Raw genomic sequence first — 69,186 nt, 5'->3', positions numbered from 1 at the left:
CCAGGCTAGCCCTGAGCCATAGAGTGCTTGTTCCCATGCCAGTCGATTCACAGGCAGAAACAAGACCAACTCCTCCTGGTAGAGATCCTGGGAAGGCAGATTCCTAGGACGGAAGCAGATGTGGGGTCTCACAGCTGTTATCGGCCTCACCGGCTGCCGCAGGAGCCCCAGGCTTGCCGTCCAGCATTTCTTTGTACCGACGTTTGAAGAAGCCAAGCTATGAAATGTGGTAAGCCAGAAAAACTGGGTAAGAGGGCAGGGAAGAAAGTTGAGAAGACGTTGAAGAGAACTAAACTCCTAGCCGTGTCCCGGAACATGCATGTGAACAGCTGTGCTCCAGAACACGCATGTGAACAGCTGTCCCGTATTGAGATTGTGTGCCAAGCAGGTGTTAGACACATAACTACAGGAGAAAAGCACAGATTAACCGTCAGGCAGATTTACATGCATACTGTGGCTATTTCACTTCAGCCAATCTGTGATGTAAGTCTTGTTGTTATTCCAAAACATGAGAAGCAAAAAAAAAAAGCCCCCAAATGAGAAGCAACTTACCTAAAATTAAACTGTAAGTGACAGAGATGGAATGTGTTCCCAAGCCTGCCCCACAACCATGATCCGAGTGTTTACTATCGTGTCTCGTGCACGGCAGAGCTGGTGGCCACACTGGGAGTGTTAGGAGTATGATTGGAAATGACACCTCACCTTGTACAGCGCGGCTGTGATGAGAGCCAGCACCAGCAGGCCGCCCGCCGAGCTGCCCACGATGAGAGAGATGGGCTCGTAGACCTCAAATTCTTCCAGTACTGTCTCTACCTGATTTGAAAACCAAAGAGGGCTCTCTCTTTCTCCCTTTCTCTTCCTCCCTTCTTCTGTCCTCCCTCCCTCCCTCCCTTTCTCTCTCTCCCTCCCTTTCTCTCTCTCTCTCTCTCTCTCTCTCTCTCTCTCACACACACACACACACATACATATATACACTAACACACACACTCATTGACACATACTCTCATTTGTGTGCGCGCGCACACACACACACACATGCACACATCAGGCTCCTAGTCTTTAATATTCCCCCTTTCTCGCCCAACCCCTATTCCAGGCACTGAGTTACAGAAGCTCTTGTACACTGAGTGTCTAAGGCCCTTCACTTGTCCTCCAACCAGACTGGCAAGGCCCCCAGCCAGCACTGCAGACTGAGCATTAAGAGCCCTCTTGCCAGCCTGGCCACCGCCTGCCACACAGCCACTACCTGGGCTCTCAGAAACGCCTCCTGTCCTGGCAGCTGGGAATACACAGATGTGTCAAATGTGACCTCAGCCACGCTCAGGACCACCACCTTTTTCTGCAATGTCTGCAAAAGAGAGGGTGGGGCAGAGCTGGGAGTTGGACCTGGGAGGAGCTGAGGGGTCAAGAACCACCCTGACCCAAGGATGCTCCAGAGCCATCAGGTGCGCATGGACTGGGGGGGACCTCTGCACCTGGCTGACCCAGCCGAAGCTGAGGTTGCCCTTCAGAATGAAGTCAAGCTGGTCCTGGATGCCCAAGGAGGGGATGTCACAGCGGAAGTGCAGGCAGTCAGCAATGGAGCAGTCCTGGAGACGTGGGGGGAATAAAGCTGAGGAAGGTGTTTATTAGAGAGAGGAAAAGAGGGGCTGAAGGCTGTCCAGCATGGGGTAGAAGATCTAACACCACAGACAGACTACATGGCTCTGGTTCATCAGTACATCCCTGTGGCCCCCAGGGCATGGGCTTTTCTCACCAGCACAGAACGCCTTTGAATCTGGGTCAGAAAGTCAGAATGCTGAGGGGGTTCCTTCTGGGATGCACAGGAGACACCCTGGGGTGGGGGTGGAGACATTTTCCTGAGCACGGTGTTGTTACGGAAAGTAACAACAGGGAGAGAGAAACTTCAGGCTGGTACCTGTGGTGAGGTTGTCACAGCCACTTCCCACACGGCCACACCATTCAGTAGGATGGGGACCCAGAAGTGTACGCTGACGGCCAGCTTCCACGAACCCAAGTTATTCACCTGCGGAAAAGGGAGACCTGATGTTAACATGATCCTTAGAACACCCCCATTTATTTCTTACCCATAGCTCTCCTGTCCCCCCGCCCTCCAGCTGAGATCGACATGCAAAGCCTCTAGCTTCTCACACGATATCGATGTCGGGCCTCTTTCCTTCTCTCCCCGTCGAAGGAAGAAAAGTTGAAATGCTTTGTGGAATCTTCCTGCCTAGAGAAAATGGCATGTTGGTGAAAAACCACTCTGACGCCATCTCCCCTTGAGCCATAGCTTGCTGCAGAGTGCTGGGCCCGGCAGATGACACAGGACAATAACACCGGCCCCCACGTGCATTTACAGCCTCAGCGCCCACGCCACTCCTCTCCCTACCGTGTTCCTTGCCAGACACACGGAATTACCAGCTCTTCCCTTGGTGCCCTGGCTTCTTTATACCACCATGGATTTGTTCCAGCTCTTTCTTTGGAATGAAATGTTCTTAGTCGAGTTCTAGAAGTTTTTACTTTCACACCCGACTTCTGCATGTCACTTGTAATGTTCAACGTTTCCCAGTGGAGAGAAAGCATTTATATCCCTCCAGCTGATAGGGTCTAGTAGGTATGGAGTAGCCTCAGGAACTACTAGAAGGTCTTCTGCCAGACTGAGTAAGCCTATGGGGGATCTAGAAGGTGAAGGCTAGATTACTTGGAACAAATGGAGTAGGAGCATATCTCTGGTGGCAGTAATGAGTAGACACAGTCATGTTGGCGCAAGTTAGCCCACATGAAAAGGGACGGCCCAGGGGCTCAAGTCAAGAAGGCCCATATATGCTGACAGGGGTTTCTGTCTACTGGTTCCTTGTTTTTGGATTTCCGAAACAGGCCTCAAACTGCATCCCAGACCAGCCTTAGATTTGCAGTGAGCTTCCTACCCCTGCCTTCCAAAATGCAAGGATTACACCTGCAAGCCAACACATCTGGCTTATCCACGGCTTTCAGGTTACAGAAGAGAAAAGGGAGGGCCAGGCAAGGTGCAGAAGGAGGGAGAGAGAGGAATGGAGGCTATGTAAATACATTACTCATGTATGAAATTGTCAAAAATAAAAATTTAAATGAAAAAGTAAAGAACACATATTTACTTTTGGGGAAAAAAGTGTTATGGTATACCAATGCTGAGATAAAGAAAAGCATCATCACTCACAAATGTTTGCCAGGGTATCTGGATTGTGCTCATGGTTTCATTAGTTAAGTTATAATTCCCACCTTCTCAATGCTGAATGTCTCAGATCCCAATACCATAAAGCAGGCTGGGCATAGTGGTGCCTATCTATAGTCCCAGCAAGCAGGAGGCAGAGGCAGAGGGATCTCTGTGAGTCTGAGGCTAGCCTGATCTACACAGAGAGTTACAGAATAGTCAGGACCACATAGCATGAGCCTGATTTTAAAAAGAAGGAAGGGAGAAGGAAAAGGAGGAGAGGAGGAAGAGGAAGGAGCCAACATGCTTCACCGCCACCCAGAAGCCAGATTACCTACCCCTGCGTACCCCAATAGTTTCCACGCTATCAACATGACCTTTGAGAACACGTGGAGCAGCCTGAGGGTGTGCTCTGCAGCGGGGCACTTGCATCGCCTGCTCTGCGCCTCAGGTTCAAGCCTCGGAACCGAGGCACTGGTGACAAACTGCATGAGTTCACAGCTCAGACCAGTGCTTCCTACTCAACTTGAAACGCAAGTCATTTAACTTCACTCGAGTCCTGCCGGTTTTCTCTCCAGTGAGGGCCATAGCAGCACCCAGCACGCATGCGCTCTCCATAACACTGGGGTTTTTCTCTCCGTATGCTAGCTGGGACTCCTCTGTGCTTCCCAAACCTCTTCTCTCTGGGCTCCCATTTCTTACTTTAAAATCTCTAGTTCTAAAGGTTTTCTCTTTGAAAAACATTGGTTTACATTTACCTGTTTATCTGGGGAAGGGCGTGTGCCACCAGGCTCGTTTAGAGGTGAAAGGACAACACACAAAAGTCTGTTCTCTGACCCTACCGTGTGGGTCTCAGGCATCAGGCTCAGCAGCTTGTGACTTTACCCACTGAGCCACCTCCGGGCCTTAAACCTCTTTTCAGCTCTAAGTAAAACATTCAGCCTTCCTCAGTCTTGAGAGGTGTGTAACATGTATGTACGGGCACAAGTTGCTCTGGCAGAGCCTGGGGCTCACCTGCTTACTTTGGACCATATAAGCAACCCTGCTATGAAATCTGGCCTTGTTGGAGACAATCCCTGGTAAATGCAGGGGCAAGTCATTTAACCTCTTGAATTTTTTTCACTGGAGAAAAATAGGGAGAGTAATATGGTTGTCCAGAGGATTAAGTGGATATAATAATTAAAAAAAAAACTATATAACTCATCTGGGCGGTGGTGGCGCACGCCTTTAATCCCAGCACTCAGGAGGCAGAGGCAGGTAGATCTCTGTGAGTCCGAGGCCAGCTTGGTCTACAGGAGCTAGTTCAGGACAGACCCCAAAGCTACAGAGAAACCCGTCTCGAAAGACCAAAAAACAAAACAAAAAGCTATATAACTCTTCCCAAACACCACAATAACAAAAAACACTTAAAATACCCCCAGTATATTTAACTGTACGCTGTGTGGGGAGTGTTTTCCTAGGGATGAATGAGAAAACTCATGCCTGTCGTCCATGTATGGGTCATGTCATTGACAAGGACACATTGATCCTGACCCCTCCAGTTCTCCTACACGCTCAGCAGCCACAGCACCAAACCTGTTCCTTGGTATTCTCTCAGGCTTCCACACAGTTCCCCCTAACTGAACTATAGCCCCTTGCTTGCTTCTAGCCTGCCCTGCCCCTCACCTACGCACCTTCAAACCCACCGCAGCAGCTTTGTGCTCGTCTCTCCCGCCAGTGCTACCCTCCTCTGCCCTGTCTTGCCTCGGTGTGGTGACAGACCTATCCTGTTAGGTCAAGTTCCCAGCACACAATGCCCAGGAGAGTCTTGACCTTTCACATCTAGCACCAAGGAAAGCTTCACATGAAAGGAAGACTGAATACGGGAGGAAGAAGAGGGTATCGGTGGTGAAGAGGTGAGCAATCTCAACAGCAGACCGACTGTCAGAGAACTACACAGCTTTTCTGTTAGGACCCAGGCTCAGTCCACTATTGTAAAATGGGCTGATTCAGACTCTCATTACAGTGAGAGCCCACTGAGTAAGAAGTACCAGGCCTGGAGGAAGCAAAGGGCCAAGGCAAAGGCTGAGGATTTAGTACCTACGGATCACTGTATATACAGTGTATTTCACCGGGAGCTCTAGCTGGAAGGCAGTCGTGTTGGATTCAGGCTTATTATTTTCACTGGAGAAAAAGGAGAGGAAGACACTTGTGAAGGAGTCCAGGAAAACAACAGCCAGCTGGGGTGAGGGGCTGGAGTAGGAGAACAGCCTAGCTCTCCCAGGCTCACCTGCTGGCCTCCGCCCTCATCAGCAACCTGTCTCCCAGGAAGGCCTTGTAGGAGACATCAAATGTGATGATGAAGGTACTCTGAGGGGGTAAAGAAAGGAAGACATGGAGAAGGTCATGGGAAAGGAAGGGGAGGGAGTGTGTGGGGACAAAGAGACCAGCACTGAGGATCTGGGGGGGTCAGGTAGCACTGACCTTGGCGCCTTCTCGGAAGATGGGGTGATTGATGCTACAGCTGCTGCTCCTCAGGTTCTCCTGGTCTGTGGACTCAGTCTCGCATGCCAAGCGGAGTGGGCGCTGGTGAGGTTGCTTGTAGGAGAGCAGAGGAATTCACGTTACGGCATTGGTTATTTGTCTGTGGCTCTGACAAAACACGGTGGCCAAGGCAACTTCAATATAGAAGAGTCTATTTGGCCTACAGCTACAGACGGATAAGAGTCCGTCATGGCCGGGAGGTATGGGACCAGAGCAGAAAACTGAGAGCTCACATCTTCAACCACAGCATGAAACAGAAAATACAAGCTTCAAGGGGCCCAAAGCTTTGACTCTTGACCCCAACCCAGCAGTGATGCACTTCCTCCCGCAAGACCCTAAACCTCTCAGACATTGTGCCACCAACTGAGGACCAAGTGATAAAATTCTTAAGGCTGTGGGGACACTTTTCATCCAGACTGCCACATTTATCTGACAGAAGATGGTGATGTCATTGCTGAACAGTAGGGGAGGACGGGCTTTTCAATAAATGGTACCAAGAAAAATCGTCTTGAAAAATAAAAGTACAGAGAGGAAAATGAAATGCGATCCCTGCCTTGTTTTATTAAATATTAAATAAGTTCTAGTTGTTTCAAAGACTTTTAAGTACAAAAGTAAAACTATAAAGACTTTAAAAGGGATTGATTATAGCTTATCATAACCTTGGGGTGGGGAGCCTCATGCATGTTAGGTAAATTCTCTACCACTGAACTACAACCCTTCCCTAGGAATACATTGTTTTCTTTTAAACATTAATGCTTTATTAGATATCTCTCTCTCACTCTGTGTGTGTGTGTGTGTGTGTGTGTGTGTGTGTGTGTGACATCAGGGGCCACTTTGCAGAAGCCTGTTCTCTCCTTCCATCTTGTCAGTCTTGGGGATTGAGCTCCGGCCATCAGTTTTGGTGTCAAGCATCCTTAACCACCTTTCTCGGGCTGGGGATGTTCTGTAGCTGTGTTAGGCTTGATTCCTAGAACCTCATGAACTGGGCATGGTGGCACATGCGTGTAACACTTAAATTCAGGCTTTCAAGGCCAGCCTGTGACCATGACACTTTGTCATTACTGTTTGGTCTTCATACAAGGTCTGATTTGGATCAGACCTTGCTCGAGCTGGCCATGGCATCACCTCAGGGGTGGCAGGAAACACCAAGTGGCTGTAGGTGGGTAGGCAGTGACCCTTGGTGTACAAGCCTGAGGGACAGTATGGACTTGGGGAGGGGGAAAAAGAGCAAAGGCCTGCCATGTATGGGTAGGTGGAAAGATATACACACTCGGGCATTAGGATATGAGGAAGTATTTCTTAGACAAGATTCATGCACAAAAAATACTAAGACTAGAGGAAAAGATTGATAACTCAATTGGATTGAATTAAGACACTTTTTATAGAGCTGGAAGACACAACGCAGAGACTGAGAGGGCAGCATATTGCTCTACAGGACCATCGGAGTATGTAAAGAGTTCTTGCAAATCGACGTTTGAGGCTGGGTCTCCCTAGGCTGTCCTTAATGGCCTAGAACTCACTATGTGTACCAGGCTAACCCAAAAATCACAGAGATCCTCCTGCCTCTGCACCACACAAGAGTTTTGGTATTAAAGGTTTATACCGCCACATCCAGAGTTATTTATTTATTTGTTTGTTTATTTATTTATTTAGGTCTCTTTTTTTGCTGATTTGTTTTCCTGTCTTTTGGGGTTTTTGAGACAGGGCTTTTCTGTGTAGCTTTGGTTGTCCTGGAAACTCACTGTGTAGACCAGGCTGGCCTCAAACTCACCTGTCTCTGCCTCTTGAGTGCTAGGATTAAAGGTGTGTGTCACAATGCTGGCCAATTTTTAAAATACAAGCAAGAACAGAAGAAAATATGTAGATAGACAGATCCTCCCCCCAAAAAAGACCCAAAGGACCACAAAATGTATGTAAAGTTGCACAATTTCTCGAGAATATTCCAAACGAAAACTGCAAGGAAGTATGTGACCATACTGATAGCTAAGAAGTCTAATAGTGTCAAGAGCTGACAGACAGACACAGGGACCCTCACATGCTACTCACAGAAGTGCAAATAGGCAAAAAAAAAAATACACTTCGGAAAATGTTCAATCTATAGAATTCCTATGTGGTATAAATCTCCCAAAATGTTATGCATCATGCAGATAGCAGCTCAAGAACAGTCATGGCTCAAATCAGGAAAGCAACCATTAGAAGCAGAGCGGACAGACTGTGACAACCATGTAGAGCTCTCACACACAGTGAAACTGTTGTGCTGTTATGTTGTGCTAGGGTCTGAATGTGGAATGTTGCCGCAGGCTCATCTGTCTGTATACTTTGTCCCCCTCGGTGGTGGTGCTGTTTTCTGGGGTGGGGGGAGATTGTAGAACTTTGGGGATGCACAGCCTCGCCGGATGGTGCAGGCTACTCTGAATGGGCCTGGAGACATATAGAAGCCTGCTTGAGGCCTGTTTATTCTTTGCTGATAAGGTATAGTCAACCCCCTTATGCTACAGAGGCCATGCTGCAGCCACGGTGTCTCCGTCACCTTCTGTGATGGTTGCTAATCTAGTTATCAACATGACTATATCTGGAATCAACTAAACCCAACTTATTAATTTGATTATTTGAGGTGGGAAGACCCACCCTAAATCTGGGCCACATCTTTGGTGGCAGTCCACAGAAAAGGACATTAAAGAAGGAATCTCGGTTCTCTGCTCTCACTGTAGTGCAAGCAGGTCCTGAGAACTTAGCACGACCGACACCATGTTAGAGGCAACATCCTGACCTTACTACCCAGCACATAGGCTCCAACCCTTGCCAAATGAGAACAAAACCTAATCCATAGTTCCAGGGCCCAGAAAAGTCCCTAAAGTGCTAACCTTGCTCTATGTCTCCTGTAGTTTTGCTTTCTTGCTGACTGCTCCTGCTAACCAACGCGTATCAACCAGGTGTGGCTTTTGTTCATAAAAGACAAAAAGTGGTGTTGATCAAGGCTGCGTAATTTGGGAAAGCTCCCCGTGCCGCTGCCAGTCGGCAATACAACTTGGCTTTAAGGGTGTCTGTGTGTTCTCTGTGAATTACCTCACAACGCAAGCTGACAAGTTCATCTATCTTGTGGCTGTGGAGTATTAAATTCATCTTTTTCAGGATTCAAACACAGACTGAAGCCCAGCAACTCTCTGAGGGCCCCCCAGGGCTCCAGCATCGGATTGAGAGCGCTGAGACATCAGCTTCATGACTGACAGCGACCAGTCCTGAGTGCAGCTACTGCTACAGCCTTCCTGGCCCGAGTCAGCCCTTGCTGGACTGCCCAGACAGCATCCTATAAGCCAGCCCAGTCCATCCCCTCTTAATAGATACTCACTGTATCAGTTCTGTTCCTTTAAAGAACCCCGACTAACATGCCCTCTGAAGTGTGCACCTCCCCTTTTAGTAGATACTCACTCCGTCAGTTCTGTCTAACACACCTTCTAAACTGGGAGCCAAATACGCCTTGTCCCCTTTTAGGTTGTTGCTGGCAGATATTTGGTCACAATGGTGCAGCTGCCACAGTCACACGCAGCCGCACGGAGGACCTCACAAACAACACTGAAGGAGGAGGTCAAGACACAGAAGAGCACATACCACACGCTTCCATTCACATAGAGTCCAAGCCCCCAGTGAACCTGAACCGTGTAATTTAGGGACACACCCGTGGATGGCAACCCTACAAATTCCTGGAAACGACTCTCATGAAGTTAAAAATCTGGTCATCATGGGAAAGAGAACGGGGTTGTGACAGGGAAAGACAGAGAGCGGGCGGCTTTAAGGATGCTAGCGGTTTTTTACTTCTGACTAGGCATGATTTTATGAATATTTGCTCAATATTATTTATTGACACATGGGCTTAATATACTCTATCTGTGATGACCTATAATATCTAGATACACACATGGTAGAAGGATTGCAAAACTGGAAGTTATAGGGCCGGTATTTGAAAATGGCTCTTGGTTTGAAAATGGCTAGAGGATCCCAAGATTTTGTGTGTGACATTTAATCCCCTTTGTGAGATATTAAGGAGGTAGAAACTTGCCCAGACTGTGGCGTTTAGAAGCGGGGCCTTTGGGAAGTGATTAAAATTCAATAAGGTCATTAACGTGGGACCCCAGGATAGAAGAGGACAGAACGCTCACACATACACATATACCCGTCTTTGCTACACTGTTTCTCGAACTGCCTTGAGACTCTGTCAGCGAGGCCACCACCAGGTGCACCCCTTAAGTCTGCACTTCCAGAATCATGAGCCAAATTACTATCGTTTCTTTATGGTTCATTCAGCCTGTAGTACTTTGGTATCAGAGATAGATAAGGCTCTAGCTATCTAGTAGAGTCCAAGGGACCTGCTTACCTGTATTTCCATTATCCGACGATAAGATAGCCCTGCTGGGTAGTAGAATTTGATTACTGTTCCATAGCTGTCCTCACCCTCATTCCACACAGTTACTGTCACGGTGAGCTCTGGGGAGCTTCCCACCACCAACATCTGCAGGCTGAGGAGGGAAGGGCAAGCCTGAAGGAAGGGCTCCATTGCGGAGATAGTGGGAACTCATGAACTGATGGTATTCCAACAGAATTCATTTTTTTTTTTAGACAGCCAAAGGGAGTGGTCACAAGTGGTTCATCATCTGGAAGGAGACAGCACTCACCCTGAGAAGTTAAAGCTGATGCCCAGGTCCCCTTCACACAGGAGTTCTTGCTTACAGTTCTTCTCAAATGGGAGCTGCAACAAAAATGGCTTGCTCCTTTCTCTTCCATGTCTGACTCAGTCTCTAACCCCCTCTCTGGACTGTGAGTAAACCTCTGGCACCCGTACTCTCATAGACACTAGCAAGGAATGGGCCTCGGGCTGAAGGGGCTGTGAAAGAGTGAAAACATGAGGTCTTGGCTTCAGCACAACGAAGTCTAGCTGGATCAAGTCCAGCCTGCGCCGCAGCAGCTATCCAGCAAACGTTACTAGATGTTAGAAATAGGGCATGAGTTTTCAACTGGGTGGAAGTTTGGGGAAGTAAAAACTACAGGTGAATTAGATATGGCTCCAATGCATGAGAAACGTGTGACCCAAGAGCAATGCAGATGGGGCGTCTCAGTTTCCAGGTGTGCCGCTTTGAAATGGACAATCGTAGCAGACTTAGGAACCAGAGGAAAAGTGGGAGCTGGGAGGTGCAGGTGTGGCCAGAGATGAGGTGTGGGAGGCACCGGTGTGGTCAGAGGAGATGAGGTGTGGGAGGCACCGGTGTGGTCAGAGGAGATGAGGTGTGGGAGGCACCGGTGTGGTCAGAGGAGATGAGGTGTGGGAGGCATCAGTGTGGTCAGAGCAGATGAAGCAGGCTCTTTCTTTGGACAGAGAGAAGGGAACGCTTTTCAAATGGGAATTACTGCAGACCGAGGTTCCGAGGTAAGGATGAGAGAAGAGGGAAGTGTGTAGAATGTGCTGGGCATGCACAAGGGTACCAGCTAGGCCAGGCCTAAGAAGCTGGAGGGGAGCATCCTTGGGTGTGTTGTCCCTGGTGGGCAGCTGGGATCCATTGTGGGTTCTTAAGCACAGAGCGACACAATGAAGCCACCCTGTCCCTGGACTCCACTGGACAAGTACTCACAGATGCTGTCACATGGTCTTGAGAGCCCACTGCCAGCACAGGACAAAGCTTTCCGGATGAAGCAGAGTCTCCCACCAGGGAAAAGTCGAGGCGCAGGATGATAGGGCTCACCACGTCCTCCACGCAGTCCTGGGAAAGAAGGAACTTTGAAGAGCCACTGTCCTTCCTCCTTTCCTTCACTGGGCTCCTTCTCTGCATCCAGACAGACAGTGCCACACCCAGGCTAAGGGGCCAGGCTCACTCCCGGCCCTTCTCCTCTCTGGTCTCAATGTCTTCTCTCTGCCCACTTCACATAGTAGAGACCAGAGACCTGACAAACCAGTCTTGGCTCTTTCCCTTTCCCCAAACCCTCCTTTACCCACTCTCCTTCCCCAAACCCTTTCCCCAAATTCTCACAGGCAAAAGAAGCTTTATCACTTCACAGTGAACGCCAAGCCCCAGAGTCTTTCTTCGAGACAAAGTCCAGTTCTTGGTTTCATCAAAAACAGCACGAGGAATCAGACGGCCCGGGTCCAAGGCCAAATCATACCTGACAGAGCTTTGGACGTCACCTGATGTGAAAAGGAAGATGAGAAGTGCAAAAGCAGAGAACCTGGAATCCCTGCTTCCATTTAGCTGTTTAAGCTTGCGGAGCACTGCCCATGACTGCAACACCTTTGGGGATGCACATGGAGACAAGGATGGATGGATGGATGGATGGATGGATGGATGGATGGATGGATCAGTCGGTAGATAGGTAGGTAGGTAGGTAGGTAGGTAGATAGATAGATGATAGATAGATAGATAGATAGATAGATAGATAGATAGATAGATAGATAGATAAAAAAGAAGCTAAGCACATGGACTGTGAATGAAGCCTGGGGAAAGAAAGTTTTGATGTTCCTAAGATTCTGGGGGAGATAGGGCTGGCACAATCACAGAAGTACATGGAAGGAGAAGAGTGGAATGAGATGTGACAGGAGATTTAAGGAGGGACCACGGTGGGATGGAATCATAGAAACGACTGGAGTCTCCAATACTGAAGAGAAAGCAGTGTAAGGGTGTTAAGTGTTGGGGCAAGGAGCCTGGGTTCACATTTTGGGACCAATCAAGCCTAGTTTCTCATTGGTGAGAGGGATAAGGAGAGGTGTGAGGGCCACTGAGAGTCTGCTTCAGTGCAGGTAACCAGAGATGTGGTAGCTTAAGCAGGGACAGAGGCTGAAGTGGGGAGGAGAAGAGACAGGCTGTGGGTCTTCCTACAGAAGACCATAGGCCTGGGTGCATGAAGAGGAAAAAAAAGAACTCAGGCCCTGACTCACGCAGCTCGGGAAAGATCAAGAGATTAGTGTTCCTGGGCTTTCTCTGCCCTCTACAGAGCCTTAGAGGCCTCGAAAGGGGGCGATGTTGGACCCAATTTTAGGAAACCACTCACCTAACTGGTCAGGTGACCCTTTGCGGATAGTGAGACAGACAGTGGCCTCCCCAGCTTCGAGGACAGTGGGAATCTTTTTCCAGCACTGGTACACAGCTTTTGCCACCTCCGCGGGGTCAAACTTTATAGCAATCTCCACTTTCAGCAAAGGCAGACTCCTGGGGACGTCAACAAGGGGTGAGGGTGTGATGCTGATCTCTCGGAGAAGGACCAGCACAAGTGACTTGGACATGGTGGACTGGGTGGGATGTGGGTGAGTTCTCACCTAAGCAGCAGCACGTGTCCCTGGGCTCCCACGGCCAGGTCCACCAGGCCATCCTGGGTAAGGTCTTGACCCCCACTTAGTGACTGCCCAAAATACTGGAGCCTCAGGGAGAGCTGGGAGCCAGTGACCCGCTGATCAAGAAGAGAAAAGAAGAAAAACCTACAGATGATGGTATCCAGGGGTTGCTAAAGGAGAAATGAAGGGTTAGGAGGTGAAAGCAAACAGTGGGGGGGGGTCCTGAGGAGACCCTCAGAAAGAGAGAAGGGGGCCCTCTTACAAGTCCAGCTTGCCCTGAGGGTATAAGCAGCAGTGTAATAAATATACAGACATAGGATTAAAGTAGTTTGTTCGTCATGTGTATGGTCATCCAGAAAATGTGTGGTAGATGGAGTGCTCAGTGCGCTCAGTGTACGTATTATCCTTACAGGAAGGAGTTGGCCTGATCATTTCTATCACATAGGGAAAAACTAAAGCTTGCAGAATCTGAAGCAATCGTTCAGACAAAGAACATGAAGCAAATGATGGTTGCTATTGCCAGGGATTTGACTCAAGAGTTTCAGTTCCCAGCTTAGTCTCTTAGAAAGCTGTCCTCAGCAGAGCGGAGGCTGGGTCGGCCCAGAGATGCTGGGTGCTCAGTGCGGAGGAGCAGACTGCTGAGAGACTGTGAAAAGAGACAGTGGCTGTCACCAGCAGCCAGACGGACTAACCAACCCAAGACGTGGAGAGGGGAACGAAATAGAAGAGGCCGATGACAAGGCCTCACCTGGCTGGGCGAGGGGTTGACGTCCAGTTTTGAGGCTCCATGAAATATGTACACGGCCCCCATGTTCTCTTCCTCTCCAGGTGCTCCAATAGCCACATCTGTCACACGGTCCCCGTTCACGTCCCCTAGCACTGTCAGGGCTGCTCCAAAGCGGCCCCAAGGATGGCCCTGCTCCCCGTGGAGAGTGGCCTCACACTGCCACCTGCTCCTCTGCAGACAGAGCCAGCGTCAGACCCGACCTGGGCAGCCCTCCACCCACACCCACAGACCACCAGACAGGACGCTTCACCACTTACCCCACCGGGCATGGGGCACACAGACACCTGCCCCCCTCGGGTCTGCTCATAGTAATGGGGGGCCCCAATCAGGACCAGGTCAGTGCTGCCATCTCCATCCATGTCCACAGAGCAGAGGGAGGCCCCAAAGTAGGAACCAATCTGGTAGGCCAAGCCTGAAGTCATCTTACAGATGCCCCATCTGGGCGAGGCCCTGCCCCTGTCCCAGTACCACAGCTTCCCCTGTGGGCTCCAAAGGCCCTTCATCTCCTCCTTCTCCACCCTGGCCACACTACCCACTCTCAAACTCCACTCTGGCTTCTTCCATACCAACCTGTGTCCCGCTGACTTCAGACTTGGGCCTCCATTGCCTGGATTCCTGGGTAAAGATGACAACCTTCCCCGTGTGCTGGTGGCGAGGGGCTCCCAGGACCAGGCTGTAGACCCCCTTCCGAAAGGCCAGTGCGGTGGAGTAACCTGAGGGGCCCAGACCTCAGCACCAAGGCTTTTCCTGTCTTCCGGCAGCTCGTCCTGCCCCTCCTCCTCCCACAGCCTCTTCTTACCCAGGTAAGCATCCCGCATGTCCACGTTCTCCTGAGGCATGCTGATGAAGGTGGGTCTCATATTTTGGAGGTATAGGAAGGCACCTCCAGACCAGCTGAAGCTTCCCACAGATCCCAGAACTGGTCCATCCTGGGAGAAAAGGATCCCAGGGCTGAGCAGGCTGGAGCAGGGTGCCAGCCTAATCCAAAGAAGCCTGTCCCCAACTGTCATTTTAATTTTTCTTCTTCCTTAGCTTTCACTAGCTGTCTCTACGCCTTAACTCCTTAGTCTCTCAATACATTGTCCTTGCCCTTGTCGGCCCCGTTACCCTTCCGCCTGTTCTGCCTCCTAGGCTCCTGCCATTTGCTCTACCTTCTCCCATCCCGGCATCAGGCCTCCCCAAACCCAGCATGAAGGCACCAATATGCTAGTAAACCATCACTGGTCCCCTTAGAATGTCATCTGGGTCACTTCTCAGTTGAATCTGGGCAGTGAATCTCTGTTCTCAGACAGAGGGGACCTTGTCCTGACCACCCCCGCCCCTCTCTCAGCTCCTCTATGACAAAGCCAGGCTCGTCACAACGTTGTAAGGTCTCTGTCAGCACCCTCAGGTAGCAATGCTTCATGCTCCCCTGCATTCCGTATTCATTTCTAGACTCTGGATTATAAGAACTTAGAAATGTAAAAACACCAAAAGTGCTCAGTGGCCCTTTGACATAGCCCAGCGACCAGTTCCACACAAACCCGCTTCCCTTCTGCCACGCTCTGCTGAGCCCAACTTATTAGAAGAAAATCTCTTTAGATGCATTGGGCACACAGCTTTCAGACAAGTCTTACTGCACTGCTTTCTCTCTGGCTGTCTCCTGCTCGCCTTTGTCCCCCGCACCTTAAGAACCGTGGATGATACTCTTCATTCAGTCAGAGGACTTAAGGTCAGATCTGCTCCTGGCCCCTTCTGGGCCCCACCCCGCCCACAGAAGGCCCAGAGTTGATGTCTTTTCCACCCACCATCGTGAAAGCCGCACTGAAACCTTCTTGGGACATCTCGTGCTGAAAGGAGCTGCTTGTCCTTGATTGAGTCCCTGCAGGGAAGCATGTCACTTAGATTCTCCAAAGCTATGCGAGCGTGAGGACTCAGAACACAGTAGGGTCTGGGGCCTGAGCTCTATAGGGCATGGGGGGGGGTGACATAAATAAGGGTAACATCAAGATTACAGGGGGCAATTGGTAGCAATCCCTTCAACCCCAAGGCCGGAGCTTGCCCCCACTCACCCTCAATGGTAAAGATTTTCTCCTGGAGCTGCTTCTGGATGCTACCGAGTGCTTCAAAGTTGTTCACCTTGAAAACGTGGTCCTGCGGGGGAGCTGAGCCAATGGTGTTCAGCTCCTGCAGGGCACTGGGTTCCTGGAAGGCATCCCCCACCTGCAGCAGAGAGACATCGAAGCAGTAGAAACCCACTGAGCCTTCACTGGGTGAAGAGCAGGCTGGTCTGAGGGAGACGAGGAGAAAGAGACTGTACCCCAATAGCATAGCGAGTGATCTTAGCTTTCTCGGCCTCGGGGATGACATCACTGTACTGCATGGGGTCTCTGTATTTCTGCCCATCCGTGATGACAATTAGGATCTTCTTGGCATTTTTGCGGGCCCCATTCTTGCTATGGAATAGCTCTTTCCTGTCAGAGAATGAAGAGAAATGGCTATCGAGACAGAATTGATCCTGGAAAGACAACCTACAAAGACGGGAGCTCATCTGGTTACGTCAGAAAGACCATGCAGGGCACGCTGAAGAACTACCTGGCGTTGGCAGTGATGATGCAGGACTGCAGTCCAAATCTTTGGAGATGGAGACAGGAGGAGGATGAGCTCCAGTCTGGCCAGGCTTAGGCTACACAGCGAGATCTGGGACACACACACCCTCACCCTGATTCTCATACCTATCCCCTTACTTCTTACCCATTCCACAAACACCCCCCCCAAAAGTGGGGGGGAAGGAAGGAAGGAAAAGATAAAAGATTTCCTTCTAGAAAGCTAAACTAGAAACAAAGAAAATAGTAAAGACATTCATATTCGATATTTACTAAAGTCTCTCTACCACAGAACTCCATTCCTAGAGGCAGTGCGGTGCAGCGCAGCTCTGGAGTCAGACATCTCTGTACGTGCTACTTAACCTCTCTGAGCTTCTGATTCTCTCCGAGCAAACTGGTGGCAATTGTGCCCTGACCATGCTCTAAAACTCTGTCTTCTCGCACAGAGAACCGGGCGCGACGTGACTCACTTCCACCCAGAGCAATGCAGGAACTTATTTCTCACTGCCAGGCAAGTGCTCTCCTCGTGGATGTAGACACATGGCTACCGGCTACACTTTTAAGTCGCCGTGAGAGAAGTCTGGCTGCTCTGTCAGAGGTGTCAGGAGCAGCCCACGGGAAGAAACCACAGGCAGACACAAGCCCACCCATCCCAGCTGAGCCCCAGCTGAGCCCAGTCCCTCCAGCCAGGCCTTCCTGAGCACCAGGCATAGGAAGGAGCTCTCTGGGTTCTGGCTATATAAAAGAACATCTGCAGAAACAGCTGGACCCTCTTTGGACTAGGAGGAAAGAATATGTGTCGTTGAAGCCACCAGATTTGGCAACTGAAACAAATGGCGCCTGGTTATTGGAGAGATTACATGACCGTGAATGGCCTGTGGGTGAGTGAGTGCCGGTCAGGTCGTAGCTCTAACAAACGCTTAAAAGGGAACTGTGCACCATGACACTCAAGTCCAGAACATACCATACACCTGCCGAAGACAAGGCTAGAAAACACCCTATTGTCCAACATTAGGGAGGGAATTCAATAAAACATAACGGCTTCTTCGGCTCCTTTGTTGAAAAGTAAAAGTCAAAACTGTAGCGGAACATGGAACATGCTATAAATTTAAGTTTTCCTTTAAAAATAGAGGAAAATATGTTTTCACCCTATTGTGACCATATACCATCAGTCTGCATAAAGGCAAATGATAGAATTTGAGCTGTGTCGGGCAGGTGGAATTTATTGATTCATTTGAATGTATCACTTTTTGTTTCTGATATTCTGTATGCTAGAATGTCTAGAGGAATTATGGGTAACCCTTAATCCTGTAACCTTGCCACTGTTATGGAGTTTGTGAGCTGTGGTTTGACGTAAGGTCTTACGGATGACTAGCTGAACTGGTCTCAGATATCCCAAGCGGATCTCAAAGTCAACCTAGGCTAACACTGACCTTTTGATCCTCCTGTCTCCACCTCCCAAGGGCTAGGCCTAGAGGAATGCCACTCCCTATTAAATGCTAAGACTAAGACACAGCACCAGCGCTGCCATTTTGTCTTTCTAAAATGAAATGTCTTAAGGGAAAGAAGGAAGAAGGGAAGGAGGAAGAGGGGGAGGAAGACGAGAAGAAAATTAGCTTAGCGCTGGAATGAATCAAGCAATAGCTGAGTTCCATGCTAAGATGAGACTGGCTCTGGGGTACGGGCTGCTGGAGAGCTGCAGTGCATTCTGGGATATGGGCCTGGAGCCCTGAGCCACTGTTAATTCACTTCATATACTTTCCCTCTCAAGGCCCAGCAGCGGGAAAGCATTGAGGGCTTGAGGAGGGGCTCAAGGAGGGGAGCTACGCTTCGGGGTTTCTATCTTTTTTCCAAGGCACAAGAGCCGCTATGAAATTGAGCGAGTGCATTTAGCCAGAGGATCTCTTGCCTGGGATGATCCTAGCACATTTTAGCGCACCACCCAAGGATGCGCAGAAAAACAAGGATCCCGGACACTCAGTCTCACTCCTCCACAGGAGAGCCGCACCCTCTGCCAGACCCACCACCTTAAGTGAGTTTGCAGGGACGACCTGGCTCCAGTGCTGACCAGATGTGTAGAAGAAAGGGTTTGTTGAGGTTCCTAGAACCAGGCGTAGGGGAAGTAGCTGCAGAGAAGTCCAGTCTCACGCAGGCGTGGGAACTGCACTCTGGAAAGCAGTCTGCCTACAGCCGACCCTCTCCCCAATGGTCCTCCAGAGCCTCCAGAGGCGAGCTAAGAACTCTGCTGACTCAACATGAAGCAGAGGCACGGACACCCAGGAAGGACTCACACCACTTCCTGGATGGCTGTGGCTGTGTACGTCAGGCCCTGCAGCTGGACGATGGAATCCACCAGGCTCTGGGGGTTCGAGCTGCTCCGGAATGTGGTGAAGGTAAAATGGGTCTTTAGGATGTTTGAGTACTGCATCAGGGAGAACTGCGAAAGTCAAGGGAGCCCCAGGATCAGGACTCTCCTCGGCTCCTTCCCTCCTTCGCCCTTCCATTCCCCTTCCCCGCCCTTCTCCTTTCCCCTCTGGACTTCCTCCTCCACCGGCTGTGTGAGGCCACATCTGTGCCACCCTTCCACAGGCCACCATGTCTGGTACTCACCGAGGTGTTGGTGCTCACAAACTGGCCCATCAGCGTTTTGACAAAGGCCTTCATCTGGCTAAAATCACTTTGATCAATGCTGCCAGAGCCGTCGATCAGGAAAACAATGTCCATCTCTTGGACTGGACACTCTGCAGTGAAGGAGAGAGAAATCAGATGCACGTATGGGCCTCAACCATCTCCTGGGGCCCAGAATTCCTTCTTACTCAACAGAGACAGCCCTTCCCTCTTCTTCCTGCATCGGAAGCCCTGGTACTGTCCTCACTTGCCCTCAAAGAGGCCAGGAAAAGTGGGAAGGGAGGAGTAAAGGCTAGGGACCAAACAGGCTCCGCAGGAAACCAGTCAACTCCTCATTAACCTCATGTTCTCGGGTTAGAAAGCACAGGCAGTATAGTTTAGCGAGGTGGTTCAAGGTTGCCTCCTGGCACCAAAGTGCCTGTCCTTGAACCCCAGCTCCATCACTCCCTAGCTGGTGAATTTAGGCAGCTGTTTAATTGATCCCTCAGCACTTGGGCTTCCCTGTCTCTAAGATACGGTTAACAGTAGTACCTACCACATCAGATTATTGCCACAACAAACGCACTTACATCAATACAAGGCATGGTGCTGTGTGAGGATTACTGTCACCATTACACACGTGCCAGGAGTTCTCTAGGCTTGCAGAACATTTGTGCAGTGAATATTGGGGTACCACCCAGGCCCGCCCCCTTCCAATGCTGATGCACTCGCTTCTAGCCTACATGCAGCCCGCCAGCAATAGCTCTGAGTGTTCCTGAGTGTTCCAAGAATCCCTCTGGACAGGAGGTGTGTTACCTAGGATTCCAGCCTACATACGGGGTCAACTAGTGTCCAAACTCCCAGGTCAGGGAAGCATCTATAGAGAACCGCCTCACCGTTTACCTTGCTGGTGTGTGACAGACTTCTGGATACTACACATAAAATCACCGCCAGAAAGTGAACCCAAAACAGACCCAAGTCGCAACTGCATCAAAATCCAATTTAGGGTTACTGCAAGAGTGTGGTCAGGGGCGACTGACAGGAGCAGGGGTGACCCAGAGGCCACTCTGTCACCAGCACAGGTGACAGCACGCAAGCGGCAACCCTGGAGCTCTGCACGGCTTGCAGGCAGGCGCTCCACAGAGCCAACACATCTCTTCCCAGAAATGCAGGTTCCCCCCCTGCCAGTTTTCTAAGTGTGCACAGCCCGGGGGGGGGGGGCGCCCTTGGGAGACGCCCTGGGGAATCTTGGCAGTCTCTACTTTCGCACTTTCTCGGAAGGTGAAGTTTGGTTACTTCCTCTGCCTCAAGGGCTCTCGCTCCTCCCTGAAGAGAAGGTTTCTTTCCATCGGAAGGGAAGTGCTAACCAGCCCTTACCTTCTGCCCAGATCTCTTTCCTCTTGCTAACCAGCCTTGCTCTCCAGAACATCCCCAAGCCTCAGAATATGTTTCTGGGAAAAACCTAGCTGCAGGGCCCTCACTTTCAAAAAGCTACCACCTCGGGCCTCATAGAGGTCACACTGTACGAGGAAAGACATACCACAAGCATGTCAACAAGCAGGGCCTTTCAGATTGTCCCTAGGTTCACACTGGGGTTGTGGGTTATGCGCAGGACCCTGTTGCTGCCTCCACCAGCACCCACATCCTGCGTTATCCACAGGGTGGGGAGCGAGCCAACCAGCATAACCCTGAGGTGTCACACCGAGACATTAAAACTACAAACTGCCTCCCACACACCATTAAAATAAAAGGGGCTTTTTCCTCTCGCCACTGCCCCTCCACTTCATCTGCTCCTTTCACCAGGGCCTCAAGGGTGCTTGTTGGGAGCCATGCAGCCTAGTTTCAGACCAGAACATGAGTGCTTGTCCCTCGGGTCTCCAGATGAGGCAGGGACTCCCAGGGGGTCAGTGTCCCTTAGCAAGCACCAGTGGACTTCCAGACAGCACAGAGTGCTGCTGGGACAGCGTGACCTGCACTCTCTCTTCTCTCTCATAATATTAGCAATTAATTCTCTTGGCGGTTTTTTGTGTCATTTTATCAGTCACACAGGGGACAGATGTGATCATTCCTGGAAACCCCATTTTTTTCTTCTCAAATATTTTCATCTAAATTTCTTTGGGAGCTGATGCTTCTCGGGTTTCTGGTCTGGGGATGTCAGCTGTCACTCCTGACCCTGGGAGCTGTCCCAATTCAGTACTGACGGGATTGGCGGCAATTCACCCCTATTTCTGTAAATATGCTTTGTTAAGTTTGGAATGATATTGTTGTTCTTGATAATGTGTGCCTATGCGCATCACCTTTTAGATTTGTAAAGATAGGATATACCTGGCTCCATATTTGGCCAAGCTGGCAAAATGATAAGCATTGTTTTTTTTTAAAGATGTTTTGATGTAAACGTTGGGGGGAAAACATATTTGACATATTTGTTTTTGCTAGAAGTTAACATTGGAGGGTGGGAAGAACATGCTTGTTTTAGGAGTATGAATAAAGACGGCTGGAGCTATTCGGGCCAGCCTCTTGTGTGAAACTCAACTGGTGATTGGACACTACTTCATTTCTTCGCGCCAACGCCCCTTCCCCATTCTCAGGACCTGAGCCGGAGCTGCGGTGGGACCATGGCAGGTGCTGGGGAGAAGTGGGGGATCACCACTTCCCTTTCTACTTCTGCAGGGACCACAAAGTCTAGCCACACAGCAGGCTGAGAAGCTTCAAGCATCCTCTGTTCTGCAGACCTAGAGATGTTTGAGGCCAGTGAGGATGGTGACCACAGCCAACCGTCATGAAGTGGCAGACAGACCCCGTAGCCATCACCTTATATACATATTAATTAACTTTATTGTGCCAATAGCCTAACGCAGTAGGCACGACAGCTACCCTCGCTGCCCTGCACACATCTGAGTGGTCGCCATCCTGTAATTTTGTCCCTGTTTTCAGTCTTTTTACAAAACAACATCCTTGTTTTCTCTCAGGCCAGGTCTATGTCAAGTTCTATCAGATGTCTCCTGTTTCTTTCCCTTTTTATTGTGTCCACCAGGCTTCCAACAGCAAGTTTCTGAATAGAGCTGAGCTTCTCACAGAAGGCAATAAACCAACAAGACAATGGTTGCCTGAGCTCTGTGGCCTCCTTTTATCAGGGAGGACTCCCTGATCCTGGTTCACTCACCAGTTAAATAAAAACAATCCTGCCTACAACCCGGAGGCCTTACAGAGCGCTGGTCCTCAGATGGCAGCCAGTGGACCCTGGTTCTTTCTACCTCTGCCAAACTTGCCTCTCTTGAATCTAGTTCATGCACCTGTGTTCTCCACCATCAGGCACCAAACCTTGTGACTTCCCAGGACTTCTGTGAGGAGACATTGACCTCCTCAGGCTGGACACAGTCTCCCCAAATCCTAAAAACTAGGCACTGCTTCTCTGTTCTTTCTGCTCCTCAAGGAGATTCCGGTCTGGCAGTGTAGTCTGGGGCTGTTATTGCTGCTGCTTTAACATGAACTAAACGTTCACTGTTAACGGCACTGTGGCCTCTCCAGTCTAAAGCATTGCTCTCAGCATCCTGTGCGACTCCTGCCTTCCATTCTTAGGCTACCGATGAGGCGGTTTTCCTGGGCCCTTCCCTCAAGGCAAATACACAACTGTTTGACAGAATAAGGGTTATCACATGGGCTGTGCCAGCCAGGGATCTAGTCACTTTGTATACCTTAAATCCTTTCATCTTTATAACTACATGAATGCTAACCCCACTTTACCAATGAGGAAGCTAAAGTCCAGAGAAAGGCGTTATTACCTGTACACACGAAAACACCTAACCCTGCAGACTGACTCTCAATGAGAGAGCACCCAGGTCCCATCCTCCTGGGCAACAATGACATTCACACAACTGTGCACCGCACTTTCTGCAGCTCTGTCATTTGTCCTTGAGAGAGTTTGGAGAACCCAGCAGCTTGGTCATGAGCCATCCGTGCTGTCTCCCTCATGGGTTTCTCTTCTTTAAGACTTGTTTTTGCCATCAAAGAAAAACCAAGGAGTGCCCAAACACCTGTAGCAACTGTGACACCGCCACACCCTGCTCGACCAGCACCCAGGCTCTCCTCTGATCCAATCATAACCAACTGAAGGTTGCTGTCCTCATTGCCAGGCCAAAGTGTGCTCCCGCCCACCTCTTCCACTTGCCGAGGCTCCTGCTCAGCCACACACTGCCCTCCAGAAGAGGCCAGGAGAAGAAGACCTCGCTCTCTGACCGCACAATGCAAGCTGAGCTCCCCAGAAGCCTTGTCTCCAGCAAACTCACCTGGCAGGGTAGCAGGGACTGCCTGGATGAACTGCAAGCTGGAGCCTAGAAGGAGGCAGGACCCTTTGGCATACATGTTCTTCGCACAAGCTCTCTTCACGGTTGGACCACAGGCCTGAAGGCAGAGACCACCTCCATAAGCATTGCTTATTGTTGGGGCATAGTCTTCTACCCCAACTCCCATTCCTACCCTCAGCCTCCTTCAGTTCCTACTCTGCCTCTCATGACCCTCCTGCAACCCAGAGAACTCACCAGCAACTGGGAGTGATTGGTGGCAGCTACCAGGGACAGGCCCAGGGACATGTTCACAGCCTCCAGGGGAGCTGAGAAGACAGATACACACAGTCACACTCAACCACACAGCTTCGCTGAGGGGTTTAGCCTTAGCTGGGGTCCGCTGAAAGGAACACATGAGGAGAGCTGAGAGCACTCATCCCTTGGTTCAGTCACTCACTGGGCAGTAAGATGGGTTGGCACGTGCCAGTGGCAGGTGCACAGTCAAACAGTTGTCCTGTTTGGTTGGCTGCCACCACCTCCAGAGGGGCTCCCACCACGAGTCTAGAAAAACAACCACAAGTCACAGTCAGAGAAGAAACAGGAGCACCCTGGGTACAAGGAACTATCTTGCCATGAGGAAGTAAGGCTCTGTGGGAAAGTTTTGGGCATTTTCTACTTGGGAGGCTGTTGAAAAGTCAGTCCTGTGTTTTATCCACACGCATGGAAGGGACGCCCACCGGCTTGTTTATCATGTGCAATCATATGTAGCTGGGTGAATAAAGACTCTGGATTATTTTACAAAAATATTGCACCAAAAATGACATTTCCCAGGGATGGGAACACATTATGCATCTGCCATTCTGAGCCACCTGAGAAACAGTCGCCTTGAACTCAGTGAAACAGCTTTCTGAGACCATAAGCTTTCCAAGCAAAGGTGATTATAATTAACTAGAAGTTTTTCAATATAGTGTAATCAATTTAAATTGGACAATTTAATGTGGTTATATCAGGTCTGTACCTAATCCTCATAGTAGAAATGTAAATAGTTTTCTTGAAAAACGCCTCAAGGGGATTTTTTTTAATTGTAAATATTTTATCACTACCAACAGTCTCCCCACCCAGACAAGAAAAGCAGACAAGGATTGGTATCTTTTCATCAGCCAAGGCAGCCTTAATTCAACAGGCTCCTAAGGGTTCTTTTCTCCAGAGGATACTTTATAGAAAGCTGCAATTCTGTGTGCCATGCATGAGTCAAAGGGTGTCCAGGAGCTCCCTGAGGAGAACCTGGCAGATGGCTACAGGGTTTGGGACTTGATGGCAATCATGAAGAACAAACTTGATTTTTCTTACCAAGCTCATTCTTCTACAGAAACTCAATCTTTTTAGTGTCTCCATTATGACTTAAAGAAATTTTCAGGACAAACTGTAGCTTTGTGGCGATCAGGAAATTACCAATGGAGCCTAAAAACCAACTTCCGATGAGAGATGTGAGTACAATGGCTACCTTCCAGGTTACTGGATTTTGGTGCTGAGCAGGGTAGGTGGGGTCTGCTGGGGTAGGTGGGGTCTGCTGGGGTAGGTGGGGTCTGCTGGCGTAGGGCTGCCAGCTGATCTAAACAACCGCTACCCCGGCATATACGTGTGTAAAGAATCGTTGAGCTGGACCCTTTACATTCGTGCACCAGTCTATGTGTTGTTGTTTTGTTTGTTTTGTTTTTGAGACAGGGTTTCTCTGTGTAGCCTTGACTGTCCTGGAACTCGCTCTGTAGATCAGGCTGGTCTCGAACTCACAGAGATCCACCTGCCTCTACCTCCCGAGTGCTGGGATTAAAGGCGTGCATCATCACGGCTAAGGTGTTACATTATGAGTTACATTTTTCCCCTTGTTTGATGTTACATACCAATCCCAGTTTCCTCTCCCTCTGGTCCTCCCACCTCCCCCCCCCACCGCCTTCTCCTTACCCCACCCCTCATTCACTCTCAGAGAGGGTGAGGCCTCCCATGGGGAATCAACAAAGTCTGTCACACCACTTGAGGTAGGACCAAGGCCCTTCCTCCTCCTATGTGTTACATTTTTAAGTAAAGAGAGGGGTGGAGGAAAAAAACGAGACCCTGGAACTTAGAGTCTATAGCTGATGCTTTTTCCATCTCCCCAGCTTACTAGCTGGGTGTAGGCGTGGCTATACAGAATTCGGGGGCCTCTGTGGCTCCCTGCTGGCCTGGGAAACCCCATCTTCTCAGGCTCACTGCCACCTCCTCCATGGAGCAGCCTGGAATTCCCCTGGATTTGCTCCCTTCCTCCTTGGGTCTCCGAAAAGTTAGTTTATATCCATGCCGTATGTGACTTGAAATCCTTTGGTTCTTATTTCTGGGACAAGAGAATAGGAGTGCCCGGGGGTGGGAGGTAGGTGGGGCAGCTATATAATTTGTGGCTATCAATGCAAAATAAAAATGTGGGGCCTCCTGGGGTTGGGGAGATTTTTCCCGTCTCCTTGTCTCTTGGTAGTTTTCTAAGTACCTCCTCAATCCCCCAAGGTTTTGGGGTAACTTCATCAACCTTGACCATGCCCAGCTCATGCCAGGAGAAGACAGCACAGGAGCTGCTAGGCAGAAATGGGATATCTCTGCAGAGAGATGCTGAGGGCTAGATGGGTCTATGGACCAACTCCCAGCATGCTTCTCTGCTTCCATCCTTCCTTGCTTACAGAACACAAAGGCAAAGGTAAAACAGCAATCCAGAAGCCTCAGGGTAGACCAGTAAACAGCAAGTTTAGCGAGTGTGGGTTTGGTGCAGTAATAGGGACCACACACAGAGAAGCCCCTGATAAAGGGCAGGTTCAGAGGCTCCTGTGTAAAACCAGGCATTACCTCCAGTTCTGCAGTCCTCCCTGGGCCCATTAATAACAAATGGAGGACTTCCCTCTCACCCGAGGCACATTCCTGCCGTGTGCTAGCAGCAGCTACCTGCCTGCCGAGGACCTGGAAGGGGTTGGCACAGGAGAGCAGGCAGGGCCTTCTTACCGAGACCCACCAAACTGGACCACGGTCTGCCCGAAGCCCGCTGCATCCTCTCTGAACACAGTGGGTTTCTCCACATCCAGGTTGGACCCATCACAGGAAGCCAGGACTAAGGAATACAGCGGGTAGAAGGATTGGAAGTCATCAAAGATGCCAAATCCCCAATGACTGCCCCCCTCCCCCGTCTCTTGATGCTCAACCCCACTCCAGTTTAGGGTGTCACCTGCCCAAGAGAGCCAAGTCTCCTCCTCCCACCGTGCTTCCACTGTGGTTCCAGGCTAGCCACCTGGGTGGTCCTCATCCTTTTCCCTCCCTCAAAAATAACCAAAGTCAGGCCAGCGAGGTGGCTCAGCTGGCCTGCCACCAAGCCTGATGACTTGAATCCAATCCCTGCGATTCCCATGGTGGAAGGTGCATATAACTCCTGTAAGCTGTCCTCTGACCCTCACCTGCATGCCATTGTACTCCTACAGCCACACCCCTGCACCCACACCCGCACCCCTGCACCCCCATACACACGCATGCATACAAAATAAATAAAGATGTAACACTTCAAAAAATAAATAAACAACCAAGCCCAAGAGATGTGCTGGTGCATGCCTCTAATCTCGGCATATGGGAGGCAGAGCCATGAAGACACTGCAAATTCCATGCTGGCCTGGTCTACAGTAGGGTGAATTCCAGGCCAGCCAGGGCAACGTGCAGATGTCTCGGCTGTTAAAGCCTAGGCTCACAACCAAAAGTGTAAGAAATAAAAAAAAAAAAAAACCCAATGCAGAAGGCAAGAGTTCCAGGGAAACGTCCCCTCCACGCCATTTCAAAGGACATCCGGGATCTGGAATTAGGCCATCTACTTTCTTAGCTCCGGAATATCTCCCTCTCCATTTCTAGGACTAGGTAGGGCCTTGGGCGTGCTAGGCTATATCCCCGATTCCCCTCACAGGATAGCCATTTGCTAGTGCATGCAGGACCCCAGCGTGTTCTCCCGATCCTTACTAGGTCACACTCCCCTTGCTGATGGTGAAGCCCAAACCCTCAGGAGGTCTCTACCTTTCAAAAGCCTTTCTACTCCCTCATGTTCCTAAACAACCATCCTTCTTCCCCACGCCCCTGGAATTCCCAGCCATCTCTGGATTCTGGAGTCCACGCCACATCAAGGGCAAGGACACTTCAAAGGGTTACTTGTCTGAGTCCGTGCCAGAGAGACGTTTGAACTTGAGGTTCAGATACTTAGAGAGCTGGAACCCTGCGGCCACATACTCAGGAGCCTCACACACTTATCTTCCTGCCTTAGGTGACTTCCCTTCTTAACAGGCTCGAACCCTCACGGACAATACAGGGGCAGCGGGAAGTGAATGGGGACGTCGGCCGGCACCAGGGAATGGAAAACCCACAGCGCTCTTTCTATTAGGGCAGCCATGAGCAGGCTCGGCACCCAGACCTGCTTCTCCAAGAGAGGTGCAAATCTAGGCTTCTGTATGAATCTGATACATGGATGAGGTCCCAGTACAGACTTCAAATTATGGACTATTCTCTTGATAGCAGTGGGACCTACCTACCTGAAGTCAAGACTTGGAGAACACCTGGGCCCAGAAAGGTGGAATCCAGCCTTTCTGCCCACCTGCTAGCTTCTGCAATCTCCTCTCTATACCTCTGCACATGGAGCTTTGTAAATGGGGAGCCCTGGAGAATAGGACTTTCTGGTAAGGCCGTTCCCTCTGCATAGAGGCATAGCTTACAAAGACACCTATCCTCCCTCCCTTTGATTCAGACCCTTGCCCTAAGAGTTGTTGGAGATGACCAACAGTCCCCAGTTAACCTGCCAGCCCCTCTCCACGCCCAAGCCTTACCCCAGCTGCACAGGAAGATCACGACTCCACGAACCATTACTGAGCAGTGGGCTGAGATGCAGAGAGCTGCAGAGCCTGCAGGGTGCTAAACCTCCTTGGGGGGAGTTAAAGTAATGAGTCAGGAGCTCAAGGGGTGGGAAGAGAGCCTCACTGGGGGAAAGGACTTTGGTTAATATGTGGGGCAGAGGCAAAAGACAGCCCACGACGAATGCATTCCTGCCCACCACCTATTGGAAGCAGGCTTCCTTCTCCTAGAGACTACCCTTCTCCTAGTTAGTCAGATGATAGTAAGACTTGCTACTGAGTGGCCCTTGGGGCTCTCTAAGGCTGCATAAAAGTAGAAAGGGAAGGAACTGGACAGACAGTTATAGAGGCTATGCAGGACATGAATGGGACCTGGGAGATGTTGGAGAGCCAAGGGGTAAAGAGTGGAGGGAGTCTACCCTGAGTCCAGATGTTGGTACAGCAGCACACAGATCCTTTGCTGGGTGTGTGGCCGAGCCAGTAATCCCAGCACTCAGAAGCACACAGTGTCCTTTGCTGGGTGTGTGGCCGAGCCTGTAATCCCAGCACTCAGAAGCACACAGATCCTTTGCTGGGTGTGTGGCCGAGCCAGTAATCCCAGCACTCAGAAGCACACAGTGTCCTTTGCTGGGTGTGTGGCCGAGCCTGTAATCCCAGCACTCAGAAGCACACAGATCCTTTGATGGGTGTGTGGCCGAGCCTGTAATCCCAGCACTTGGGGGAGAGAATCACTTCTTAGAGCTCAACCTGGTTGTTTAGCAGAACCTAGGACAACCTGGACCACTCAAGAGTCTGACTCAAAAAGAAAAGTAGATAAATAAGTGACTGGCAAGGAAGAAAGATAATGAAAATATAAGTTGATGGGCACAAGACTAAGTATATCCTGCAGCTGTATGGGGGTCTGAAATGGAGGGAGCCAGACACTCCGTTGACGTGGGATTCCTTTTTACGAAGAAAAAGAGCAGGAAAAGCTAACCAAGCACTGGAGCTGGAAATCAGAGAGCAGTCACCTCTGGTGACATGAGGAGGGTGGGACATTTATCATAACATTTGCTAAATTTAGCAATAACACTTCGTATTTTAACATTTGTTAAATGGGGGAGAAGCCTGGCAGGTGGGAAAACGCATGACTGTTATTCATTCTTTTAATCTTCTGCATGTTTGAGCTGCTCTGCAAACAAGCACAAACAATCATTTTACAAAAACACAGAGGCGAGTCATATACGGAGAAACTGGGGCCATATATGGTTCAAGCACATGACAAAGTCTCTGCCCATAGCATACACTACTTTTAGTGTGTCTATGTGACAGTTATTTAAGCGTTAAGCATACACAGCACAAAATTGGCTTCCTTTGGGTTGCTTCTTGTTTTTGCCTTGCTATGATGGAGCCCAGGTCCTCATGAAAGTGAGCCAAGTAGTCTACCAACAGCGCATGCATTCAGCCCCTGAAATCAGTTTCCTCTTTTATATGACCTTTATTTTATCTGTTATCATCATGTGTGATGAAGGGGTGCATTGCCACCGCACACGCATGGAGGTAAGTCAGCGGACAGCTGTGGAGTCAGTGCTCTCCGTCCACCTCTCCTGGGCTCAGGGATTGAACTCAGGTCCTCAGGTTTGCATGGCAGGCACCCTGAGCCATCTCACTGGCCTCCTAAGCAACGACTTGACATTGGTTTACTTGAACTGTGTGTAACTCTCCGGAGGCTGATCTTTTTACTGTGTGGATGGTTTCCTTGCAGGGAACCAGGCCAAGAACTGTGGCTGATGGCTGCGAGGCTCCTTTCCAGTCAAAGCATCAAGGGTCTCTCCTTCTCATGGTACGTCTGCACAACAATCACCGCACCTAGTCATCGGTTCCATGGGTCACTGAAAATCTGTGTTTGGAACTATGATTTTTTTTTAAATTATTGACCCCTGCCCCTTTTCTTGAGAATAGGTCTCTCTATGTAGCCCAGGCTGGCCTCACACTCACAGAGATCCACCTGCCTCGGCCTCCTGAGTGCTGGGATTAAAGGCGTGCACCACCATACCAGGTCAATATTCTCTTGAATGTAAAAACATAAAGAGTTTTTAATCGCCTCCCTCTCCACCATGCCTTTTAGACAGTCTGTAAGCATTTCACACATGATCTTTCATTCTGGACTTCCTTCTATGAACAGTACTTGAGGCCCACATTTTTGCTGATTTCAACAAGAATACAAATTTCCAGCTTTGCCTTTATTATATTATCACTTGCCTCAGCAAGAATGTCTTAGCGTTCTTAGCGAACCAGAGAGTCTCAACCTTTCTACTGCTGTGATAGAACACCGCGGCTGAAACTCGGGGAGGAAAGGATCGCTTTCAGCTTATAGCTTCCCTTCTCACTACGTCACTGAAGGAAGTCAAAGCAGGAACGACGGGCAGGAACAGGAAGCAGAGACGGAAGCGAGCCCATGGAGGAGCGCTGCTTACTGCCTTGTTTCTCATGGCTTGTCCAACCTCCTTTCCTAGGCCACTCAGGACCACCAGCCCAGGAGGACACCACCAACAGTGAGCTGGGCCCTCCCACATCAACCTTTCATTGAAAAAAAAATCACCCACAGGCCACTCTGGGAAGGACATTTTCTCAGTTGAGGTTCCCTCTTCCAGATGACTCTAGTTTGTGTCAAGTAGACTAAAAACTGAGAGTGGAATACACTGTTCAGATACTGTCAGGTACCACATCTTGCTGTGAGACTATCTCCCTCCCAAACACAGTGCAAAAGCTGCCAAGACTCTGCCTCCAGCCACAGCTGCAGCGCTATTCCTCGAACAGCGTCTTCAGGGGATCTCAGGGAGCGCCATAACTGTGAGAGCCACCATCTGCCTCAGGGTAAGGGGCACACAGCTGTAATCCCAGCACTCAGAAGCTGAGGCAGGAAGATGGCAAATTCAAAGCTAGCCCGAGTTACACAGAAGACTCCACAGAGAAGCTGAGGGCTGGATGTAGCGTGGTGGTACGGCACTTGCCTGGCATGAGCAACGCCCTGACTTCAGCTCCAATGTACAAAAATTGGGGTTTGGTTTTTGTTTGGTTGTTTGGTTGGTTAATTGTTTTTTTTTTTGGCTTGCTTGATTGGTTGGTTTTAAGTTTTTGGGGGGTATTTGGTTTGTTTGTTTGTTGTTTTTGTTTTTATTCTTTTGTTTTTCCAGACAGTGTTTCTCTGTGTAGTTCTAGCTGTCCTCACTTTGTAGACCAAGCTGACATTAAACTCACAGAGATTTGCCTGCCTCTGCTTTCTGAGTTGCTGGGATTAAAGGGGTGCACCACCACCACCACCTGGCCACACAATCACTTTACTAATACACTCCATATTTAATAATTCTTGTAACCTTTCAGCAGAACCAGCCATGCCTGCCCCAGCAGTGGGAAGTCTGACTCATGACTTTCCCACAGCTTAAGTGCGCTGTTCAGAGCTTTTTGTTTCTTCTTTTTTATTTGTTTGCCTTTGTTTGGTTTCTGCCACATAGTCACCTTACAGTAGTCCAGTCAGGTAGACAACATGCACCCATCAAGTTAGGGTAATCAATTGACCCAGCAAAGTTAAACTCTCACATCAGTGACTGAGATCTCCTTGTTTATCACAGGATTCTTCAGCCCCAGCTAACAAGAAACCACAGATGCTTAATTCAAATATACCACACGAAAAAAAAAAAACAAACAGAAAGGATGAGTAACATATGATTCCACTTGCTTCAAATAATAAAGATTCTGTCCAGGTTCAGCAGGGAGAAGCTCTGAGACAGATCTTAGGCCATGGGTCCTTTAAGGACACCCCAGTCACTTGCAGCAAGAGGAGCTGGAATGTGGAGATCCAGCAGCAGGACCTCAGAACAACAAAGAACCCTTGCGTTTATAGTCTAGCAAGTGGAGCTTAGAGAAAGTTCACTCAGCAGATTAACGGGGGAATTAAATAAAGCATTGGGCCGTACTTTAGGGAATTCATCTTGTTCCACCCAACCTTGAGGTTGGTAGATGCCAGGAGTTCAGCAGTTGAGAGAAGTTTCCAAATAAGGTATGGCTGATCCCCTCTCCTGGAATCGCCTTTGGGATCTAAGGCCACTGATACAAATTCTTAAAAACGAAAGTTAATAGAGAGTAGCAGTTCTCAACCTGTGGCTCGTGACCCCTTTGGGGATCATATATCAGATACCCTGCATATGAGATATTTACATTATGATTCATAACAGTAGCAAAATTACAGTCATTAAGTGGCAATGAAATAATTTAGTGGTTGGGGGTCACCACAACATGAGGAACTTATTAAAGGGTCGAAGCTTTGGAAAGGTTGAGAACCACTGAGCTAGAGCAATAGGACCCATTAGTTGCCTGAGCATCTAGACTTGGAGGGAAGAGATTGAGAAGCTGGGCATCCATAAGAAATATTGAAGTGGATCCTTGCCCTAACCATACAGAAAAGTTGCTTCAATCAGATCAAAGATTTAAACACAACAAACTACGTTTTTAAAAAGTTAAGAAATTCCTCAGAATGTTAGATATAATAACAATTTTACGGCTACTACAACAAAAGAAGCAATAAAAGAAAAACCAGATAAGTTAGAATTCATCAAAACTAAAAATCTGTGTTTAAAAGCTATAATCAACAGAATGAGGGAAATAGTTGCAAAGTTTATATTTGATAAAGTTTTCATATACAGAGCATTTAAAGAAGCATAACAATGCAACAATTTCGCAAAAATTACCCGTTTGAAAATTGGACAAGCGGGCCAGGCAGTAGCTTTAATCCCAGTACTCAGGAGGCAGAGGCAGGTGAATCTCTGAATTCGAGACCAGCCTGGTCTGCAGAAAAAGTTCCAGGACAGCCAGGGCTACACAGAGAAACCCTGTATTGAAAAAAAATTAGTATTTCTTCAAAGAAAATACACAAATAAACAAGCATCCAGAAAGGTACTCTTCCTCATGAACCTTTCGAGAAATACAGATCAAAACCAGAGTCACATTCATTCGGCTCACTAAGGTGACTGCTGTCAGGGCAACAAAAACAAAAGCAGTAAATGAGTATTGTTGAGCAGGCAGAGAAACACAAGCACTGAGAGAGAGAATACAAAACAGCGTAGCCAGCCGGGCGGTGGTGGTGCACGCCTTTAATCCCAGCACTCGGGAGGCAGAGGCCAGCCTGGTCTACAAGAGCTAGTTCCAGGACAGGAACCAAAAGCTATGGAGAAACCCTGTCTCGAAAAAAAAAAACCAAAAAAAAAAAAAACAGCGTAGCCTTTATGAGAAACAGTGTAGTGTGTCCTCATGTCAAATCTCCAAAATAAGTTTAACACTTCAGAGATATTTATATGCCCCATACTCATAACAGCATTGACAACACCCAGTAAGTAGTCTACACCTGCTCCAGTCCCACCGCTGCTGGGCAGGGGTCTGAAGGAATTTAAGTTAGCACACCACAAAGATACCTCACATTCTTGTTAACTGTGGCTCTGCACACAGATCTGCTAAGATGCCATCAGCCGATGAATGGACAAAGACTCTGTGGTTTGTATACACAGCGCCCGAAAGGAGACCAAAATTACATCATTGGCTGAAAATGAGTGGAACTGGGGACTACCCGGTAAGCAAAATAAACCAGACTGAGAAAGATAAATATTGCATGTTTTCTCTCAATATATGGAACCTCACGTAACTCAGGATGGCCTCAAACTTGCTGTGTAGCCAAGCCTGGCCCTGAATTCCTGACCCTCGCGCCTCCATATCTATAATAAAAAATAGAAAAGGAACTAGTTGGGGGAAGGAAAGGGACTTCTGGAAAAAGGAAAGAGAAACAAGGAAGGGTAAAAGGAGGGAGAAAGGCCACGCATGTGGTTTCTCACATGTGGTATCTGGATGTGATCTATTTATACTTCTGAGTCATCAGATCAGAGGCCAGGAAGGCGGCAGCAAAGGGAGGGGTGAGAGGGCAGCAGGTGTGTGCGTGGGCAAAGGGCAGCGCCATAAACAATATTTCCACAAAACCGTTGCTTCACTAACTAAAAGATTAATAAGGCATAAAGCCGAGCTGACGAAATGACCATCTTGCAATCCCAAGTGACCATCTCTCTCTCTGACATTCGTGTGAAAAGCAACCAGCTGCTCATTCATTTTGCCATGGAAACGCTGGAAATGTGACTGCTCAATGACCCCATCTTTAACTCCTCCCACATCCTAGCATGACAGAAAGCTTTGAGGAATTGAGACTTCAGAATAAAAGAGGTACCTTTATTTTCTGTTCCCCTCCCCCGCCAGAGTCAGGCATTGCTGTTTGGTTAACACTGTGCGAGCCTTTCTTGATCAAGGACGGGGTGTTTTCCTCAAACATATTTGCACCATCCGTTCAGCTACCTTTTTCCTTGCTGAAACATCTTCCTCTCTTATTTTATTGTGTATTTGTCTCTCTGTGTGTGTGTATGTGTGTGTGTGTGTGTGTGTGTGTGCAGTTGAATGCACACGCTCATTGTAGAAAGGCACACATATGTGCGTGTATGCAGAGGCCAGAGGTCAGCCTTGGGCACTGTTTCCTCAGGAGCCCTGAATCAGGGTCTCTCCTAGGAACCTGGAGCACACTAAGGTCAGGCTGCCTGGCCACCAAACCCAAGATATCATCTGATCACTGTCTCTAGAGCACTGGGATTATATTATGTAGTTGGTTGTCTTTTACTCTTTACTTTTTGGGGGTCCACCACCCAGCTCCCAAATAAATAGACAGAGACTATTTCTTCTTATGAATACCTGGCCTTAGTTTGGCTTGTTTCTGGCCAGCTCTTCTAACTAAATTATACCATTTACCTTTCGCCTCTGAGCTTTTACCTTTCTCTATTCTGTATACCTTTTCTTTCTTTCTTTCTTTCTTTCTTTCTTTCTTTCTTTCTTTCTTTCTTTCTTATTACATGGCTGGCTTATGGCTGGTCAGCTGGCCCCTGGTGTCCTCTTCTTCTCCTTTCTTTTTTGCTCCTCCCTCTTCTCTTCCTCTCTCCTCTCTTTCTTAAGCCAAGATTTCTTCTCCTGTTTATTCTCTCTGCCTGCCAGCCCTGCCTATTCCTCTCCTGCCTTGCTATTGGCCATCCCTCTCTTTAGTAGACCAATCACATGTTTTAGGATGGCAAAGTAGCACAGCTTCACAGAGTTAAACAAATGCAACATAAAAGAATACAGCACATCTCTGCATCATTAAACAAATGTTCCACAGCACAAAAGACTCTAGCACCTCTTTAACTAATATCCCACCACAGCATTATGCATGGATTTGAGTGTGATGCTAGAGATCAAATTCAGATCCTTATGTCTGCACAGCAAGCACATTACCAACTTAGGCCTCTGCCCAGGTCCCTTCTCCAACTTAATAGAGTTCATAACTTAACTAATGGCCTACAAAAAAGCAGATGATTACCTTCTCCGCACTCCACTTAGTAAGAAAACAAAATTAATACTGCTCAAGAGGATATAAGAATACATGTAAATCAATTATCTCTTTGGCACAGGGGTAGGAGGAGAAATTGCTCTTTTTGCCTATGGTACAGTTTTTTGGGAATAAGTGCCTGGAATTATGGCGGCTCTTGTGCAATCATGAGCGAGTGGTGAGGACAGAAGCACACAAAGAAAGGTGGATGAAATGTTGGGAATGGGACAAGAGAGATGGCTCAGTGGTTAAGACCACTGACTGCTCTTCCAGAGGACCAAAGTTTGATTTCCAGCACCCACATGGTGGCTCACAACCATCTGTATCTTCAGTTCCAGGGATCTAACGCCCTCTTCTGGCTTCTGTAGGCAGTGCACACATGTGCTGCACAGACATACATGCAGATAAAACACTCAAACACAAGCAATAATTTTTAAAACTTAAATATTTTTAAGTTGAAATCATCTTCTTTTTGTGTAGGGGGCAGCAGTAGGGTTTCCAGTGGTACCCAGCCTGGCCCCCATATCCTGAACTCAAGCGACCTTCCTGCCTCAGCCTCCCAAATGTCTGCAACAGCAGGACCCGGGTGCAGCCCGCATTTTAGTAGACTAAATGCACTAGTAAACCTCTGTGTAGAACAGGTGTATGCTCTTCTGCACTTGTTCCTCCTGCCGCGTGTAGCTGTGGCCCATCTTCCTAAGCTTCTTTAGACATTTGTGGCTTTTCCTGCTTTTGCTGCGGGAATATCTCTGCTTCAGGAGGCTACGGCTTTGCTGTCGCATTCATGCCTCGTGCTAACGTAAACAGTTTTGTGCTGCCCTGTGTTTCTCGCATTTCTGTTCCTTCCCCTAAGTGGTCATTTCTCTTTTCTGAAATGACTAAAAAGTTTCACAGCTTCATGCTACAGTTGCAGACTGGGCGAAAGCACCAAAAATACACACAGGAGTAAGGTGAAATCTCAAAGTAGGTTTTAATTTGCATTTCCTTGCTGTTTAAGGATGCTGAACATTTCTTTGTTTCCCAGCCATTTGTGTTTCATCTTTCGAGAATTATTTGCCTAGTCCTGCACCCTATTTTAATTGGGCTGTTTTCTTGATGTTCAGGGTTTTTTTAGTTCTTTGTATATTTTAGAAACTAACCCTCTGCAGACTGCCTCTTTGCCTGAACGATGGTGTCCTTTGCTGTACAGAAGCTTTCCATTTTCATGAGGTCCCTCTTATTCACTGTTTATCTTGGTGCCTGTGCTATGAGTGCCCTGCTCATAAAGTCTTCTCCTGTGCCAATGAATGTAAACCCATCCCCTATTTTCTACTCTAACAGATTCAGGGTACCTGATCTTACATTGAGGTCCTCCATCCATTTGGAGTTGAGTCTTGGGCAGGGGATAGATATGGATCCATTTGCATTCTTCTACATGCAGACATCCAGTTTGAGCAGCACATTTGCTGAAGATGCTGTCTTTACTCCAGCGTGTATTTTTGGTATCCATATATTGTGGACTTATGTCTGGGTCTTCAATTCCATTCCATTGATCAACACATCTGTTTCTGTTCCAACACCATGCTGTTATTCCTACAGCTAGGCAGTACAACTTGAAATCTGGGATGGTGGGGCCTCCAGCTGCTCTTCTGGTATTTAGGATGGGTTTAGATATCTTGGGTTCTTTGTGTTTCCATTTGAAGTTAAAGGTTGATTTTTCAGTTTCTGTGACGAGTTGTGTTGGAATTTTGGTAAGGACTGTATTAAATCTGTAGATTGCTTTTGGTAGGATGGCCATTTTCACTATACTAATCTGATAAATCCATGACCATAATAGATTCATCTTCTGGTATCTTCTTCAATTTTTTCAATGTCTTAAAGTTATATTATACAAGTCTTTCTCACTTGCTTGGTTAGAGGTGATGAGTTTTTCGTTGTTTTGTTTTTGAGGTTAAATTTATGTTTTTTTGTTTGATTAATTTTTGATTTTTGATTTTTTTTCAAGACAGGGTTTCTCTGTGTAACACTCCTGGATGTTCTAGAACTGGCTTTGTAGACTAGGCTGGTCTTAAACTCACAGAGACGTGACTGCCTCTGCCACCCAAATACTGGGATTAAAGGCACGTGCCATCACTTTCCAGAGAGGTTAGATATTTTTTAGGCTATTGTGACATGACCTATTTCTCTGATTTTTTCCCACAGATTGCTTGTCATTTGTATGTAGGAAGGCCACTGAATTTTGTGCACTAATTTTGTATTCTACTACTTTGCTGAAAGTGTTTATCAGCTGTAGAAAGTTTCCTGGTGGAGTTTTTAGGGTCTTTAAATATAAAACTATATCATCTGCAAATAAGAATATTGTTGTGGAATATTTGTTTAGCTAGGCAAAGATGTGTTACACTTGTTTATGTTGCAAAGTATTGCTTTAACTACGTGATGGTGTGTTACATTTGTTTCCGCTACCCTTGTTAATGATGCATTGTTTAATTATATAAAGATGTGTTGCATTTGTTTCACCTTGCCTGCCTAAGACCAGAATGATCTAATAAAAAGCTGAATGGCCAATAGCTAGGCAGAAGAGGGATAGACGGGGCTGGAGGGCAGAGAAAAATCAATAGGAGAGAATGAGAGAGAAGAGAACAAAGGAGAACGAGGAGGACATGCCTGGGACCAAAAGCCAGGCAGCCACCAGCAAGTCAGACACCAGAAACAGGAAAGTAAGACATACAAAAGGAAAGAAAGGTTAAAAAAAAACAAGGCAAAATGTAGATAAAGAGAAACATTAAAATAAAAGCTAAGATAAGGCCAAACATTCGTAACTAATAATAAGTCTCCATGTCCTTATTTGGGAGCTGCTTGGTGCCCTAAAAGAAAGCCTGCTACAAGCTACTTTGCTAGCTCCCTTTTTTATTTATATCCCCTTGATCACCTTCTGTTGTCTTACTGTTCTATACCTAATGAATAGGTGTGGAGAGAATGAACATCTTTGTCTTGTTCCTGATTTTAATAAAAATGCTTTGAGTTTCTCTCCATTTAGGTTGATATTGGCCGTGGTCTTATAGTAAACTGCCATTATTAGACTGGGGGATGGCCCTTCTATCCCTAGTCTCTCCAGGACTTTTATCATGAAGGGATGTTGAATTTTTGTCAAAGGCCTTTATGAAAACTAAAGAGGTGATCATGTGTTTTGTTTTGCTTTGCTTTGCCTGTTTTTGCCTTTTGGTCTGATTATGTGGTGAATTATGTTTATTGATTTATGTATGTTGAGCCATTCCTGAATCCCAGGGATGAAGCCAACTTGATAATGATGGATATCTTTTTGCGATGTTCTTGGATTCAGTTTGCAAGTATTTTATTAAGAATTTTTGCATCTATATTCATGGGGATATTGGTCTACAAATTTTTCTATTGCCAGATCTTTGCATGGTTTTGATATCAGGGCAATAGTGACTTTGTAAAAACCTAATTAGTCAATGTTCCTTCATTTTCATTTTGTGTAATAATTTGAGGAATATTAGTATTAATTCTTCTTTGAAAGTTTGGTAGAATTCTGTTCTGAATCCATCTGGACCTGGACATTTTTTAAATTATTGTTTCTATTTTACTAGGGGTTATGGATCTGTTTGAATTACTATCTGATCTTGATTTTAGTATGTCATACACATAAAAAAATCGTTCTTTTTTATGTTTTCCAATTTGGTGGAGCACAGCATTTAAAAGCATGACACTATGACTCTGGATTTCCTAGGTGTCTGTTGTTATACCCCTCTTTTCATTTAATTTTGTTACTTTAAATCTTCTCTCTTTGTCTTTTAATTGATTTGGCAAAGGGTTTATCAATCTCACTGATTTTTCTCAAAGAACCAACTCTTTGTTTCCTTGATTCTTTTTTATTTTTTTTCTTTTTTATTGTTTCAGCCCTGAGTGTGATTATTTCTTTCCATCTATTCTTTTTGGTTTTATTTCTCCTCATTGTCCTTCAGGTGTGCTGTTAAGTTACTAATATGAGATTTCTCCCAGTTTTTGATGCAGGCATTTAGTGTTATGAACTTGCCTCTTAGAGCAGCCTTCACTGTGTCCCATAAATTTGGGTACATTGTGCTTTCATTTTCATTCAATTCTTAAAAGTTTCTTGATTACTGTCTTGACCTATGGATGAAGAAAGTATGGAATATATACATATTAGAGTACTACTCAGCAGTAAAAAACAAGGACTTCTTGAATTTTGCATACAAATGTATGGAAATAGAAAACACTATCCTGAGTGAGGTAAGCCAGACCCACAAAGAGGAACATGGGATGTACTCACTCATATTTGGTTTCTAGCCATAAATAAAGGACATTGAGCCTATAATTCGCGATCCTAGAGAAGCTAAATAAGAAGGTGAACCCAAAGAAAAACATATAGGCATCCTCCTGAATATTAACCTTCATCAGGCAATGAAAGGAGACAGAGACAGAGACCCACATTGGAGCACCAGACTGAAATCTCAAGGTCCAAATCAGGAGCAGAAGGAGAGAGAGCACAAGCAAGGAACTCAGGACCGCGAGGGGTGCACCCACACACAGAAACAATGGGGATGTTCTATTGGGAACCCACTAAGGCCAGCTGGCCTGGGTCTGAAAAAGCTTGGGATAAAACCAGACTTACTGGACAATGAGGGCTACTGAGAACTCAAGAACAATGGCAATGGGTTTTTGATTCTACTGCACGTACTGGCTTTGTGGGAGCCTAGGCAGTTTGGATGCTCACCTTACTAGACCTGGATGGAGGTGGGTGGTCCTTGGACTAGTCTGTGTCTTTTTATTGAGGAATTGAGATCATTTACATTGACAGTTGTCAACAGAAGTGTTTCTTGATTCCTGTTACTTTGTTGTAATGATGTGAGTCCCCCCCCCCTTTTGATTTAATGCTCTGGGATTATTTATTCCTTTTATCTTTATGAGCAAAGTTAACCTCTTCAGAATGAAGTTTTCCTTCTAGTGCCTTTTGTAGAGCTGCATTGGTAGAGAGATACTGTTCGTATTTGGTTTTATCATGAAGTGTTTTTCTTTATTAATTGTGGTTGATAATTTCACTGACTATAATAGAGTGAGCTGGCATCTGTGGGCTCTCAGAGTCTGCAGACCACCTGTCCAGGCCCTCTAGCTTCTGAAATCTCTATTGAGAAGTCAGGTGCTAATCTAATGGGTCTGCCTTTATGTATGACTTGATCTTTTTCTCTTGAAGCTTTTAATACATTCGTATAGTATTTTAATTATTATGCATAATGGGGAATTTCTCTTTTGGTCCTATCTATTTGGTATTCTCTATCCTTCTTGTACCTTCCTTTTCTCTATGATTTTCTTCAAAATATTTTCTGTGCCTTTGACCAGGGTTTCTTCTCTTTCCTCTCTTATTTGCAGACTGGGTCTTTTCAGAGTGTCCCAGATTTCCTGGATATTATGTGTCTGATCTTTTTTTTTCAATTTAATACTTTTTTGGGGGCTGACCTATCCATTTTTTTTACCTTGTCTTCAACACCTTAGGTTCTTTTTTTTTAAGTTATGTTTTTATTTATTTATTTATTTATTTGGTTTTTCGAGACCGGGTTTCTCTGTAGCTTTGGAGCCTGTCCTGGAACTAGCTCTTGTAGACCAGGCTGGTCTTGAACTCCCAGAGATCCGCCTGCCTCTGCCTCCCGAGTGCTGGGACTAAAGGCGTGCGCCACCACCGCCCGGCTTAAAGTTATATTTTTTTATGGTTTAACTTTATTTTATGTGCATTGGTGTGAAGGTGTCAGATCCTCTAACTGGATCTTCAGACAGTTGTGAGATGCCATGTGGGTGCTGGGGATTGAACCTGGGTCCTCTGGAAAAGCAGTCAGTGCCCTTAACCACTGAGCCATCTTTCCAGCCCCCAAGACCTGAGGTTCTTTCTCCCATGTCTTGTAATCCGTTGGTGAGGTTTTTACCTTTGAAGTTTTTGTTTTACATCCTAAGTTTTTCATTTCCAGTTTTATTTCAGTTGGGTTTTATTCAATTATTCTATTTCTTTGTTATTCTACGTTCATGTCTTGAACTGTTTTCATTATTTCATTTAACTGTTTGTGTTTTCACGAACTTCATTACGAGATCTACTCGATCCTCTTTAGGTCCTTGAACATATTCATAGCTGCTACTTTGAAGTCATTCATCTTATGTTTCGGCTATATTCCACCTGTCAGGGTTACAGGGTTCAGGTGAAGGCATATTGTCTTAACTGTTCGTGTGTGTGTGTGTGTGTACATGTGCACTGTGGTCTAGTGTGAAAGTCTCTGCAAATACCAGGAGAGCTGGTAGAGTAGCCACCCGCATGAGGCAAGAAGTTCAACACAACTCAATAACAGTGTTGGTTCAGCCTTCTAGAGTCTGACACTGGGCTGTTTCTCTTAGGCGTATGTAAGTGCAGTACGATTTGGAAAAATGTTTCCTGTTGTAACACAATCCCATTGTACATGAGGCATAATTACACCAAAATACTTCTTAAAGAATGTGTCATTTCTTCCAAGAAGGTGGGCTCCATAGAGAGGCTACATGTGTTATCTTTAGGGTCTAGGGGAAGATCTGGTGTGGTCTTGGTCATACAGATAGTGCAAAGGCTACGTAGGCTGTTAACCACCTTCGGTCTGGCTTGTGAGAATTGGGGGAGCCAGGTGCGGTTTTGCCATACAGATAGCACAAAGGTCACTGGGCTATTGACCACCACCATTCCCAGCCTTCTGGACATAAAATACATTATACATCTCTTCATTTAAAGAGACAGGCCTGTGTGATTGACATTCCTGGTTTCCCTAGTGCTGACCATTGTACTTCCAACAGTCTAGGCATCTGGAATTATACTTTCGAGGTATTTCTTGACATTCATTCTGGTCTTGGCTTTCTTAGGCAGGTATTCTATCCTTTGGTGTCCCTAGTAGAGGGTGCCTCTGCAGGTTGGTGAGTAGATGTGGTAGTTTGAACAAAAATGGTCCCCCATAGGGAGTGGCACTATTAGGAGGTGTGGCATTGCTGAAGTAGGTATGACCTTGTTAAAGGAAATGTGTCACTGTGTGGGTGGGCTTTAAGGTTCCCTATGCTCAAGCTATGCCCTGTGTCACAGTTCACTTCCTGTTGTCTGTGGATCAAGATCTAGGAACTTTCAGCTCATTCCCCAGCACCATGTCTCCCTGCATGTCACCATGTCCTGCCACGATGATAATGGACTAAATTCTGAAACTGTAAGTCGCCCCAGTTAAATGCTTTTCTTTATAAGAGTTTCTGGGGTCTTGGCGTCTCTTCACAGCAATAGAAACCCTAACTAAGACAGTGGACCAGGAAGAAGAGTCAAGAGGACTGGAGAAAAGAGCTAGGGAGGTAGGTCCACACTAAGAGGTGGAGTTCTCCAGGAGTGGAGGTGTGGTAGGAGATGGGGCTCCTGCAAGCAGACTTCAGTGGTACAAGAGCAAGTCTGGAGGGACCAGAATGAAAGGGTTAGGAGAACCCTAGGTCTGCAGAGAAAGGCAGACTCCCTAAGTTGTGGATTTGGGGTGGTTGGAGGGGCTCCTGCAGGCAAGCTTTTACGGAGGCTAACATAGAGCAGGGAAGACAGTGAGAATCTCCTACCTGAGGCCCAGCCTATGTAGCCACTGCGAATCCCCAGCAGAAAGTGTTTGTGGGAATCAGCCACTGACCCAAAGGAACAGAGATGGGCTAGGGAAGGCTGATGGGAGCAGCAGAAAAGGACCATTCTGGGTCTGCACCATGAGGTGGGAAGACCGGGGGCTGCTCTGGTCTTTATTATCCCTTGTCATCTACTAGATTTGGATTTGTTGTTTTCCAGATTCTTTTATTCTCAGAATATGAGTGTTTTGCCTGCATGAATGAAGGCGTGTGCACCACATGCACGCCTGGTGCCGGTAGAGTCCAGAAGAGGACATCAGGTTCCCGGAAACGCAGTTATAAATGATTGTGGACTGTCATTCGGGTACTGAAAACCAAACCCAGGTCCCCTGAAAGAGCAACAAGAACTCTTAACCTCTGAATGATCACTCTAGCCCCCCCTCTTTATTTTTACACATCTATGGGGTGCATCAAGCTTGCTCTGATTTTTTAATGTAGGAGTTTGACATAGATTTCTCTCTGAGGACTGCTCTCAATGTGCCTCGGAGGTGTTGTTGTACTATGTTTTCATTTTCATTTTGTTCCAGGATTTAAGGAAAACCTTTCCTGGCCTGGAGAGATGTCTCAGCAGTTAAAAGAACTTATTGATCTTTCAGATGATCCAAGTTCAGTTCCCAGCATCCGTAACACATGGCCCGTAAGCATCTATTACCCGAGTTCCAGAGATCCAATGACATCTGGAACCTGCGCATATGATATATATGCATAGATTCATAAGTAAAAGTAAACTTAAAAATAGAAATCTTTCCTAATGTCTTCCTTGACCCGTTCACTATTAAGGAATGTGTTGTTTAACCTCCGTATGTCTGGGTAACTACTAGAAATGTGTTCATTCTTTTAACTTTTATTGCATTGTGGTCAGATAGAATACACAAAGTCGTTTCACTGTACTGATGGGGAAACTCTATCAACCAATCACATCTAGTTAGGGTGTGGCTACCTGGGGCTCAGGCAGAAAAACTGGGAAGACCCAGATGCATGCCCTCTCTGCGCAGTGCCCGCCTGACAGATAGGATGTCAGACCTCCCACTCTTGTAGCGTGAGTTTCCCCTTTTTAACCATTAAAATATAACTTGAGCTGGCCTGGTTATTTATTGTACTGACCTAATTCACAATAATGTACCTTCTTTAAGCCCCTTGAAATTATTTGATTACATTCATCATTGTTTCTTTAAATTCTGTGTCCTAGAGTTCTCCTAAGTAACTGGAGAGCTTTTCTATGGGACTAATGGGTTTGAGTGGGGACATCCTGTCTTGATCTTTCTGATAGCTTCTGCTGTTGCAGTGATACCTGGCCAGGCGCACTTCTTTCCTAGATTTCACATCTGTCTCAGGTTGGCCCGGTACAGAAGCTGATGACTAGATCTAGGTCTATAGCAAGCACACGAGGTGCTTGGCTGGAGTTAGGCTTGCAAGTGTAGTGATAGCACAAGAGCAGATGGGGGTCTGGGGAATTCAGCCAGCAAGGTTGATGTGCAAGCGGCATGAGCTGGGCCTCCAAGTGTGGAGATGGGGGGTGAGTGAGGTGCCACAGTGTACATTCTGACTCTATCCATCCCTTCACCCTCTCTTACTCTCTCCCAGCACAACCAGCCCACCCCGTCCACAAGTCCCGTTCTATATCTGTGTGGTTTTGCTCTGCTTTTCCGTTTGTGTTGTGACCCTCTGAGTTAACGGAGGCAAGTGCATGGGTATGGGGATAACCACTGAAACATGAAGACAATAACCTCCCCTCCAGCAAGCTTTGAATGCTTTTAGCTCCCCTGGACAGGGAAGGCCCCTTCTCTATGACTGAGTATTGACTAGGTCAGTTTTGTCCAGGCCCTGTGCAGACAACTGAAACTGTTCCTCAACCCCATAAGACAGCATCTCTCTCACAGCCCTCCTCCCTAATGTTCAGCCCTTACACTCTTTCGGCTCTTTCTGTGATTCTCTCCACTCTGAGCTTGGAAAGGGTGACATAAGCGTCCTGTTTAATTCTGAGCACTCACCAGTCTCCTGGTCTCAGCACCAAAAGCAGCCATGAGTCTAGATTTGCCATCAATCACTACAAAGACAGGCTAGAAAAATGATTTATTATATAATGCTAATCCTCAATGCTTCAGACTCAGGGAAGAATCTGAAGGAGTGGTAAGACAGCGATGAAAGAGTTTGAATGAAGGCACACCGCGTTTGTAGAGAAAGGCATTCTCGGGAGCCATACGGTAGGCTACTTCCCTAGGATTTATTAGTCAAAGAGGTCCATGATGCCCCCAAAGTCATAAAATAATCTCTTGCCACAGCTGTTGACTGCATCTTAGAGCTCGATGGTAAGTTCCTACTGCTGAAGATGCCACGTTTGCCGTCAGAAATGGAAAAACTAAGCCAGCTCCCTCATTTGTGCACGAGGCAAGGTTGGGTGAAAAAATGCTTTTGGTCTTTTGCCAGTGCTCTATCCTGGGTAAACAGATGCTTGCTTATGTCTTCCCAGAAGAAGTCACACAGAAAAGGAGCATGGGCCTCTTTTGACCATGCGCTGTATGGGAGCAAGGTCCCTCCTGAGAGAAAAGGACACTGTTCTTCCCAGCTAACAACGCTGGCACTAGAAGCCAGCTCCACTGATTACGTTGTACAGATGTTTCCTTGCCAATTCAGAGAAAGCTGGGTTAGAGTCTCAGAGAAAAGCTACAAGCTGATGCCAACAATATTTTACTAGAAATGAAGAAGACACGGAAGCAGAGTATCCCAGGCTGTCTGAGGTTCCCCTCCTGAAAACAGAGCTCAGTCTTAACATCCTGAACATAGATGGGAGGAACTGGAAACAGACAAGAGCGGGTGACTACTTCCACTCCCTATCCTTAAAGCTCATCAGTGATCAGTAGTGGGGGGGCCACTGAACTGCCCATGTGTTCCTAGGCATGAATTCCTACTCGGGTTCTCTGGGTCATAGCAGAGACTGCGTCCTCAGAGTTTTCAGGTAACGTTTTGACCAGACATGTCTCCCTTCCCAAACAAGACACAAAGAGCAAAGTTGGCCTGGCCCCAGCATTCCTGGCGCAGAATGTTTCTTTGTCCTTGAGCCTGACCTAGGGGAGAGTACAAGATCTGGGAAGCCTCTCAGGAGGGCAGGTTCAAAGAAGACAAGGAGGCAAGTTCTCACTGGGCTTCCTGAGGGTCTGAAGTCTCGTTTCCTGGGACAGTCTGTCCATTCGCTTCTGCCATCATTTCCTTGTACTGACGTTTGAAGAAGCCAGCCTGTAGGGAGGAAGAGGAAAATGGAAGAAGGATGAGAGGCGCTAAGGGGCTCAGTGTGTAAAACACTTGCTGACAAGCGTGGGAACTGGAGTTCGGATGCCCAGAGTCCACACTAACAATGCATGGGTGTGGTGCCCTGCCTGTAAGCCCAGAACTCAGGAGGTGGAGACGGGATCCCTGGAGCAAGACTAGCCAAAGTGATCTCTGTGTTCAAGTGAGAGGCTCTGCTTCAATGTGTAAGGTAGAGAGTAATAGAGACAGGTACTCAGCATCTACTGGTAGCCTTCACACTCACATGTGCACATATGAGTACGTACCCACAAACTCATATGCGCCTATACACACACACACACACACACACACACACACACACACACATGCATGCACTCATGCATGCATGAATGCTTGTATATATGCCCACAAATGCAAAAAAAGAGAGGGAATAAATGACTAAAGGACAGGAAGGGTAACCATCTCTGGAGCCCTACGACTTTTAAATAACCGGGTACATATTGCATCATTTAGACACAGACAGAATTATGCGGCTTCAATCACCCTTACGCTGAAAAAAGACCAAGGCCTGGCCCAGCCCTGGTGTCAACATTCAAGTCCATGTCTACACCTATGTCTATTCTTCTGGAAAGGGAAACAGGGAGAGAAGCAGAGAGGAGTAAGAAAGAAGGAGAGAGATGAGCGTGGCTCTCGGACGGGGAGGCACAAACGAGGGATAACTGGGTGGGGAGGGTTTGTCACGTGATGTGTGCCGGTGATGAGAGCCCCTGCCTACCCTGCAGGAGGAGCATGATCCCTCACCTTGTACAGCCCGCCTGTGATGAGAGCCAGCAGCAGCAGACCGCCCACAGAGCTGCCCACGATGAGAGGGATCGGGTTGTGAACCTCATACATCTCCAGCACTGTCTTCGTCTGGTGGAGGTGGACCCAGTGGAAAACATCATCTCTCATGCTGCCTCACCTGCCCCCGGGGATCCTAGCCTCTAACTCCCTCTCCTCCTTGTCCAGGCTCTGTTCCAAGGGGTGCAATAAAGAAGTTCTTGTACACTGAGTGTCTAAGGCCCTTCACTCGTCCTCCCTCCAGGCTGGCAAGGCCCCCAGCCAGCACTGCAGACTGAACATTAAGAGCCCTCTTGCCAGCCTGGCCACCGCCTGCCACACAGCCACTACCTGGGCTCTCAGAAACGCCTCCTGTCCTGGCAGCTGGGAATACACAGATGTGTTGAATGTGACCTCAGCCTCGCTCAGGACCACCACCTTTTTCTGCAATGTCTGCAAAAGAGAGGGTGGGGCAGAGCTGGGAGTTGGACCTGGGAGGAGCTGAGGGGTCAAGAACCACCCTGACCCAAGGATGCTCCAGAGCCATCAGGTGCGCCTGGACTGGGTGGGGGGGACCTCTGCTCCTGGCCACGCACCTGGCTGACCCAGCCGAAGCTGAGGTTGCCCTTCAGAATGAAGTCAAGCTGGTCCTGGATGCCCAAGGAGGGGATGTCACAGCGGAAGTGCAGGCAGTCAGCAATGGAGCAGTCCTGGGGCCAGAGAAATAGTATCAGACTGGAGGAAGCTAAGTCTGAGAGTAGGAGACAGCACTAAGCTGTGGGACTTGACAGAAGCAGCCACTTCTAAATACAGCTGGTTGTACAGCAGGTGCCATTTGGCATTCGCAAAGTGAGCTTGAGTCCCCTGGTGTGACACGTTGAAACCTCCCGGTCCTCCTCACCAGCACAGGGCTCCTCTGCATGTGAGCCAGGAGGTCAGATTGTGTTGGCACCATTCTGTTCTGATAGCACTGGGTGGGAAGGTTCTAGAAGGCAAACAGAAAACAGGGCTTTGGCTGCAGCATCAGGGACCCGTGAGTGACACAGGGGATAGAAGTCAAGGGCCTTCGCTGAGGAGCCAGGGCTGGTTTTGAGTACCTGGAGCTGGGGGGCCTCCACTGTCCACACAGCTTCTCCCTTCAGTGCTACAGGCACCAGAAATTTGATGCTGACTGGCACGTCCCTCTGCCCCAGATTATTCACCTGCACAGAAGGCACTGTGGGTAGAGTCTATACCCAAGTCCTCCGCCCCTACTCATCAGCTCCCCGGTCCTAAGTCCCCGCACTTGCCTGGTATCTGTGTTCGACCACGCTGCTCTTCTCCTTTTCTGAGGCCGAGAAGTTGAGATACTTGGTAGACTGGTCGTGACTGGGGAGAGAAGAGTCATGAAGTCCCGCCTGGCCTCCTGAGGAGGGCCTGGCACTGGCATGAGGATACAAGTAGTCGGGTGGGCCTTTGGGTGGTAGAAGGAGGTGTGTGGCAGGGTTGGAATAAGAGAAGGTTTAGGAGGCAGGACGGGTTTCAGGGCGGGTATAAAGAAGCATGCAGGAGCTACCCAAAAGAGATCACTGGAGAAAGAATAGGTTGGGGTGTAGCGAACAGACTTAAGATCCACATCACTGCATCGTGGGGAGAGCAGGGGCCACTGCCTGCCCCATTTCTACACCTCACCCTTCATTTCAGTCCTTTGTGGATATGTAGGATACAGCAAATTTTGTTGACCATGTGCCCCGCCGCCCATTCTTGACTCCTAGCCCCGCCCCCTTTTCTGTTTCTTTGCCTTTTATCACCGTGAAGCTTTGAAAGGCCAATGCCAGACTCTTCCATAGGTCTCGATGTAACAAAACTTCATGAGTCCTTCTTGGGTTCAAGCCTGGGAGTGCAGGGACCTCAAGGTCCCTCGCATCCCAGCTGATTCTACCTCTGTCCCTTAGCACTCCATTCCTAGGGGACCTAACCTCTAGGCCCCAAATTCTAGCCCACCACTTCTCCTCTTGAGGCAAGCTAGCAAGGCACAGAGGAGAAGAGGAAAAGCCTGTATGGTTAGCTGTGCCTGATATACCAGCAGAGCCGTACTACAGCACAGCACCGGTGTCTGCTCGAACAGTAACAAGACCAACCCAAGCCAACTAGGACCAGCAGGGCTACTGAAGGGATCATAACCATTAGCACACAAGACTAGCTGTTCCCATCATGCGTCTGAGGACAGCCCCATGTAAGGGCAGTAAAGATGGGCAGGCCCTATCAGGAGGATTGTCTCTACTGCAGTCGGCCAATCAGACAAGCTCTCCAGAATCCTGGGCGACACCACTCTCTCATGAGAAGCTTTCGCTCCTTCTCAAATGTGCACCTTCGCTCTGCAGTAACTCCTCCTCCCAACTCCTCACTGTCTCAGGTCTGAGTTCTTTCTCTGGTGGTGACCTGGAAGCACCTGCTCTACCTTTGACAGCTCCCTGCCCTCACCCAATGGCAACCCTCCTACGTTTCACTTCTCCTGTACTCAGAGGACTCCTCCCAAACGCTCTAGATTGCCCTGAAGACTGGGATCTGTGATGGACCTGCAGGACCACCTAAGTCTACAGGTGCTGTGCCCTCTCTGACCTGCAGGACCACCTAAGTCTGGAGGTGCTATGCCCTCTCTGACCTGCAGGACCACCTAAGTCTACAGGTGCTATGCCCTCTATGACCTGTAGGACCACCTAAGTCTACAGGTGCTATGCCCTCTATGACCTGTAGGACCACCTAAGTCTGGAGGTGCTATGCCCTACCTGCAGGACCACCTAAGTCTGCAGGTGCTATGCCCTCTATGACCTGTAGGACCACCTAAGTCTGGAGGTGCTATGCCCTACCTGCAGGACCACCTAAGTCTGCAGGTGCTATGCCCTCTATGACCTGTAGGACCACCTAAGTCTGCAGGTGCTATGCCCTACCTGTAGGACCACCTAAGTCTGGAGGCGCTATGCCCTATCTGGCCTGTAGGATCAAGGATCACCTAAGTCTGCAGGTGCTGTGCCCTATCTGTGGTTCCCTGCACAGTGCCATGAGTACCCCTGGGTATATATACTCTTAGAGCATGCCTCTCTCTGCCTGGAGAACCCCGACATTCAGGGCAATGAAAGTGTGCAGGGCTGCACGAGAAGAAACCCTCCGGTTAGGTGAGTCCCATAAGAGCAGGATTCACCACACATAGGAGCTCAGCAATGTTTGCTCCTGTCAGCCGAATCCACTGAAAGTAGCCACGCTGTGCCCGACGCGGAGCAAACACTAAGGAGGAATCTGCTGAACATTTTCTATCCCCAAGTCTCAATACCTCCTCCCATGCTTCTTAGTCCCAGCTAAGGCCCTACCTGCCTCCCTGACACCCATCCTCAGCAGGTATCTTTCGTTCCTATTTTCTACAAAAGTTGGGAAGGAGAAGGTTCAAAAAGCCTTACGGCAATGGTTCTCAACCTGAATGCTGTGAGCCTTTAGTTCCCCATGTTGTGGTGACCCCCAACCACAAATCTTTTTTGCTACTTCAGAACTGTAATTCTTCTACTGTTATGAATCATAATGTAAATATCTGATATGCAACTCCTATGGAGAATCTGCCCTATGAGCTGTGTCTGTTTCTTATGAAAAATAACAGTCTTGCACAAATGCCAACGGCTCTTTTGAGAATCACCCTGGTCGAGCCCAGTGCCGTAGACCCCCCCAGTGTTCAGATGAGCCCTCTTTCACTACCAGTTTAGTAACCCACAGCTACGGTTTCATATTGAAACCCATTCTCTCCGTTCCCTAAATTTAGGCTTAGCACTCTGAGCAGCACAGTCAGGAAGGGGGGACCTACTGGGAAGTTCCTAGATCAGTGCAGGGTGCCCCAACAGAGGCTGTAACACCACAACTCCTTCCTCTGCCTTCTCTGCTGCCTCCCTGCCATGGCATGAGGACATCCATCATGGTTCGCTATGTCACCACAGACCCAAAGCATCAGGCCAGTGAGCCGTGGACTAAAACCTCCCAACCGTGAGCCCAAATCAGCCTTTTCCATTTGCAGATGGCTTCAGATTCTTATGGCGATGGAAAGCTGATTGACATGCCATGCTACGTAGGGTACAGAACTGAAGAACAGCGCTTGGTGAGATTTTGGCTTGGGTACAGCAACCTTGATCTCCACGTAGGCTATAAGAACCTTGAATACAAGGGTGTATTGCATATACCCCAGAGGACCCAAGACAATCTTGTGAATTTTCAAAGCCTGTAGCCTGCATTAAATATAGGCTGTAATGATAGTGATTTCACAATTATGGTCATAACGAACACCCATTGATGAATATGTGCAGCTACCAATATCATCTCCTACCGAAAGGACAATAAAGCCTGAAACATCCCGGATGAGGGTAGTGACTCTTGCAAACCCTACTTCCACGTAAAGAAGAACCATCCGGGGTCCTAGAGAGCGTACCTGCTGATCACAGTGTACACAGCATACTTTACTGGGAGCTTCAGCTGGAAGGTGGTTTTATTGGTCTTAGGTGTATCATTCTCACTGGGGACAGAGGAAGAGTATGAGGTGTAAGGAGCAGAATTAGAAAGACACCCCCCTGGGCCTAGACAGCTTACCTGCTCACTCTGGCTGTTAGAGACAGCTGGGCCCCTAGCACAGCTTTGGGAGAGACATCAAAAGTTACCAAGAAAGTCATCTGAGGAAGAAAAGGGAGTGGTCACGGAAGAGTGAGGAGAATGGGAACAAGGCGTGGGCTAGGCGGAAGCCAGGCTGACCTGTGCCCCTCCTCGGAAAATGATGTGGCTGATGCTGCAGCTGGTCCCCCAGAAGCCCTGGCTCCTTCTTGGAGAGCTATCACAGGTGAGGTGTAGGGAACGCTGCCGCCATTGGTTCTAGATAAAAACAAGGCAAAAAGCGTACAGCAGATGGTGTTTGTCAGTGTTCCAGAGAGACGCTGGGATTCAAGCACACAGTTCGCTGGAAATCTTAGGGCTTGAGGCTGGACATCTGGCCAGACTTCCTAAAATGCAGAAAGCTCCAGTCCCCAGCGCCCCCACCCTTCACCTCTTGTTGGGATTTTTGTTCTTGCTGTTATTGTTCTGTAGCCCATATTGTTCTAGAACTCACTAGAAGGCCCTGTCTAGCCTCAGACTTATGGTGATCCTCCTGCCTCAGACTCCAAGTGTTAGGATTACAGCCATGAACCAGCACACCCTGCTTCTTGTTACTTCGAAAGGCCTTTTATTGTGTGGATAGTTTTAAACACACTCAGGGTAGAAAGAGGGGACTATCAACCTCTATTTCCCGTCACTCAGCACAAGTTACCAATGTTTTCCTATGCTTCTCTCCCCTCCCCCGTAGATTATTCTCCACCTCTTCTTTTCTTAATAATTTAAAGTACTTCCTACACATTGTATTATTTTATCCCAATATATTTTAATGTCTACTCAAAACCAACAAGGTTGTTTTCTTGATATAACCACAAAACCAAACAAACTGTACACAACAGAAGTAGCAAAGCCTCCCCCAATGTAGCGGTCATGTTCCATTTTCCTGGGTTGCCTCTTCACCCTTTTGATTTTAAATTGCTTTCCTGTTAAATAACTATCCATCGAAGATCCGCACATCACACTGGGCTGCTGTATCTAGGATCACTGTCACTGCATGCTCTCTGGGAATTACTTTTCCTGGTTCACTTTTTTGTAAGTAATTAAAATGTGTTCCCAGGGAGGGATGCTAGGTCAGGAGGTAGAGCACACGTACAAAGCAAATGTATGAGCCTCATTTAAACTCCCACTAAATTAAACCAGGTGGAAAACAGATATTGGGAGGAGAATTAGAGGAATTTGTCCATGCTCTAAACACTCGCTCATTTCCTTGGGTGACATGACAACTGTGGGGTCACATAAGACATCGCTGCTGCTCAGAACTCCAGAGCCAAATGAAGAGGAAGCCATGGTCCAATGTCTAACCTTGTGTGAAAATATTTCAGCAAATAAAGACAAGGCCAGGTGTGGTGGTGTACACCTGTGCTCCCAGCCCTGGAAAAGTTAAGGCAGGAGAATCGGGAGTTCAAGGCAAGCCTTGACTGCTTGAATCTGAAGCTAGCTTGGGCTAAATGAGACACTGGCACCGAGAGAGGGAGAAACAGATGGAACAAACGGGTCAAATGTTGATCGCTGTTGATGCTTGTCAACAGCGCTGTGAGGATGTTTGTTTAACTCTCACTACTTCAGTAAAAGTTTAAAATTGTTTTAACAATAACTGTTTTGAAAAATGTGTTTCACTGGGAGCTCGTGGTGCCTGCCTTTAATCCCAGCATTCAAAAGACAGGCAGATCTCTGCAAATTTGAGGCCAGCCTGGTCTTCTGGGACATCCAGGGACATACAGATAAACCTTGTCTCAAAAAACAAAGCAAGCAAACAAAAAAAAAAACCTGTTTCTTTATAACTCTTTATGGTTCTGGTTCTGTCTTCTAGAACAGAGTGAACTGCCCTATTTTTGTAAACAAAGTTGTGTTATGCACACTTCTGTAGATTCGTGCAAACAAAGTTGTTTTGTGCACACTTCTGTAGATTCGTGTCAGCATCTGCTACTGTTGGAAAAGGTAGAGCTGAGAGGCTAGGACAGAAACAATATGGTCCACATAGCTAAAGCATTTCCCATCCAGCCTTCACAGAAGAACTTCTGGCAAGCCCAAGGCCAGAGTAGCCAATACATTAAGTTTTTTATTTTATAATATTTTAAGTACTTTATAAGTTTCGTGGTGTGTGCTTATATTCCTAGCACTTTGAAGGCTGAAACAGAAGGATTATGAACGCAAGACCAATCTGAGCTACATAGCGAGTTTCAGGCCAGTAAGACTATGTCTCAGGAAAAACAAACAAACAAATAGTACATGCACACAGGCCAAAGATAAACAGAGGACAGATCGCCTGAGTTCTGAGCCCAGATAATAGTGTTAGGGAATCAGGGGCAGGAGTCCATGATATCTTCCGGGTATATAGTGATATTTTGTTTGTTTTAACAAATAAAGCTTGCCTGAAGATCAGGGTGCAGCTAATCCCTAGAGGCCAGGCAGTGGTGGTTCACACCTTTAATCCCAGGACTCAGGAGACAGAGGGGGACCGAGCTCTGTTAGTTCAAGGTCACCCTGGGCTACACAAACTTAATTCAGTCTAAAACAAAGCTCATATAAAGGTGATCCCAGCACTAGGGAGGTGGAGACCGGAGTGATATGAGTGGGCGGAGAGAGGAATATAAGGCGGGAGGGGACAGGAGCTCAGATGCAGTCTGAGGTGAGGAACAATCTGAGCCCACAGTCTGAGGAACAGTGTAGTCTGAAGCAGTCTGAGGATAGGATCGCCCCTTTGATCTGAGCATTGGTAGAGGTAAGAATTCTCCAGTGACTGGCCGCGCTGCTTCTCTGGTTTTCAGCATCACCCCTGATAGCTGACTCGAGCTTTTATTATTAATACCAGTCGGAATCCGTGCTACACCGGTGTCACTTCTTCCACCATGTGGGCTCTGGGTCACTAGGCTTGCTGGCAAGTGTTCTTACCTGCTGAGCCATCCCACTGGCCCTTCAAAATACGGTTCCAGAAGTCCAAAACCCACGTAATACCACCCCACCATCCAATCAGGACCAGCGAAGATCTCTTGGCTCACCAAAGACTGCTAAGCAAGAGCCACCAGCCTGAGCTTTGAACCGAGTACAGGGGCCTGTACTACCGAGCCCACTCACCTCCTCCTTCCCCCGGAGGAGTATTTGGCCTTCTGCAACTCGTCTAAAGGACAGGCCCACCGGGTAGAGCAGAGCAACCGTGGTCCCGTAGGAATCTTCCCCATCGTTAGAGACCGTCACATTTACATTCAACTCCAGGTCGCTTCCCACCACCAGGGTCTTCAAGCTGCGTGTTGGGAGGGAGGAGAGGATTCTGTGACTGAGGCCAGAAACGGTCTGGGGATGAAATGTGGGGTAGCAGGTGAAAGATAGACAGGAGATGCCCCGTTCTGCCCGCCCCCTCCCCATGAGAGTGTGAGCGCCAGATCCTGGGAGAGAGGCGGGGCCCTGGGGGAGGCGGGGCCCTGGGGGAGGCGGGGCCCTGGGGGAAGACGGAGCTTGTGAAAGCTCACTCTGGGAAGCCAAAGATGATGCCAAGGTCGTCCTGGCAGATGTGGTCGGCTCCACAGTTCTTCTCAAAGGGAAGCTGAGGAAAGGGAGACATAGGAATTAGGTCTTGGGTGACAGGCAGCTCACGCCATGCCCTCATGCACCAGCCTCTCTGGCAAACAGCCAGAGCGAAGGGGATGGCAAGCTCCCCACCAAAAACCTCTCTGCGGCTCTCGAGCTCCCTAACAGATCCCAGGCTCCAGGAAAACGGCAGGCACCATTCTAACTTCCCCCAAAGAAGCTCGCAGGTTCAGGTTGCCAAACCCCAAACCATCACTGCCAATACAGTGGCTACACCTCAGCTAGATTGCCCCTGCTCCCACTTCCCTCACAGCCTTGCAGCTGCTCATCTCTTTGCCCATAATGCAGGTTCCCAGACGTCCTCCTCGTGCTACCCAAGAATCAGGCACAGCCTGGCCGCAGGCCCGTGATGTGAACTACTCATCAACCACACGGCAGGAAACCTTGCCATTCTCTGAGACCGATAAAATGGGGCCCCCATGGAGCTGGAGAGATGGATGGTTCAGTGGTTAAGAGCACTGATTGTTCTTCCAGAGGACCTGGGTTCAATTCCCAGCTCCCACATGGCAGCTCACAACCATCTGTGACTCCCGTTCCAGGGGATCCAACACCCTCACACAGACACATATGAAGGCAAAAACACTAATGCATATAAAATAAAAAAAATAAATAATTTAAAAAAAAAGAAGCTCCCCACTCTGCCTTGTATTCATGAACTCTCCTCAGAGTCCCCACCACGCCCATACCTGTCCATGCTGTCAATAGCTCCTGCTAATAAATATCTTACCCAAAATGGCAGCCTGCCTTGGTGTCCCCCTTGAGCCCCAACACCATAAAAAGCTGACTCACAGAGGCCGTGTAGTATGTTTGCTCATCCACAGCCAGCATGGGTAGAAGGCTTTGGTGAGAAGAGATGGGCAGGCCAACAAGAGAGAAGTTGAGGCGCAAAGTGATAGGGGTCACCGAGTCTTCCACACAGGCCTAGAGAAGAGGGTGGTTTGAAAGAAAGTCCCCTGCATTGTTACTGGCTGTACCCCATCTCTGCATGTGGAAGGGGGGTTAGAGCAATCTCATCTATGGTCGGTAAGCTTCACCCCCATACAGCTCTCCCACTGTACTCAATGGCTCCTCCTAAGACTGTTCTGTTCTCTTCTCTAGTTTTCTCTGGGTAGCATTTATCCGGACCTGACATTCACTATCTAGAAATTGTTTGTTTGGAGGTTCCGGTCATCACTAGGGAACTCGCTATGGGCAATGGCTGCTTCATCCCCTGTGGTGGGCGTGTCTCAGGGGTCAGCTCTATGTGTGTACTCAATAAATGTCTGCTTGAGTCAATCTGAGGCCACACAGCTCTCCCAGGCAACCCTGCTCTCTTTCCTAAATCCAGCTGGGTGGCCTCTGGCAGCTGCAACTGGCGATAGTCATTCATTTGCTTCCTTAGCTAACAAGTATTAGCTATCGCCTGCAGGCCAGATCCTGGGTGGAAATTCGGAACATGCTGTGTTCTGTCTCTGCTGAACCTCTTTCCAGTCCCCAGAAGGCCTCCACCCACAGCAATTCCCACAACCCGTCTACAGTCGGCTCACCGGCAGAAGCAACCTCACAGTCTCACAGTGCTTGCTCAGGCCAAGGCTTCGAACTCGGGACAGAGCCTGGGTCTTTGTTTCCTCGAAGATGGCACGCGGACTCAGACGGCCAGGGTCTAGGGCCAGGTCAAAGGTGACAGAGCTTTTGAGGTCACCTGCAAGGGAATGTGGAACACAAGGAAGATGGAGAGAGCCAGAAATTACTCATGTAGGCAAGGGGCAAGTCATCAGATAGAAGGCTTCCAAAGGTCAGGGAGGGTCAAAGGGAAGAAACTCACCTAGTCGGGTCTTGGAGCTATCATAAATATAAAGGCAGACTGTGGCGTCACCCAGTGTCTGAACAGAGGCCACCTGCTCCTGACACTCAAACACAGACCTGGCGATCTCCGAAGGTGAGAATCTCACAGTCGGTGACATTCGAAGAATGGGTCTGGTCCTGTTGTCGGAACACTGAGCTGAGAAGAGGCTCTTGGCCACTGGGACCTCAGCCTCCAGTCGGGAAGGAGGTTCCTAGTCTAGGATGGGTGGGGAGTGTCTGAGGAAAGCTGTGCCCACCTGAGCAGTAGCACGTTCCCCTTGGACCCCACGGCCAGGTCCACCAGTCCATCCCCGGTGAGGTCCTGACCGCCACTCAGTGACTGCCCAAAATATTGGAGCCCAGGGAAGAGCCGGGATCCTGAAATCCTCTGTCCAGAAAGGAAGGTGAATCAGACTCCAAGAAGGGATATGATGGTTTAGCTGCAGCTTGTTTCCTAACTGTGTGACAACCTCTCCAAGAAGTCTAGTGGAACTGCGTTATTGGCGGCCTTTGCCCTCTGTGCTGACCAGTTTTTATGCCAAACTGACACAAGCCAAAGTCACGTAGAAAGAAGGAAATTTAGAGAAAATGCCCCCATGCGATTGGCCTGTAGGCAAGTCTGTAGTGCTTTTTCTTGATTGATGATAGATTGGAGGGTCAGAACAATGTGTGCAGTGCTACCCCTGAACTGGTGATCCTGAGTAGGCTGAGCAAGTCATGGAGAGCAAGTTGGTGAGCAGTGCTCCTCTGTGGCCTCTGCAGCAGCTCCTGCGTCCAGGCTCCTGCCCTGTTTGAGTTCCTGCCCTGACTTCTCTCCCTGATGGACTGTGAGATGAAACTGAAATCCGAAATAAACGCTTTCTCCCCCTGACTGCTTTTGGTCACGGTTTGTTATTCACAGCAAGAGAAACCGTAACTAAGAAGCTGTCCAAGAGAGAAAGTAGGGTTTATACAAATCATCTAGTTCCTAGAGCTATTGTAAAGGAACAAGACTTCTCCCTTGACTAGGCATGAGGACACACGACCGCAATCCCAGCACTTGGAAGGGACAAACATGCACCTCTAGTTGAAAGCCCGTCTGGGCTATGCAGTGAGATCCTGTGTCAAAGCAAGGCTAGCCTTCTGCGCTCTCCTTGGCGTCCTGTCTTGCCATGCATATCTCTCCTTCTTACACACACACAGCCCCCCATCTGTTATGAAGGCAAAACACCCACACACAGAAAAGTTCAAGCGACGTGAGAAAGAGGGAGGTAAGAATGTGAGAGGAGGAAGGGCAAGCGGTGACAAGAGATCATTTAAACAGAGTCTAAAAGGAGGAGGGGCAGCTGGGAAATGGCGGCTAGAGTCCTAAGGGTTCGGAGACTGGCAAGTTGTCCTGGGGACCTGAGTTACATTGACTTAATTAGTCCCTGCTTCCCATTGACTCTCACATGAGCCAGGACTCAATCTTTCTGTGCCTTGGTTCCCTTATTTTTGTCTTTCACACACAGAGAGACTATGTTAGGATTTGTGCCTACGGATTATATTTATATTTTTGCAGGCATTAAGCGAATCCACTATGGTTATTAGAACCATACATGGGGTGCGGTCAGCAGTCAACCTTACTATGATGAATGACAAGGCTAAATTGGGTCTCAGGAGCTGCGGAGGTGACTCAGTGGGTAAGAGTGTTTGCTGTTCAAGCATGCGGAGCTGAGCTCAAATCTTTAGCACTCAGGAAAAACCCCATCGTAGATGCAACCCCAGTACTAGGGAGCAGAGACAGGGAGATTGTGGGAGTTAGTTGGCTAGCTAGACTAGCTGAAACTTCAAGCTTCGGGTTCAGTGAGAGACCATGTCTCAAGGTAAGAAGGTGGAGAATAATAAAGACATCAGACGTCCTCATCTGGCTTCCGCATTCACATGCTTGGGCCCACACACATGCCTACACACCCGTGTGTGTGCGCCACTCCCATGCACTACAGAAATGAAATAGAAAGGACTTCAGGACCCATCTATGCCTCAGTCCCACTTCATAAACAAAACAAGAAGTTGACTCCAGCCTGAACCCAGCATCATCTTGCTGTCTTTTCAAAGGACAAAGACACGCAAAGCTGGGGTGGGGGAGTGGCTGCAGCTAACCCCGATTCTCCCCTCAGGGGCACCACCTCCCCTGTGGCTTTGTTCTCTTTTATTTCCATCATTCTTAAAATACCTAATCCCTCAGGAAACCTGTGGTTTAGTCTCTGACACTGTGGAGACCAAAGATGTTGGTAATAAATGCCAGTTACTAAGGGACCCCGGGTAGGATGGGTGTGGTAACCAACTCCAGGGTCCTCCCATTCAGGAAGTCTCGGGTTTGGTATCTGAGCCTGTGGAGGACGACGTAAACCCTTTCCAGTCCAGCGAATGAGAAAAGAATCACTGCGGTCAGTGAACCAGAAAGGCCATGGGTGAACCCCAGTGGCGCCTGTAAGCCGTGCTGGGGAAGAGAAGCTGCACATTGGTGCTAACTGGGTGCACTTGCGGGGATTCTCCCCGAGTCACACGCCTTCCTCAGATCTCCCTCAGTTGTTAAACGATGCTAACAATTAAAACGACAGCAGCTTACAGTAACACGACACGCTAATGTACCAGGCAGTAGTCCGAGTGCTATGTGAGAACAGGTGTGGTCATCCTATGGTGGTCACCATCCCTACAGGCAGACACAGACAGGTGTTGGTCCCTTTTCATGTCACGGTGACCAATCCCTGACTAAACCACTAAGAGGGGAAAGGGCTCGTTTTGGCTCATTATGAAGGGAAAGTGTGGAAGAGAAGAGAGGCTCACAAAATGGCATCCAGGAAGGGGGGAGGAAGGAGGGGGGGAGAGGGGGGAAGGAGGAACAGAAACACACAGAGGTTTTGCTAATCTCTGAGTACTGCTGAATTCAGTCTCAAGTGTTACACAGATGCTGGCAGAACCACAGGGCTCTCCCTGCGCTTTCCTGGAGGACGGCACAACGGCCTTTTAAAAATATTCGCACACCGTAGAGTTCACCTCACAGCTCTGCAACTCCCGTGTCTTCAGGGTTGTGAGACCGTTTCCACGATTAATTTTTGATCACTTTATCACCCCAACAAGAGATGGGACACCTGTTAACAGTCACCCCATGCCTGTCACTTCCCCTTACACCCAAACCTAGGCAACCAGTAATCTACTTGCTGTCTCTGCGGATTTGCCTGCTAGAGACACTCTGTGTAAAGGCAACCATACAACGTATGATTTCTTTTAACTGGTTTCTTTCACTTATCATAGGATTTCAAAGTTCGTTCACAGAGCCTGTACCAGCTCATAGTGGCGTAATATGCCACCGCACGGGTAAACATTTGGTTTATCTGCTAAACGTAGATGGTCATATGGGTTGTTTCTGCCTTTCAGCTATTAATTCTGAGTAATGCTTCAAGCAGCATTCTATGTAGCTTTGGGAGGGCGTGTGTTCCATTCTCTTGTGCTAGAATCGTCTGGTCACATGATAACTCTATAATTGATCTTCTGAGAAATTAACACATTGTTTCAAAATTGCCATAGCATCTTCAGACTCTCACCAGCCATGCCTGGGGGTGCTGCATGCACCACGCCCTGATGATTGGTAGCCCTGTGATTCTGTATAGACGACCATGATTCACACTGCACAGTGATGAGGTTGCTACCCCGTGAATGATGATGCCGGGTTCTCAACTTGCCCTGTGTTTGTTGACCTTGGTTAAACTTGGTAGAAAGGTCTGCTCAGATGTCTGCCTGTTTGATGGCTTTGACATTTGCCCAGGCAAGCAGCTGTCCCTTCCCGGGAAACCCTGCTCTGCTGTGTGGAGGACTCCTTCCCGGCTGGGCATCTGGAAGGATCACTGATTGCATTGGTACGGTTTGGAAACTACTCAAGTATTGAGTCTCAAGACAAAGCGGGGAAGGCAGTTGCTTGCCTTTTCATGTCTCCGCTGCTTGGGTTTGACCTGCTGCAAAATGCTCAGTGCTTAAGCCAAGAAATGAAGTCCCAGAAGAGGATCTTTGTGACAGAGAAGAGACAAAAAGGAAGCTCTTGTAGTCTTGGGAGACAGTGATTGGGCCTCACCTGGCTGGGCGAGGGGTTGACGTCCAGTTTTGAGGCTCCATGAAATATGTACACGGCCCCCATGTTCTCTTCCTCTCCAGGTGCTCCTATAGCCACATCTGTCACACGGTCCCCGTTCACGTCCCCTAGCACTGTCAGGGCTGCTCCAAAGCGGCCCCAAGGATGGCCCTGCTCCCCGTGGAGAGTGGCCTCACACTGCCACCTGCTCCTCTGCAGACAAAGCCAGCATCAGACCCGACCTGGGCAGCCCTCCACCCACACCCACACACCACAGACCACCAGGCAGGACACTTCACCACTTACCCCACCGGGCATGGGGCACACAGACACCTGCCCCCCTCGGGTCTGCTCATAGTAATGGGGGGCCCCAATCAGGACCAGGTCAGTGCTGCCATCTCCATCCATGTCCACAGAGCAGAGGGAGGCCCCAAAGTAGGAACCAATCTGGTAGGCCAAGCCTGAAGTCATCTTACAGATGCCCCATCTGGGCGAGGCCCTGCCCCTGTCCCAGTACCACAGCTTCCCCTGTGGGCTCCAAAGGCCCTTCATCTCCTCCTTCTCCACCCTGGCCACACTCTGACTTCCTCTTCTACCAACCTGTGTCCCGCCAACTTCAGACTTGGGCCTCCATTGCCTGGATTCCTGGGTAAAGATGACAACCTTCCCTGTGTGCTGGTGGCGAGGGGCTCCCAGGACCAGGCTGTAGACCCCCTTCCGAAAGGCCAGTGCGGTGGAGTAACCTGAGGGGCCCAGACCTCAGCACCAAGGCTTCTCCTGTCTTCCGGCAGCTCATCCTGCCCCTCTTCCTCCCACAGCCTCTTCTTACCCAGGTAAGCATCCCTCATGTCCACGTTCTCCTGAGGCATGCTGATGAAGGTGGGTCTCATATTTTGGAGGTATAGGAAGGCACCTCCAGACCAGCTGAAGCTTCCCACAGCTCCCAGAACTGGTCCATCCTGGGAGGAAAGGATCCCAGGGCTGAGCAGGCTGGAGCAGGGTGCCAGTCTAATCCGAAGAAAGACTTCCCCTGGCTCCCCTTTGCCCTCCTTTCCAGCATCCTCCATCACCAGCCTGAGAAAGCTCAACTCACAGGTGTGATCGCAGCACTGAAGCCCTCCTGGGACATCTCCAACTCAAAAGAACTGCCACTTGCTGTCTCTGTACCTGGGGGAGGCATGATGCTTGGCTTGGGGAGAAAGACATTTCCCAGGCTCAGGGAGGCTTCTTAGGAGAGTCTAAGATCCAAATCCTCAAGCAAGGATTAGTGCCTAGCTCATGAGGGTCTAGACTCAACCAGGAAAATCCCTGTGTTTGAGGATTCCTGAAGCAAGCAGCTTCATTGTTAACTCACCCTCAATGGCAAAGATCTTCTCCTTCAGCTGGTTCTGAATGTCCTTCAAAGCATCAAAGTTTTCCACGTGGAAAATGTGTTCTTGGGAAGGCTCTGACGCAATTTTCTCTAATTCTTTCTTGTTCTGTACATAGTAAAAGGCCCTTCCTACCTGTCCCCAGAAAAGACCAACCCGGAGAGAATCAGAAGTCTGGAAACTCCTTTATGGGTTCGTGTTTTGAACAGCTTGTGAGGTAGGGCTTGGCTGGCAGAAGTAGGTCACTGGGGTGAGCTTTAGGGTGGTATCCTACAACCACCCCACGCTCTCTTGCCTCTTCTCTGGTCCTCCACACTGTGAAGAGCTGTGGCCTCAAACTCCCACCACCATGGATTCTACCCCTCCTTCTCCTCCATCATGGACTGAGCCCCTCTGAAATTGTGAATCAACATCAATAGTTCCTTTGCAGAAAAGGAGGAAGACAGGGTGTAAGAGCTGGAGGGTTGGGGGTGCTATGAAGAGCTGGCTTCAGGATACCACGTGACTGCTGCATCCATGAACTCAGACCAGCTCTGGTTATGTTCACAAAACACACATAAGATCAAGCTAGCCCAAAGTCCCACAGAGATGGGAAAGATGGCGTCCATGCCCCATCCCACAGCTGTGCACATATGGGCAGTACTAATTGGACATAGTGGGTCATTTTTTTAAAACACATAAAGTTAGGAAAGGGAGGGACAAGTGACCCAAGGGAAGAGAAATAGGAAATGAAGGTGTGTGTGGTCACATGTGTGTGGTCACGTGTGTGTGGCCATGTGTGTGGTCACATGTGTGTGGTCCTGTGTGTGGTCACGCGTGTGTGGTCATGTGTGTGGACACATGTGTGTGGTCACGTGTGTGTGACACAGGGGAGGAGAATAAGAAATGAAGACATGTGTGATCACATGTCCTTGTGCACATGTGTGAAACGTTCAAGGAACGAAAAATGAAATAAAACTTATTTCTCCCTTAAGTGTTTCTGCTGGATGCTTTCCCACAATGAGGCAAGTGACTAAGGCACTGTTATGGCTGCTGTCCACCAGGAACACCTCGGTCAGCCTTGGAGAGTCTTCTGAAATGAGGCTCAAACAGCACTAGGGAGTGGAAGCAAAGTTTCGATGGGGTCATTGGTCCCCAGTCTGCATACATGAGAAAACCGGGTTCTGCCCTTTAGAGGAAGTTGCTTGAAGAGGAAGTGACAGGAGGAAGCAAGTAGTGGGTGACCACCTTTGTGTCTTACCCCAATTGCATAACGGATGATGCCCTTAGCATCTGCCTGGGGGATGACATCATCATAACTCAGGCGGTCACCTTCTTTCTTCCCATCAGTAATGACAATGAGGACCCTGGTGGCATCTTTCCGAGCCCCATTTTGGGCAGTGAACAGTTCCGTTCTGTGAAGAAAGAGAGTCCAGAGGTCTGTGAACAAACTACGCTGGCTGCAGATGGCTTCTCAAAAATGAGGCTGTAGCCTTTCCTGTGAGAGGCCCCCCTCCCGCTCAGAAACCCCCAAGTGACAAGAGGACCAACAGGATCCTCCTGTTTCTTTCTTAGATGGGCAGATGAGGCCCAAAGAGAGTTCTGGATGCTCCAGGAAAGGCTACACGGGAAGGCTGGACTCACATGACCTTCTCGATAGCCGTGGCTGTGTATGTATACCCTCTCAGCTGCCTTACAGAGTTCAACAGGATTAGAGGGTTTGAGGTGGAGATGAAGTCCTTGAAAGTAAAATGTGTGAAGAATCTATCGGAGAACTGCATCAGGGAGAACTAAGGGAGAAAAAACACACACGCGCACATGGGGCTGAAGGTTAAGACAGCTTCCCAGGACTCCTCAAACCCGCCCAGCGGGCTTCTCAGCAAGCCCCCGCAGGCCTAAGCCCAGGCCCGTGCCCCCAGAGACACACCTGTGTGTGGGGTCGATGGAATTGGCTCATCACAGTTTCCACGAATTGTAGCATTATTTTAAAATCACTGGAGTAGATGCTACCCGAGCCATCAATCAAGAACACGATGTCCTGCTCCTGCCGTGGACACTCTAAGAAAGGGTGTTGCTCTGATCCTCCAAGAGACACTCACAAGGTCTCCTGGCTGCAGGAGCTCCTTCTCCCAGTGCCCTCCACCCCCCTCCATCTCCCTCAGTCGGACAGTCATAGACCAACCCCACTCGTGGGCCCTCTCTGTGTCAGAGAGCAAAGCTTCCTTAGGCCTCTGACTCAGACAAGGCCTTTGAGTCTTATAACGAGGCTACAGCTGTGACTGATCAACCTCAAGTCCAGTAGATAAAAAAAAAAATGCAAGCATCTCCTGCCTCAATAACAAAACACTAAGAGCCTTCTCCCTCCGTATAAAACATTTAGTGCCTCTCCTGAGGCCTGGATACCACAGCATCCAGCAAGGAAAGGACCCTAGGCTGTGCCGGTACTGTCTTTTCTGGTTAGTGCTGAACTGCCACCTTTGGTATTTTAATGTCACCCCTGGCAAGAGCCACACACTATCCCTGTTTTGTTCTGTTTCAACGTGGGTTCCCCTCCCAGGGAATATCAGAACTTTTATTCAGAAGAAGCTTTTCCAGCCTGAGGGAGTAGAGTTGACCCTCTGGAGCAGAGGCAATGTTGCTGCTCTTAGCTGCAGTGTCCTTTGTCGCTGCACAGAGTGGTGATGGACGCATCCAAGAAGAACGGGCTACTAACCAAATGCATGGCCTCTATGGACGTTCCTAGCGTTCCCCCAGCCTTCCCTTTCTGTGTTCTCTCAAAAAACAGAGACTAGCTAAGTTTCTGACAGGTCTTGTGGGTGGAGTCAAAACACAGGGATTTCTAGAAGGGGTGCCCATCCATTTCCCCTTGGGCCTCAGAGTGACTATGAAACTAGGGGACAGCTTCAGTAGGCCAACTGGGTTGGAGAAGCTCATTCCTCCACCTCATTTTGCATCTCCATCAGCACCAGAGAAGCCAATACACACACACACACACAGAGAGAGAGAGAGAGAGAGAGAGAGAGAGAGAGAGAGAATACACACACACTACTCAGACCACACCTCCATCAGCACCAGAGAAGCCAACACACACACACAGAGAGAGAGAGAGAGAGAGAGAGAGAGAGAGAGAGAGAGAGAGAGAGAGAACACACACACACTACTCAGACCACACCTCCATCAGCACCAGAGAAGCCAATACACACACACACACACAGAGAGAGAGAGAGAGAGAGAGAGAGAGAGAGAGAGAGAATACACACACACTACTCAGACCACACCTCCATCAGCACCAGAGAAGCCAACACACACACACACACACACACACACACACAGAGAGAGAGAGAGAGAGAGAGAGAGAGAGAGAGAGAGAGAGAGAACACACACTACTCAGACCTCACCTCCATCAGCACCAGAGAAGCCAACACACACACACACAGAGAGAGAGAGAGAGAGAGAGAGAGAGAGAGAGAGAGAGAGAGAGAGACAGAGAGAACACACACACTACTCAGACCACACCTCCATCAGCCAATCTCAGACCATTCAGCAAACCGTCACTGGAAAATGAACACCCTTCACTTTCATCCTGAGGGCAGCATTAGCTAATATCATTGGTGCCATGTCAGATCAGGCATTGTCCCAAAGGCTGGCCGTGGGTCTCATCTCGTGTTACTTTCAAAGACCCATCTGACAGATGCAAAAACCAAAGTGCCCAGACAATAACGGAACAGGTATCACTGCCAGCAGCATCTGTCCAACTGTGCCTGGAGCTGCTGCACCATCCGACAATGTATTTCTCCAGATACTCTCTTCCTTATTGGAAAAAGAATCTGGCCCACTGAACCCCCAGATGGATGTGTGTGGGCTCTCCAGAAGAGCTGGTGGTCCTGAATACTTACCCTGCTGGGCAGCCGGAAACCTTTGGTACTGCAGGAGAGATGAGGAAGCCAGCAGAAAGCAGAGCCCCGTCAGGTATATATTCTCTTTGCATGTGTGGTGCACAGTAGGACCACAGGCCTTGGGGCAGAGGGGGCTGATGAATGGGACTTGTTCTGTCCTGGTCTATTCTCCTATCCCAGCACCTCTAGCAACCATAACACTCCCGGCCCAGCAGCTCCAAGTCCCTATTCGACCCCTCCAGACCCTCCTGGGAAAGTGAGGGCACTCACCAACAGCTTGGAAGGGTTAGTGGCAGCAGTGAGAGACAGGCCCAGTGACATGTTCACAGCCTCTGGGGGCACTGAGGGAACAGACATGTGCACAGTCACCCTTGAGGACAGAAGACGTTATACCTCCACCTGGGAGACAGTGAGGGCCCACAGGGGAGGCAGATATCCACATCGTAAGGGAGCTGGGGCAGCATGGAGGCGGGACGGGTAGGCCCAGGAGCTTGTCTAAGGCTGTGTTTATGGACAGAGCTGCAGCTGACAGGTGGGACTCTTGGGCCCTACCAAAGCCCACAGCATCAGAGCTCAGCACTAGGTCTGAGGTAGGGTTATGACTCACCCTGGAGGTGGACAGGCTCACACTTGCCCACGTGATAGCCACATTTGTAGAGGCCACCCATTTGGTTAGTGGCCCTCATTTCCTTTGGAGCACCAACCATCACCCTGTGGGGAGACACAGCGCCCTGCCGTTAGGACCATCAACACTGGAGCCATGGTAGAGGGTCAGCTTCACCCCTCTGGGATAATGGAGGTTCATAACAAGGCAAGTCCTGGGCAGGTAGATTTTGGTTTGCTTTGTTCTCTCCTGATGGGAGCCCTTCATTTCTGACATTTAGATATTTCATAAATATAAGTCAGATGCACAATTCCTTGTAAGTGTACTCTGAAGTCTAAATGAACAGGCCCTGGGACCTGTAGGTCACAATGCCTCTCACATAGTGAGCACTCAAGAGATGTTATCATCTGAAGTCTAAATGAACAGGCCCTGGGACCTGCAGGTCACAATGCCTCTCACATAGTGAGCACTCAAGAAATGTTATCTGAAGTTACTCAAAAGGCCTGTTTTCAGGAAAACATGAAGAAAATTGCCACATGCCACAAAGGGAAGGTATGCAGGTGGTACCACTGGGGTGTGGGGCTGAGGAGGGCCAGGACTCTGTGCAGCTCCCACCCAGGCCTCACCAGGCATTGTCATACTGGACCACACTGTGTCCGAACCCAGCGCCGTCCATGTGGAAACGTGTCAGCTGCTCAGTGTCCAGGTTGAAGCCAAGAGAAGAAGCAAACGCTGCAGAAGCGTGAGAAGCTTTAGAGAGGGTCTCCACCCCCTTGACCACCATCCTTCCCTCTCGGCTGCATCTCCCAGGCTCATGCCCTGCTTGTCTCACTACCCAAGAGCCCTAGCCCTGGACTCTTCTCTCCTCCGCTCAGCTGAGGGCTCACTTTCCACTGCGAAGTTTCGCTTCTGTTTTCAAAGAATGAGCATCAAAATTTAAAGACACTCTTTTCCCATCTGGGACTCTGATGAGAGAGAATCCAGAAAAACCTGGAAACCAAGGGGGTATCATGGGTACACCATGAGATGTGCTTGCTCTGCCTGCTTCAGAAATCTGTGGGTTGTCAAGGCCAACTAGCCTCGTTCTCAGGATCACTCGGGTTCTCCCCCAAATAGACTCTTCAGCATTCTCTCGTCCCCCAAACTCCAGATCCCCAGCCCTATGCCTCTGCCTCCCGCAAATGTCTCTCTCCTTACCAAGACCGTGTTCTTTCAACCACATCCTACAGCTCAGGGACCTGGCTCGCTAAAGACCAAGTACCCAGTACCTCTCCTCCAGGTCCAGGCTCACCGGTCAGCAGCAGGAGGACTCTCCAAGGACGGCTCATGACTGGAGAACAGAAGCGGGGCTCTGGGAGACTAGCAACTCAGAAACAGCTACCAAGTCACCAAGGAAGCAGATGAGAAGAAAGGTGGTCAGGAGGTTAGAGGCCAGGAGGGAAGTTGTCAGTATGACTCAGAGGGGAAGACTAGAACCTCAAGATAAGATGGGCGGAGAGGGGGCTAAGGCAGCCCACATACTTCCATGGAAGACTTGTTCTAGTTAGAAATGACTTGGCACATTTTTATGCTCCTCCCAATTTTTACCTGGATAGGTGCAAGTCCCCTGCTTACCTCATCCCTCTCAGCTCCCATCTGTCCAGGCAGAACTTTACCCTTGACCCTTGACCTTCAAGTGTGAGTCAGCCTCAAGAGAGGGAAGAAGATACCAGTACTGCAGGACCCTAATGGGAGCCCTCCATCTCTGGACGGGAAGACTGGGCTAAGAACAAAGTCTGTGAGCCATGTGAGGAGCACAGACTGACCTTCATTCGTTCGTTCATTCATTCATTCATTCATTCAGTGGATGAGTAATCTAT

At 48.6% G+C, this 69,186-nt stretch overlaps 2 protein-coding genes and 1 long non-coding RNA gene across 6 annotated transcripts in view; 1 reads left to right on the top strand and 2 right to left on the bottom strand.

Annotated features, from left to right (window-relative positions):
- Positions 1-28,392, bottom strand: part of Itgad (integrin subunit alpha D) — a 28,608-nt gene extending 216 nt beyond the window's left edge. Inside the window, exons 1-30 of the mRNA XM_075972426.1 lie at positions 28,156-28,392; positions 26,309-26,414; positions 23,745-23,848; positions 23,543-23,613; positions 23,291-23,405; positions 19,008-19,138; positions 18,689-18,834; positions 16,112-16,265; positions 15,864-16,014; positions 15,600-15,673; positions 14,612-14,741; positions 14,383-14,525; positions 14,070-14,210; positions 13,774-13,983; positions 13,011-13,141; positions 12,746-12,903; positions 11,731-11,885; positions 11,335-11,463; positions 10,384-10,457; positions 10,086-10,227; positions 5,654-5,767; positions 5,460-5,539; positions 5,270-5,353; positions 2,152-2,230; positions 1,919-2,026; positions 1,757-1,834; positions 1,476-1,589; positions 1,247-1,348; positions 703-813; positions 1-217 (exon numbers count right to left, since the gene is read on the bottom strand). The exon at positions 1-217 is cut by the window's left edge and continues 216 nt beyond it. Of these exons, the coding sequence (XP_075828541.1) occupies positions 104-217; positions 703-813; positions 1,247-1,348; positions 1,476-1,589; positions 1,757-1,834; positions 1,919-2,026; positions 2,152-2,230; positions 5,270-5,353; positions 5,460-5,539; positions 5,654-5,767; positions 10,086-10,227; positions 10,384-10,457; positions 11,335-11,463; positions 11,731-11,885; positions 12,746-12,903; positions 13,011-13,141; positions 13,774-13,983; positions 14,070-14,210; positions 14,383-14,525; positions 14,612-14,741; positions 15,600-15,673; positions 15,864-16,014; positions 16,112-16,265; positions 18,689-18,834; positions 19,008-19,138; positions 23,291-23,405; positions 23,543-23,613; positions 23,745-23,848; positions 26,309-26,414; positions 28,156-28,192 (3,486 nt within the window). The 5' untranslated portion in view covers positions 28,193-28,392 and the 3' untranslated portion in view covers positions 1-103. The remainder of the gene's footprint in view (positions 218-702; positions 814-1,246; positions 1,349-1,475; positions 1,590-1,756; positions 1,835-1,918; positions 2,027-2,151; positions 2,231-5,269; positions 5,354-5,459; positions 5,540-5,653; positions 5,768-10,085; positions 10,228-10,383; positions 10,458-11,334; positions 11,464-11,730; positions 11,886-12,745; positions 12,904-13,010; positions 13,142-13,773; positions 13,984-14,069; positions 14,211-14,382; positions 14,526-14,611; positions 14,742-15,599; positions 15,674-15,863; positions 16,015-16,111; positions 16,266-18,688; positions 18,835-19,007; positions 19,139-23,290; positions 23,406-23,542; positions 23,614-23,744; positions 23,849-26,308; positions 26,415-28,155) is intronic.
- Positions 28,393-34,138: 5,746 nt separating this feature from the next.
- LOC142849785 (uncharacterized) lies at positions 34,139-47,546 on the top strand. Of its 2 annotated transcripts, XR_012910618.1 has the most exons (5): positions 34,139-34,419; positions 42,885-42,955; positions 43,422-43,565; positions 43,789-43,898; positions 47,290-47,546. It is a non-coding gene; the product is annotated as an uncharacterized LOC142849785 (long non-coding RNA). The 2 variants fall into 2 exon arrangements; XR_012910617.1 differs by lacking the exon at positions 47,290-47,546 and having other exon boundaries at positions 43,789-44,636.
- On the bottom strand, positions 45,323-68,764 carry Itgax (integrin subunit alpha X). 3 transcript variants are annotated; one of them, XM_075972423.1, is made up of 30 exons: positions 68,619-68,764; positions 67,954-68,059; positions 67,331-67,434; positions 66,994-67,064; positions 66,724-66,841; positions 64,755-64,885; positions 64,472-64,617; positions 64,089-64,242; positions 62,833-62,983; positions 62,572-62,645; positions 62,308-62,437; positions 62,079-62,221; positions 61,785-61,925; positions 61,482-61,691; positions 57,649-57,779; positions 57,372-57,529; positions 57,094-57,248; positions 56,357-56,488; positions 55,450-55,523; positions 55,058-55,223; positions 52,088-52,204; positions 51,929-52,008; positions 51,771-51,854; positions 48,616-48,694; positions 48,424-48,528; positions 48,228-48,311; positions 47,923-48,036; positions 47,678-47,779; positions 47,309-47,419; positions 45,323-46,495 (listed from the first exon to the last, which is right to left on the bottom strand). In XM_075972423.1, exons 1-30 carry the CDS (start codon positions 68,653-68,655, stop codon positions 46,397-46,399), a joined length of 3,507 nt encoding a protein of 1,168 aa, XP_075828538.1. In that variant the 5' UTR covers positions 68,656-68,764; the 3' UTR covers positions 45,323-46,396. The 3 variants fall into 3 exon arrangements, with proteins under 3 accessions (XP_075828538.1, XP_075828539.1, XP_075828540.1); XM_075972424.1 differs by having other exon boundaries at positions 68,596-68,655; XM_075972425.1 differs by lacking the exons at positions 45,323-46,495; positions 47,309-47,419 and adding an exon at positions 47,427-47,518.
- Between the last annotated feature and the right edge of the window lie 422 nt (positions 68,765-69,186).

This window comes from Microtus pennsylvanicus, chromosome 5 (assembly GCF_037038515.1).
Source record: "Microtus pennsylvanicus isolate mMicPen1 chromosome 5, mMicPen1.hap1, whole genome shotgun sequence".
Lineage (NCBI taxonomy): Eukaryota > Metazoa > Chordata > Mammalia > Rodentia > Cricetidae > Microtus > Microtus pennsylvanicus.
The sequence above is the reverse complement of the archived record's forward strand: the minus strand, read 5'-3'. Positions and strand labels throughout refer to the sequence as shown.

What these genes read in the sequence shown, in the direction of transcription:
- Itgax (XM_075972423.1), bottom strand. Translation starts at nt 68,655, where the DNA reads ATGAGCCGTCCTTGGAGAGTCCTCCTGCTGCTGACCG. An exon ending in TGAGCCTGTCCACCTCCAGG is followed by an intron (nt 67,065 to 67,330) that starts GTGAGTCATAAC and finishes CTGTTCCCTCAG; the next exon opens with TGCCCCCAGAGGCTGTGAAC. An exon ending in CTAACCCTTCCAAGCTGTTG is followed by an intron (nt 66,842 to 66,993) that starts GTGAGTGCCCTC and finishes CTCTGCCCCAAG; the next exon opens with GCCTGTGGTCCTACTGTGCA.